This window comes from Rhinatrema bivittatum, chromosome 1, assembly GCF_901001135.1.
Source record: "Rhinatrema bivittatum chromosome 1, aRhiBiv1.1, whole genome shotgun sequence".
NCBI lineage: Eukaryota > Metazoa > Chordata > Amphibia > Gymnophiona > Rhinatrematidae > Rhinatrema > Rhinatrema bivittatum.
The window spans coordinates 440,888,682-440,960,770 of NC_042615.1; positions in this window are offsets into that span (position 1 = coordinate 440,888,682).

Genomic DNA, 72,089 nt, shown 5'->3' on the forward strand with positions numbered 1-72,089 from the left:
ACATCTCAAAAAAGATATAATTGCGATGGAGAAGGTACAGAGAAGGGCTACCAAAATGATAAGGGGAATGGAACAGCTCCCCTATGAGGAAAGACTAAAGAGGTTAGGTCTTTTTAGCTTGGAGAAGAGACAGCTGAGGGGGGATATGATAGAGATGTTTAGAATTATGATAGGTCTAGAACGGGTAGATGTGAATCGGTTATTTACTCTTTCGGATAGTAGAAAGACTAGGGGGCAATCCATGAAGTTAGCATTGGGCACATTTAAAACTAATCGGAGTAAGTTCTTTTTTACTCAACGCACAATTAAACTCTGGAATTTGTTGCCAGAGGATGTGGTTAGTGCAGTTAGTGTAGCTGTGTTTAAAAAAGGATTGGATAAGTTATTGGAGGAGAAGTCCATTACCTGCTATTAAGTTCACTTAGAGAATAGCCACTGCCATTAGCAATGGTAACATGGAATAGACTTAGTTTTTGGGAGCTTGCCAGGTTCTTATGGCCTGGATTGGCCACTGTTGGAAACAGGATGCTGGGCTTGATGGACCCTTAGTCTGACCCAGTATGGCATTTTCTTATGTTCTTATGGCTATTAGAGATATGAATTGGAACCGGAATCGGTTTGGATTCCAGTTCAGATTCACATGTGGTTTTTTTTCCATCGGGCCCAAACGCGTTTTGTTTATTGGCTGCCAAGCCGATAAAGAAAAAACCCACCCCGACTCTTTAAAAGTAACCCCTTAGCATCCCCCACCCTCCTGACCCCCCCAAAACATATTTACAGGTACCAGGTGGTCCAGTGGGGGTCCCGGGAGTGATCTCCCGCGATCTCCCGCTACGTGCCGTCCTCCGGCTACCGGGCCGTCCTTTGCCCTTACCTTGTGATAGGGTATCCATGCCATTGACCGGATCCTGTCACATGGTAGGAGCACTGGATGGCCGGTGCGATCTTGTGCTCCTGCCATGTGACAGGGACTAACCAATGGCACCGGTAGCCCCTGTGACATAGTAAGGGCAAGGCTATCGGCGCCATTTTGGTTCCTGGCACCCGACGGCACGAGTGCAGGAGATCGCTCCCGGACCCCCGCTGGACCCCCAGGGACTTTTGGCCAGCTTGGGGTACCTCCTGACCCCCACAAGACTTGCCAAAAGTCCAGCGGGGGTCCGGGAGCGACCTCCTGCACTTGGGCCGTATTGCCAGTATTCAAAATGGTGCCGGTGCTAGCCTTTGCCCTCATATGTAGTGAGGGCAAAGGAAGCGCCGGCATTTCAGCATATTGACGTCACTTTGAACCAACTTTATGAATCACTTTTGTAGCACTCATTCCAGTTTGTTTTATGAACAATCAAGATTATATATCCAGTGATACTAGACTATCTTGTAATCTGAAACCATAATAATCCTGCAATGTAATGATATATATCACAAGTTAATTAAAGTATTCCATTCAATATTACTGTTTAAACCATTGGGTTCTTCAGATTTCAATTTATAAATCCATTGCTGTTCTTTTTTATATATGTAATCAGACATTGGAATTGAAGACATTCACATGTACAATTACTGATTACACATATAAGTTACGACATTTTACCAATTGCCAAAGTACACATGTTGTGTACATTATTAAATGTCCATGTGATAAAATCTATGTTAGACAAACTACTCGTTCATTTCGGTTACGCATTGGTGAACATAAAAGCTGTATCAGGAACAATAAAGAAACAGCACCAATTCTGGCACATTGTTTATCAGCAAAACATCAGCTACAAGATCTCTGATGGTTTGTCATTGATGATGTTGAAGTAGATAGCAGAGGTGGGAACCGTGAAAAGATTCTATATAAAAAAGAACAGCAATGGATTTATAAATTGAAATCTGAAGAACCCAATGGTTTAAACAGTAATATTGAATGGAATACTTTAATTAACTTGTGATATATATCATTACATTGCAGGATTATTATGGTTTCAGATTACAAGATAGTCTAGTATCACTGGATATATAATCTTGATTGTTCATAAAACAAACTGGAATGAGTGCTACAAAAGTGATTCATAAAGTTGGTTCAAAAACAGTGACGTCAATATGCTGAAATGTCAGGGGGTGTTCTGTTCTATGATTTTTAAATGTCTTTAGACAGACCCGACTACAAAGACAATATTGTCCAACTCCAGTAGGTACTATAACCAAAATTAGAGATTTGGAAATGTTAATACGATTTGAGCATTATCTTGTATTATCTAAAGGACAATTTTCATGTTTCAGAGTTCGCCCTGATGCAGGTTCCGAAATGTTGCCAACGTCGGCGGTTTCAGTAAAGAGATTGAAGCAGTTGTGGCAGCTTCAGTTAAGGACTTGAAGCGGTCCATTTAGCCAAAAAACACCTGGGCTACAAGTTTCTTAATATAAGTTACTGTCGGGACATGAAAGGTTGTTTGCCATCTTACAAACAGGTCTCTGTTTGAATTTCTGTCGGGTGGCACCACTTAAAACTATTGCAGTTGATTCGTTTAATTACCGGAAGCCTGTCAGGCTCCGAGTTCAAGTCAACATAATTCAGAAGTTGCTCACCTGAAGTGCTCGTGGTCAGAGTTTGAGTTCAACTGAATGAGAAACAGTAATTATGTTCTTTACCTCTCACCAGAATGCCTTCGGTTAAAAGTTGATGTCAATATCGCGGAAAAGTCATAATGGAGGTTTAAATTCATGTTTAAATCAAGATATTATAGTTTTGGCAATCATTCAGTGTCTTTGTAACAACGGTATCAGGAATCTTTGATTCTTTGTTAAATATATTCAACAGGTGCTGCAGCATTAAAATCTCGAATACCAAGGACTTTCAGTTGAAAAAAAATCACTACTGGAGGTTTAAACCTATTTTGAAATCAAGATATTTTATTGTCCTTATATCAGCGGTACTAGGAATCTTTGCTGCCCTGTTAGAATACAATCAATTGGCGCTGTAGCATTGAAATCTCCAATATTAATAGGACTTTCAGTTGAAAAAGTTACATTCCTATTTTAGTTTAAAAAGTAACATTAGAGTAGTATTTAAATTTTACAAAAATTGAAAATAAAAACAGGATAGGTTGTAGACCAGTGATTGTACCAACACGGCTTTCAAAAAATATCTTTCTGTTAATTAACAGAATTATTGGGTCGTGCTGAGGTCTACTCCTCCCTTATAAAAATTGATAAAAAGCATAATATAAATAAAATCAATTGAGATTTAAATAAAATTAGAATTTTATTGGAAATAGCAACATCAAGAATTTGTGACTTCACAAGGTGCTGACTACAATTATTAACTAGTTGAATTTTGTTGCGTTTATTATATACTAGTTATATCCCTCAATTTTGTGTCTTGCCCCTATCAAAACCACAGGGACCAGAATACCTCCGCTCTGCCAGCCTGTCTTGCCCCTATTAACTTTCTGCCACTCTGCCTTGCTGCCATACACCAGATGACTCACTCTACTCCTTGTGGTGTGCTTGCCACTATCATGGTTCCTCAGTGTGTTGATGCTACTCTTTCTGCTGCTTTGTCCCTTTATCGGCACCTTTTGGTTTATTCTGACACCTTTTCCGCTTGCTATGTTCCCCCTTCATTGTGCTGTAGGATGTTGATGCCACTTGTCTTGCCACTTTGCCTGTTGTGCTGCCTTCGAGGTTTCATGCAACTGTTATCGGTGCTCTATTTTGAAGCTGTCCTGTGTTTTTGACACTCTCGCTGCTGCTTTGCACCTCTGTTAAAGCACTATTGCCACTCCTGGTACCCCTTTGCCCTTTTAGAGTGCCTTAGGCTATTCATGCCACTTTGGTGCCACTTTGTCACTAAGTACCTTGGAGCTCTTTTCTCATTCTGATGATTGCTCCCCAGAAGTTTCATCAGAATTGATAAGAAAACCCCAATTCTGCAGCCAAAAATAGGCTGCAAATACTTCCCCCTTTGACTTTAATGGGAAAACAGACAATGAATAAAACTAATCAACAAATTGGTTTTCCTCCCTATGAAACAAATGTAATGAATTTGGGTCCCGGCAAAACAAAAACTGAATCGAAACAATTTTTTTTCTTCTGCACATCCCTACTAGCCAAGGCATTTTCAGTTTCTTTGCCCTTTTTTCCGCTGCTTTGAGTAGGAGTTTTGTGGGGCACGTATGGTGGTTTCTGGTTTTCAAGGAGGAAGGATGGATATCTTCTTTTCTTGTTTTCCATTTTATCTGTTGTGCGACCCGATCGCGCCCACACGCGATCGGGTCCCCCTACCTCTTCCAGCGGTTCCGTCCCGGCTCCTCATGTGCGCGGGCCGCGACGCTCCGGCCGCGGCACTAAGATGGCGTCCCCCCGAGGAGCAGCGTCGGCAATGGCGTGGTTGGCTCCGCCCCTTAAAGGGGTCGAGGCGCGGAGTAGGGGCCGTCCCCGGAAGATGACGTCAGCAAGGGAGGGAGATTTAAAGGTGGCTCAGTGAGAGACTGATTGCCTTTCAACAGGTTCCTTGCTTTGCTCATGGTGCTGTGTTTTGTGCTCGGACTTCGGCTTTCCTTGATCCTGCTTTGCCTGCTGCCTGCCAAGACCCGGATTGGACTTGGACCCTGATTTGCCTGCTGCCTGCCTAGACCCGGTTTGGACTTGGACCCTGATTTGCCTGCTGCCTGCCTAGACCCGGTTTGGACTTTAACTCTGTTTTGCCTGCCGCCTGTCTTGGCCCGGATCCGACACTGACCCCTGCCTGGAACCGGTCCGGTACTGCTTGTCAGGTTCCTGGCCTGTATCTCCGGGTTGTGACACTTTTACCAGAGATACTGAGGGGCTTTCCTCCGTTGGATTCCACCTTCCGGAGATGAAGGGCACCATATTCCTAAGGTGGGTGACCTCTCGCTTCGGGTCAAGGGTCCACTATACAACATTATCTTCTGTTCATTTCACTATTATATTAAGGGATGTGATTTCTGAGTTCTATGGCTGAGCTTGACAATTCTATGTATGGTATATGTTTGTCAGTGGTCACATCAATTGCCTCTATAAGTTCTATATTTCTTGCTTAGCAACTGAGTTTTCTGTTATTTGTTGGTTCAATAAAAAGACAGTTTACAAATTGTTCAATAAAAGATATTTTTTAAAAATTATAACTGCATGATTGTCCTAATTATTCAGTTGCCAAAGCATAGGCATTCATATTACCCTGAACCTTACCACCTCAGAGTTAGGGTGGTTCATATTTGATTGATTTTAGACAAACAGAGCTTATCCATTTCTTCCGTCACATACCCAAAACCTAGCAGCATGATACATTATAGAGCGTGTTTATGTCTTTACAGTGTAAGGATAGAACAACTTTGTGAAAACAAAAATAATTTAATTAGCATCATCTCATTTAGTGAAGCTTTCTATCAACATTTTAAAACCCCTAGTTCTCAAGCAAACTTTCTCTACCAGCCATCAATGCTTATAAAAGCTTGAAATTTATGGTAGTAATCTTGTTTAAGGCTTTGTTGAGCATTAATTTATCTTCTCCAAGCTACTAACTCCTATGAACCTATGCATGCAATGATCATAGTTTTTTGAAAAATAAATTGAAGCTTGGTCTATTTATTTTTTAATCCCCTTTTGATCCACTATAGTATAATGCGATGACATTTTGAGAAGGACTTCAATGACTTTTTAATGAAGTATTCTCTTTTATGTAAGGAATTTGAAAAAAGGGAAAGCAATATTTTCAATGTGCACTCAATAAAGCAATGCCACAGCTTTGGAACCTATGACGTTTCTGGAACAATCAGATTGAAAATGTTTGTATTCATCAAGGTACTTTTAAACCGGACATTGAACGTTCACATAATTATCAGTGCATATTTATTTAGTACCTTCTCCACCATTAGGAATTCAATTAGTATTTTGTTTCTTTACAAAACATGGCCATGAGTGATCTCCTCTAGGGGCAAAACTGTGTTCACAAGCCTGAACTGATTATGTAGTAGCATCCAGGATAGACATGTGCAAACCTTTTAAAATGATTTGATGGGAAATGGTCAGAATTTTCACAAGATCAAAACAAATATGAGATATTGATATGCACCAAGTATTGAATCAGTGTGTTAATGTTATGATTCTGCTTGTGGGATAGGCCCACAAGCAGCCTCTCACCTTTTCCAGCCAGTTTCTCCGCCGTCTGTCTGCCTCATTGCCGTGCTCTTCGCGCAGCTGGAGCTGCGTCTTCTGCTCTTGCAGTCAGGAAGCCGCCGCCAGTGCTCCTTCACGGTCAGGAGACCACCCATGTCTTTTCCCCATACGGTGGGCCATGCCACTGTGCTCCGATGAGGCCAGGAGGCCGCCGACGCTGTCTTCATGCGGCAGGAGCCGCTGACATCATCCTGCCTTCACGGCAGGAGCCACCGACATCTTCTTCCTCTTTGCGGCCTGGAGGCCACCAATGCCATGATTTCCTCGCGGCATGGAGCCACTCTCACCAGGACCCTCCTGCGGCAGGAGCCGCCAATCAGTTTCCTCTTCTGTGGCCGGGAGGCTGCCCTGGAGCTCCTCTTCGCGGCCCAGAGCCCTCCGACTCCTCGAGCCTACTCCTGCTTCTCAGCATGGGTGCTGTCCCTGGTCCTGCCTTCTTAGGAATGGGGCTGCACCTCTCCTTGGGATTTAAAGGGCCAGTCCCTCTGTCTCCTCCTCGTGATGTCATCTTGGGTGTTCCTCTTCAGCCCTACAAAAGGGCTTAGCCTTCAGTTCTCCGCTGCCTTCGCAAGGAGTTAGTCATAGAGTGTGACTGCTCCTGGATCCTCCGTTCCAGCACTTTGGTCCAGGAATCTCTGATATCATCCTCCTCCACTTCTTCAAGGCACTCTGTTCTTCGTGGGAATTCCCTTATCTTCATCTGTGATTCCTGATCCTTTGTCTACATCTTCGTTCCATGTTTGGTCCTCGCCGGATCCTAAGTCCTTGTCTTCAGATGTTTTCATCATCTGACCCTCCTGATGTCATCACCTTCAGATCTTCCTGAAATCCTCACCTTCTGAAGTCCTGTCCATCTTGAAGTCCGACATCCTGTTGTTCTGCCTCTCGGAGCCTCCTCGATGCTCTTGGTTGAGTGACCTGGGGGTCCGAAGTCCAGATGTCCAGATGTCTTTGATATCTCATTCTCCAGTTCACTCAACACCTCCATAATGCTCTTGACTGAGTGTCCTGGGGGTTGAAGTCCAGATGTCCTGACATTCCAGACATCTTCGTGTCAAGTTGTCTTCATCTTCAATCCTTTTGACATCTTTGTCTTCAGTCCTTTCGCTGTTAAGCATTCAGACCCTTTTGAATTCTTCATCAAATAAGCCTTCAGACTCTTTGGCTCCCTCATCAGGGTAGCCTTCTTCTTGGATATCCTGAGTGTGGATCTACCTTCTAATGGACTGTCTTCTCTTCAACTTCGACCTTGACCTTCTGATTTGTCTTCTACGTTGGGTCTGAAGCCGTCGCTTCTTCAGGTTGGCCTGCGCCAATCACGCTGGGTCCCCGAAGCTCAGTCCATAAGAATATAAGAACATAAGAATATGCCATACTGGGTCAGACCAAGGGACCCTCAAGCCCAGCATCCTGTCTCAAAAGTGGCCAATCCAGATCATAAGAACCTGGCAAGTTCCCAAAAACTATCCCCTGTTACTGTTGCTAGTAATAGCAGTGTCTATTTTCTAAGCCAATTTAATTAATAGCTGTTGGTGTTTGAGATAGTTGTGGGTGGATCCTTGGGCTAGTGGCAGATGACCATGCCCCTGGGGGAAGATCCTGAGAGGGAACACCGGTCAGGCTCAGAGTATGGAGACAGACACACACTAGTTCTTTTATTAAACAGTATATTGAATCACCAGAGGTGGCAGTAGTGAGCTGGCAGTGCCCGGCAGGGCTGTAGTCCCTCAGGTACTGGAACAGCAATCTTGGATAACTGAGCTTGTAGAGAAATTGAATATAGTGAGTAGGCAGGGTATGCAGAGTTCAGGAACAGAACCTTGATGATAACACTCACATAATAGTCTCTAGAAGTAGTCCAGGTGTTGGAGTAAGTTAGGCCCTCGAGGAGCGAGTACCTGATTCCAGGAAAAGCTCTGAGAGAGAGATGGTAACACACTGGTATAGTAGGCAGCGATGACTTCCAGGCAGAGTAAGTATTCAGCAACCAGTCTGGGAACATGGGCCTCGAGGAGCGAGTACCGGTTCCTGACTGTGACCTGAAAAACAAAGAGAGAGCGAGGCCCCCGAGGAGAGGGTACCACTGATAAGTCCGGCGCCATCTTTAAAAATGGTGCAGGCCATCCAGTGGATGGCCGGTGCCATCTTTAAAAATGGCACCGGCCATCCAGTGCTCCTACCATGTGACAGGGGCTGCCAATGGCACGATTACCCTGTCACATGGTAAGGGCAAAGGGCCATCGGCGCCATTTTTATTAGTGGCAGCCGATGGCCCGAGAGCGGGAGATCGCTCCCGGGGCCCACTGGACCACCAGGTAATTTTAAAACATTTTTGGGGGGGTCGGGAGGGTGGTGAAGGCTAAGGGAGCGGTTTTAAAGGGTCGGGGTGGGTTTTTAGGTTGTGACCTAACTCCCGTTAGTGTGCACTAACCCAATTAATGATTTTTTCACGATAAATTGTGGAATTTCTATTGTATCGCTCTCTTTAATGATTAATAATGCTTTAAAAAATATCGGACAATATTTTAAATCGTCAAAAAACGATTCACATCCATAGTACTGGGAGATCGGGGTGGAGTGAGTTAGATGTATAACTTATATGGCTAACTACCAATATTCAGACTTAGCCGCATAAGTATATGTGTAAGTTTAGATGCCCCACAGAACAGGTCTAAACTTAGTCGGGTAGACTTATCCGGCTAATTGCATATATATACGCATACATTGAGTGATCTCACCATGCCGCTGAATATACATCATAACTTAGCCAGATATGTTATAACCGATTAAGTTACTTAAATGGCCAACTTTTAATATCTACCCCACTATGACTGTAGGTTAATCTATTAAAAGGTCATGTAGTAGCTTCAACTTATTGTGGATGGGCCTTGTATTCAAGTGTAGCATTTTGAGGTGGCTGCCTTACTGGAGTCTTTGGTTGCTGTGCATAGAGTTTCTGTAGGAGGGTGTATGAAGGTTTTATGGAATCTAGTTTGTCTGTGTGGGGTCAGAACATGATATGAGAAGTCAAGGCCTTTGTAAGTAATTGTTGTGATAGGGAATGAGATGGTGGGGGCACGAGATTGGGTGTGAGGTAAGGCACATAGTGTGGTGACGGTCAGGATGGTGTGAGTGTTGCTGGTAAGGTCAGTATGGGCTACTCTTTCTCTGTGTTGGGAATGAAGAGGTAATGAGAGTGGTAGGATTCTAGAGGCTACCAAGTTGGGGTTGACTGCTTACTGTGATGAGTATGAGATGTTTCTTAAGGTGAGGGTCTGATTCTTCTGTTGACTCCAAAATCCAGGTTCAGTTTTAATGAGGTGAAAGTATGATTTTTCTATCTGCTCCCAGGGGTGGCTTGGAAGATCTTGGTTCTTGGTGACAGGGACTGAGTGCTCCAGAAGGTGCTTCAAAGAAGGTTGGTCCTTCAGTGCAGGGCCTGCTAGTGGAGGGGGGGGGGGAGACACCTCTGGAAGAAGTTTAAGGGGCTGGTGGCAGCTGATGATGATGTTTACAGGGAATGGAGAACAGGGCATGGGAAGCCTTGGTCTTGGTCCCAACAAAGTTGTGGAGCAGAGGTAGGGGAAGGGAAGCAACAAGTCTCAACTCACTCCCCCTTCTTCATCCCCACTGCTGGCCATATGTCTCTGACAGAGGCTTTAAGGGGCTGGAAGCAGTTGCTGCTGCTGTCTGAGAGGGGTGGGGCTGGAGGAGTCCTGGCCTTAGGACTGGCGAGGTTGTGGAATGAGCCTCTGGGTGGTTCTTGCAGGGCTCAGCTCTCTCACCCTTCTTCATTCCAGGTGTGTATGTGAATGTGTGTGTGTGTATATATATTCACATGCATCCATTAGTTTTGGACCACTTGGCTCACTTGGCTTGACTTAGTTTAGCTTATTGACTTGATTGAACATAATTTCACCAAATCACCAAAATGTTATATATTAAAAAAATACTGGTTTTTGACAGAATAACTATTCCAGAGTGAGGAAGAACAAATCTACTGCACAGTGCTTGGATGATAAAAGCTTTCAGGTTAATTTTCAAAAGGTTTTGCACGTAAATCTTACATACTTTCCTAGAAATTTTCAAAAGACATTTACTCACAAAAAGTGCTCTTACATGAGTAAAACCCATGGACAATTCATTATAAAGTACTGTAGCAATTTTCAAAAGTCCACTTAACATGTAAAGTGAATGTATACTCATGTAAAACCCAGTTTTATGCATGCAAATCCTTTTGAAACTCAGGCCCTCTGCCTCTTGTGACAACATGGTCCAATGATGACAATGATGAATCAGATTTTTCTGAATCCTTTAATATTCATGTCCTTGATGAGTTTTCTCTGTCTGATTTGATCATCTTTCTCTCTGGTTTTTCTTTCTGAAAGGGATTCTCTTTGTCTTTTCACATTTTTCTCCCCGCCTGGCGTCTGCTATAAACTCTGCCATCGTAAAATCAGAGTTTAATAAAAGTGCCAATTAGAAATTCCTCATTTTGCTTCATGGCCTTAGGCTGAGAATTTGCCTGCTCTGTAGCATGCTGTCTACCATGTCTAATAGGTCAAGGTTGTTTCACATTCAATTCATATGCTGTTCAACTTATTCTTCGGAAAGCATTTCAAAGGAGGCATTATACAGCTGAATTTTCAAAAGAGTTACACATGCAAATGTAACATACTATCACAGCAATTTTCAAAACCCATTTGCATGCTTAAAGTACACTTATGCAGCTAAATCTGATGGACAATTCAATGGTATATATTGTAGCAATTTTCAAAAACTTACACGGGTAAAGTGCATTTACACAGGTAAAACCCAGTTTTAAGTGTGTAAATGCTTTTGAAAATCAAGCAAAAGCAATATTGCCATTTTTGAAAGGATAATGTATACTGCACACATCTCTATTTAGATGCCACTACCTGGACAATAGGAAAATCCCCTCCAAAATCTTTGCGTTTATCATAGCATATTCATTAGCTTGTTTATATTGTTCAAACAGATGCTCCAAAATGTATGCAGTAGAGTTCCAATGTGTTGGAACCTCGAACCTCAGCTGATGATTGGGCAAACTGTTGCACTCCTGCCACTCGTGCAATGCATTGCTTGCCCTCACTGTAAGAGCAACTAACAAGGGAGCAGGGGCTGGGTAGATGCCAATTACATTTCCACCACTTCAGCTGACTTTACTAAATTTGGTACATGTGCAGAACAAGGAACACAAACTGCAGGTGCTCGTTTTAGTGAGGCTATGACACCAGATCCATTATCAGCTGACTAAAGTCATTGACTAAAGAATGAAGTGAAAGTCATTGATCAATAATTCACTGCAAATTGTGAAGCACAGGAGCTGCCTTGTGACTTGCTTGCTCAAAGCTCTGTTTGCTCAATGTTGCATGGCAATGATAAAAGCTTCTTGTAGAACCAGAGCCTATCTTTGTACCAGAGTTATTGTTTTGTGAAGTTATTGCTGCTTCAAACATTTTCTATAGAGAAGAAAAGTGTCCAGCAAGTTGTGGCAGCCATGGAATCTGTGCTCAGTCCACTGATGCATATGTTTATGCTTAGATGGACTTTTATGTCCCCTGATTTTTGGACTGCTTCAGCAACTGCTCTTTATATTTCAGAAAAGCCTTGGTAGATAAATAGGTGCGGCCAAGAATAGGACATTATGGAACAGCACATTCTATTAGTTCATTGGAAAATTGAATCCTCATAAAATAAATAAAAGAACAAAAGTAAATCTACCGCAAATATTTTTGTGAGTTTGACATTCAAAAGAATCTCCCTTTATGTTATTCCATGATATTTTTTGCCCCTTTCAAAATCTCCCTGAACCATTTTCTGCAGTAGGCAGGGTTGCCAACTCATGAGAAAAGTTTAAAGGCAGGCCTGGCACCACCGGGTCTGCAAACTGTGCAATTGCACAGGGTGGCACACCTGGTGGGGTGGCATTGTGTTGCGTCTGTCGCTGCTTGATGCCCTCACTCCGCCCTCTTTACCTCTGTGGTGACTCCCTCCGGGTCTGATGGACGGCTGGCTACCACAGCGTCTCCATGCCATCTCCCTCTGGCGTACCTGAAGAGGCTCGATGCTGCAACTCCGCCATCTTGTCCTGATGCCTAGGGCACACACGCACATCCCGACTCTTGTACCAGCAAGGGCGCGAACCTCAGGGGCATCCTCCTGAGATGACGTCATCTGCTTCCAATATTTAAAGGTCTTTGAAAACGCTAACAAATTGAGTTAGCAAGGAAACACAAAGGGATTCGTTCCAAGCTATTCTGCCTCCTCGGACTTACCAGAGGTACCCGCTCCTTGGGGACCTTGCTCTTTTCTTTATTTTCAGATTACAGATAGGAACCGGTACTCACTCCTCGAGGGCCCATGTTCCTGGACACTCAGAAGATTCTCTACTGCCTGGAAGCTATCGCTGCTACAAACAAATGTGAGTTACCATCGCTCTCTCAGAGCTTTCCCTGGAACCAGGTACTCACTCCTCGAGGGCCTAATCCTTTCCTTGAGACCTTACGTGAGTTTTGTCAACTAGTTCTATTCATGAACTCTGCCTCCTCTGCCTACTCACTTTCTACAGTTTCTCAACAGCTCAGCCCTCCTGGGATCGTTGTTCCAGTACCTGAGGGACTACAGCCTTGCCGGGCATATCAGCTCACTACTGCCACCTCTGGTGGTTTCTAATAACCTGTTTAATAAAAGAACTAATGTGTGTCTGTCTCCATACTCCAGCCAAGCCGGTGCTCCCTCTCAGGGTATCCTCCCGAGAACGTGATCATCTGCCATTGGCCCAGGGATCCACCCACAACTATATCAGATTCATTTCAGATCACTACTCCATAGCAAGACAATATCTGAGACACTATAAGATTGCTGACTCCTCCCTCTCCAGGAGCCCGCTACACAGAGCTTTCTCTACAGATTGCTCCTCCTATCTGATTGCTCCTCCCATCAAGCATCTTCTCCATAACAGATTGCTAATTCAAGCAGCAGATATACAATGAATTGCTAACTCCCTAGCAATTCGCTAACAGATCACTAACACATTGGGACCAGGGAGAGGCCTGTGCTGCTACCAATGGACCTGATCCCATGGTAGGTTGCTAGCCCAGGGCAGGCTCCCACTTGGCCAGGTTGATGGGAAGGAAAATGTTACCCACTGGCCAGCGCCAGGGCACCATTTTCTCCTCAGTGCTCAAATTGGGGGGGGGGGGGGGGAGCACAGCGTCATCCCAGCAGGTCCCCTCCATGTAGGGGAAGGGGTATGGTAGCGCAACCCTCTGGCTCCTACCTGTGTTAATCTCGTGGTTGGACTACTGTCCCTTCTTACCCCGGAAGACTAGGGGTAATAATAAAGGGCCTGCTTCGTGCTGCTGTGACTTCTGTCCATGGTGCTCATGGAAAGGAGGAGCGGGGGTAGCTCCTGACATCAGGACTTTTCTGTTTCTAGCTGGTCCAATTTGTTCCTGTCTTCCCTATTTACCTGGGAGGTAGAGTTTAGGCCATGCAACTGTTATCCCTGGCAGCTGTGGTGTCAGGTGCAAATCTTATGTTTTGGTGGGGGGAAGGGGGAAGAGAGGCTTTTTTCCTGTAACTTTTTAGTTTGAGTCTGGGAAAAAAAAAACTTGAGAGAATAGTGTGTGTGTGGGGGGGGGAAGGGGTGTAACTTCTCTTTTTCTGGGTCTTGCGCAGATAGTTTTAAACAACGACACCTGTTCTGAATCAAATTTTTAGCTTTAAACTGGCATTTTTTTAATTTCTAGATGCGAAAACGTAAACTTGTTTTCTAGTTGCTAAGCAGGTTTAACATGCAGAGAGGCCACTTTCTAACTGTAACTCATGGGATCTGGTGCTGCCAGTGGACCTGATCCCACTGGCGGGAGATGCAGTAAGTTAAACATACATTGTCACACATTAACTCTTTTACACAGAGAAACATAAAGTCTCTTCTAAGTGACTACAGTGCACAGACTACATCATACTCTGCAAGAAAGAGACACTATCTCTGACTGTATCTTTCCTGCAGCCACTGATGATACACAGAGAATACAGGCTTTCTCCTTCTAATAAGTATCATCCTAAACTACAGCTAACCACAATGTCAGTGAACAACTAATATCACATGTTTTATTCTCCTGTAACTTATTATTTTCTGATCTTTTAATCACTCTTAAGTTTTGAAGGAGCTTCAGAAATTCTGCCTTCTTCTTTGAGATCCAACGACTGAATGATGGAACAAAATGGGACTGATCAAAGTGCTCTTAGTTTTACTTCCATCTAAATAAAGATGACAGCATGACATGCAGCTGCTATAGGCTGGCTGAAAAAGTGCTGAGATCACGATGTGTGGTGCTGAATAACCAATCAATGTTGGCCACAAATAAGATATGGCTGTACAACAATACATTTCCTAGGATGAGCCTATCCTCAGCCGATTCTGCTCTGTATGGCTTAAAGTCCAAAAATACATTGTTTTACTTCCCCCATAGATGTTCATTGAATTGAACTGAATGAGCAGAAAAGGAGTCAGATTTTTGAGGGAATGCACTCATTTGGTTTGATTGACTCAAACAGAATTGAAAAGGGAACTCATTTGTCACATTCAGATCATCCAAGTGCACATCTCTACTGGGGAAAACTGAATGGTCCAGGGAGTATTTTTCTTCCAGCGTTTACTAGGTTATTATGTTACTAAATAGAGGTACATCATGTTCAATGGATGTCCCCAAATGAACCTGATGAATACACCTGACATATATTTGCTTTGAGTTTGTCCACAAATTGTTTGCATATCTCTAACACAGACACATCTTTCACAGTTTCTTTTAATTGAAAATTGAAGCTTAGAAATATATTTGGGTTAGGTGAATTACATTATTAGTTCCCTACATTATAATATATTGAATGCAGTAGGTATACTTGATAACTGCTGCATAAACAATGTTAAGAAGGGATTTTGATTTTCCATCACTCCAAGATGCAGAAACTTTATCAACCTCACTGCCATTATTCCCACTATATCCTCCAGGATATAGTGGGAATAATAATTAGGGATGTGAATCATTTTTATAATGAATTGAAATATCGTACGATATTTCTTAATTCATTATATATCAGTTAAAATGAGAAACAAACAATTTTTCCCCCACATTTTCGTGAAAATCATTTTTTAGGTAGGTGCACGCTAACGGGACAAAAAACCGTTTTGTTTTGTTATTTTTTGTTACTTTTTGTTATTTTTTGTTAGTGCGCTCTAACTCCTGTTAGCGTGCACTAAGCCAAAAAATGATTTTTTACTAAAATAAAAATGCCGATCTGCTGGAAAATGAGATTTTCCCACAGCCACACAAAACCAAAAGCGCAAATGATCGGGCACCCGATGCACATCCCTACTAAGTGCAGTAGGGTGGGGGAAAGAGGGAGATTCTCGGGGATATGGGAAGAGAGGGACATGCTAGACAGGGGATGGGGTAGAGAATGAGATAGGGATGCTGCAGGGTGGGATAATCTGCTTAATATTGTTTTATTGTACTGGCCTCTGTCCATCAAAATAAACTCCAATAATTACTCAGAAAAATGAGTCACATTTTTCCACTGATGTTTTTTCTGTTTTTTTTGTTCTTGAAACAGTAAACTCTGATAAATTCCCAGGAAAAATTAAAAAAATAAAAACAAAAATGAAGATCCCTCTTAAGAGCGAGGTTCATTCTTGTCAAGGTATGTGCAAAATCTGGAGACATTACCCTAGCAGAAATTATATTCAGGATTAGCTGGTGGCATCATTTCTCTCCAGCCTTCATATTCAGGAGGGCAAGTTATTGCTGCTAACTAGCTCAGGTATGGAGTAGCCTTGATATTCTCCATTTTGACATCATGCAATTAAGTCAGATGACAAGAAAATATTGTTTGAAATTCAGAAAATGGCACTAAAGAAAATACAGTATTAGATTGCCAGCACCTTGGACATGACAAGGACAATTCAGGCATTTTACCACCTGAAGTTTATTTTTTTGAATTAAAATGGTAGCTAGATCTCTGTACCATATAATATCTTACTCTCAAACAGGCCGATTCAGTATGGTGCGCTCAGGCTGAGCACACCGTTAGCCCCCATCTAGATGCGAGTTTTCCACGTGCTAATATTACCCCTTATACAGTAAGGGGTAATAGCACGAGGAAAATGTGTGCCCAACCCCCCAAAAACTAATAGTGCCCGCAACATGCAAATGCATGTTGATAAGACTATTAGTTAGTCCCGTGCTATACAGAAAGTAAAATGTGCAGCCAAGCCACACATTTTACGTTCAGAAATTAACGCCTGCCCGAAGGCAGGAGTTAATTTCGGCCGGTACTGGGAAAGTGACAGAAATACAGAAAAAAACTGTTTTTCTGTACACCCTCTGACTTAATATCATAGCAATATTAAGTGGGAGGCCCCAAAAATAAAAAAAAATTAAAATTCTAAAAAAAAAAAAAAAAATCTGCTCATGGCCCGCAGGTTAGAATACAGACGCTAAATTTTGCTGGCATCCGTTTTCCAAACCCCATGGCTGTCAGCGGGTTCGACAACCGACGCCATTAAAATTAAGCGTTGGCTGTCAAACCCGCTGATAGCCACCGCTTCTGTCAATAAGGAAGCGCTAGGGATGGCTAGTGTCCCTAGTGCCTCTTTATTACCGCAGGTCCTGATTTAAATACAGAATCACGCGCCCAGGAGAGTGGCCTGTGCACGTGTCGGGAGAGCGGGCGCTCACCTCAGAACGCCGGCTCTCCCGCAAATTTTACTGAATCGGCCCAAAAGTCTTATATAGATGAGGCCTTGAATACTGTGTACAATTCTGGTCACTGCATTTCAAAAAGGATATAGTTGCAATGGACAGGGTTCAGAGAAGGGCAACTAAAATGAGGAAAGGCTGAAGAGGTTAGGGCTGTTCAGCTTGGAGAAGAGATGGCTGAGGGGGGATATGATAGAGGTCTTTAAAATCATGAGAGGTCTTGAACGAGTAGATGTGAATTGTTACACTTTCGGATAATATAAAGACTAGGGGGCACTCCATGAAGTTAGCAAGTAGCACATTTAAGACAAATCTGAGAAAATTATTTTTCATTTAACGCACACTTGAGCCCTGGAATTTGTTGCCAGAAGATGTGGTTAGTGCAGTTAGTGTAGCTGGGTTTAAAAAATGTTTGGATAAGTCCTTGGAAGAGAAGTCCATTAACTGCTATTAATCAAGTTGACTTAGTAATAGCAGAGGCCATTCCCTGGCATCAGTAGCATAGGATCTTCTTGGTGTTTGGGTACTTGCCAGATTCTTGTGGCCTGGTTTGGCCTCTGTTGGAAACAGGATGCTGGGCTTGATGGACCCTTGTCTGACCCAGCATGGCAATTTCTTGGATGACACAAGTGCATTTAAAAGGAAAGAACACAGTGCACATGCTCACACTCTGCTCTTGGTACAAAGGAAAGCTGGGAAATAAAACATAGATCATCACACTAACAGAGCTCATGCAAGTTAGATTGTGAGAGAATGGAGGCATCCTAGAAGGAGCCAGGATATTTCCTTACTTCATAAGTAATTGGACATTTGACATTGCAGACCACCTGCATTTTTGACAAAGTGAAAGAATTTCCTGCTCCTGAACTCCTCTCCAGATTAACTGGTAGCCTGATTGCAGTATGAGAGCAATCAGTTGCCTCCAAGACTAAAGGAAAACTAGGTAAGTCAAAAGATTCTTGTATTGCTTGCTGTTGCTGTTGTATTTGCTTACAAAAACCAATATATCAATTAATTTTCCTGAGAAAATGTCAAGAAGTTGGTAAATAAAATAAGAAGTGGTCAACTGACATGGTTGAAAACTGCTTGGGCCAAGGAAAACCAAAGCAATAGCAACTTTTATATCCACTAGGGATGTGAATCGTGTCCTCGATCGTCTTAACGATCGATTTCGGCTGGGAGGGGGAGGGAATCGTATTGTTGCCGTTTGGGGGGGTAAAATATCGTGAAAAATCGTGAAAAATCGTTAAAAATCGAAAAATCGAAAAATCGAAAAACCGGCACATTAAAACCCCCTAAAACCCACCCCCGACCCTTTAAATTAAATCCCCCACCCTCCCGAACCCCCCCCCAAATAACTTAAATAACCTGCGGGTCCAGCGGCGGTCCGGAACGGCAGCGGTCCGGAACGGGCTCCTGCTCCTGAATCTTGTCGTCTTCAGCCGGTGCCATTTTCCCAAAATGGCGCCGAAAAATGGCGGCGGCCATAGACGAAAAAGATTGGACGGCAGGAGGTCCTTCCGGACCCCCGCTGGACTTTTGGCAAGTGTCGTGGGGGTCAGGAGGCCCCCCACAAGCTGGCCAAAAGTTCCTGGAGGTCCAGCTGGGGTCAGGGAGCGATTTCCCGCCGCGAATCGTTTTCGTACGGAAAATGGCGCCGGCAGGAGATCGACTGCAGGAGGTCGTTCAGCGAGGCGCCGGAACCCTCGCTGAACGACCTCCTGCAGTCGATCTCCTGCCGGCGCCATTTTCCGTACGAAAATGATTCGCGGCGGGAAATCGCTCCCTGACCCCCGCTGGACCTCCAGGAACTTTTGGCCAGCTTGTGGGGGGCCTCCTGACCCCCACGAGACTTGCCAAATGTCCAGCGGGGGTCCGGAAGGACCTCCTGCCGTCCAATCTTTTTCGTCTATGGCCGCCGCCATTTTCGGCGCCATTTTGGAAAATGGCGCCGGCTGAAGACGACAAGATTCAGGAGCAGGAGCCCGTTCCGGACCGCTGCCGTTCCGGACCGCCGCTGGACCCGCAGGTTATTTAAGTTATTGGGGGGGGGGGTTCGGGAGGGTGGGGGATTTAATTTAAAGGGTCGGGGGTGGGTTTTAGGGGGTTTTAGTGTGCCGGCTCACGATTCTAACGATTTATAACGATAAATCGTTAGAATCTGTATTGTATTGTGTTCCATAACGGTTTAAGACGATATTAAAATTATCGGACGATAATTTTAATCGTCCTAAAACGATTCACATCCACAGGCAATGCATGACTTCTCAGATTTCCAAATCCTGCCTTAGCTCCTATACCCGGTGAACGCTTGTTCATAAAACAGATAAGCAATTATGCCTGTGCATCCTTTCTGCAGGATAACACTGCCTCCTTCTCCTCTTCTGCTACTGGCTCTGCCTCCACTGGCACTGATTAATCCAATCCCAGAAAAGGGGAAACATTCTGCAGCAAACACCAATATCACAACTGAATGCCATAGGGGTCTGTTTTCCAATGTTAATCAAAGCAAGCATTAATAGCACTATTAACGGTAATCCTGCCACCAAACCAAAGTGGGTGCCTGCAATTGCCCTTCTGAATTTAAAAGGGCATAGGTTAAATATTATGGCTTACTAAAGGCTTGAGGTTGGTAATGAAGAAAAGGAATATACTATGTTAAATTTAGGTGTAACATTTCTGCATGGGAATAACCTGCACAGAATGGCAGCTACTACCATTAACAGAATGCATGGGGGTAACCTTCCCGGAGTGGCAGTTACTACCCTTAACAAAATACAAGAAGTAGCCTGTACTGTGAGGCAGTTACTGCGTTTAACAGAACACCAAATGATAAGATATTATGATTAATCTATTTTAAAGCTGTCACAGATAAGAAAGGACATGAAGTATCACACCCACCAATGAGTATTTATGATGAAACTATGTTACCATAACTTGATGGCACCTGTTTAGTGGATATTAGGGATGTGAATTGTTGTTTGACGATTTAAAAAAATCATCCGATATTTTTTAAATCGTCAAAAATTGGTACAGTGGGCGATACAATAGAAATTTTCACGATTTATTGTGAAAAATCGTTACTCCCGTTATTATCCACTAACGGGAGTTATTTGGGGGGAGGGTGGGAAAACCGGCACACCAAAACAACCCCTAAACCCACTCTGACCCTATAAAACTAATCCCTTACCTTCCCACACCCCCCGAAACCCCCCCAAAACTTTTTACGACTACCTGGTGGTCCAGTGGGGGTGCCGGCCATCCAGTGCTCCTACCATGTGACAGGGGCCGGCCAATGGCACGGATACCCTGTCACATGGTAAGGGCAAAGGGCCATCGGTGCCATCTTTATGAGTGGCAGCCGAGGGCCCGAGAACGGGAGATCGCTCCCGGGACCACCACTAGAGCACCAGGTAATTTAAAAATGTTTTGGGGGGATTGGGAGGGTGGGAGAAGTTAAGGGGTCATCTTTAAAGGGTCGGGTGGATTTTTTTTAATCGGGCCATCGGCGCCATTTTTGAGTGGCAGTCAAAATGGCGCTGATGGCCCGAGAGCAGGAGATTGGTCGCGCCCCCACAGGACCACCAGGTACTCGTAAAACATTTTGGGGGGGTTCGGGGGGGTGGGGGAAGGTAAGGGGTCAATTTTAAAGGGTCGGGCCTCACTGAAAAAAAAATAACGATGTGAATCGAAACCGATTCACATCTCCAGCGATCAGATTTTTTTCTCTCTCCAGCCGAACCCGATCGTTAAGACGATCGGGCACACGATTCACATCTCTAGTGGATATAAATCAAGACATATACCAATAATAATATTTGTGCCTTGTTATAAATCGTTGTGATGGTACCTAGCTTAATGACGATATAGAAAATATTTTAAATAAATAAATAAAACACATAGGGGTAACTTGCAAAATTCGGCACATACTACCAAAAAACACTTGCTGGGCAGACATAATGAGCCATTTGGTCTTTATCTGACATCATTGCTATGTTACTGTGTATGTAAAAGCAAAATCCCCAAAAAGAAATACACATTAAAATATCATGTGAAGTGTCTATGATTTTAATCAAATTTCTTTTTCTTTTTATTTGATGGAACAACACAGTAGGGGTGTGCATTCGTTTTGAACTTAAATGGAAAACGCAACTTATTTTTTTTTTTTAACTTAAAAAAATGATGAGGCGTAAACGATCGGATTTCCAACGTATTCAACATAGCTATGTTGAATACGTTGGAAATCGCGATTGTTGATCTAAATAAAAATTTAAACCCCTCACCCTCCTTAATCCCCCCCCCCCAAGACTTACCAAAACTCCCCAAGCTGGCCAAAAGTTCCGTGAGGGTCCGGGAGCGGACGCGTGGGGAATCACGTGACGTCCGGCGTCACTCCGACGTGACGCCGACGTCACGTGGTCCATCGCGGTTCCACTCCCGGACCCCTCGTTGGACCCAAACGGCACTTTTGGCCAGCTTGGAGGGGCCTCCTGACCCCCCAAGCTGGCCAAAAGTGCCTTTTGGGCCCAACGAGGGGTCCCGGAGCGAACCCGAGGGGAATCACGTGACGTCGGCGTGACGCGGCGTCACGTGATTCCCCTCGGGTTCGCTCCGGGACCCCTCGTTGGGCCCAAAAGGAACTTTTGGCCAGCTTGGGGGGGCCTCCTGACCCCAGGAGGCCCCCCCAAGCTGGCCAAAAGGGGGGGTCAGGAGGCCCCCCCCAAGCGGGCCTCCTGACCCCCCCAAGCTGGCCAAAAGTGCCTTTTGGGCCCAACGAGGGGTCCGGGAGCGAACCCGAGAGGAATCACGTGACGCCGCGTCACTCCGACGTGATGCCGACGTCACGTGCTCCTTGCAAAGGAGTTCAGGAATGGCGTCCTGACCCCGCTGGACCACCAGGGAGTTTTGGTAAGTCTTGGGGGGGGGGGGGCGGGATTAAGGCAGGTGAGGGGTTTAAATTTTTATTTGCACATATGGACATAGACTCAACTTATGGAATTCTCCATATGTCCATATTGACCGCAAATGGGACCCCCTTTCGACTTATGGACTTATGAACTTAAACTTTTGGTCTGCACATCCCTACAACACAGTACTAGAAGAAAATGCTCAAAGGATGTATTCTGTTGCTTCTCACCTTGTTATGGGCCTCAAGCAGTATCAGAAGGCAGCACTATCACTCAATCATTTACTGGTTCAATTATATATCAAATTAGTAAAGTCTCTTTAATAGTTATTGAAATGTTTTTTTGTTTTTTTTAAATCACCAAATAAGTTTTACTTATTTTGAAAATAAAGGGGTGAATTTTAAAAGCCCAGTGCATGTCAAAGCTGGGAGATATGTGCATAAGTCTAGCGGGCATGCACCGGACAAATTATAAAAAGTGTATCTACACACACATCTCCTGGTATTTGCACATTTTTTCCAAAAAAAGGCGGGGTATGGATGTGGTTTGGGCAGGGCAGGGGCATTCCAGGATTTCCCAATGAATCCAATGCGTAAATATTTACGAGCACAAGCGCACACCGGAGTCGCCTACCGTGGAACTTTACTTCTGCTATGGATGGTGGATAAGTCAGAAAATAAAAAAAAAACAAAGAAATGAGCTGGGGTTTTAGGGTCAGGGATAACAGGGTAAAATGAGGCTAATTAACAGGGGAAGTTAGGAAGTCTGATCCCTTAACTGGGTGAACTAGGAATGAACTGGTTTAATTGATAATTGCATCAGCCCATGTGTCTATTGAAATCCCTCCACTTACATGGTAGAGGCAGCATTTGCTCACACATGCACTTGTCCATATAAAATTGCACATGAGTGTATACGCATGCAACCTATTTTATACCATGATCGCATATTCGCGTGTATGTTTTAAAATGGCTGCATCCTTTGGTGTGAGCCAGCATACACACGTACATGTATGCCCGTGTACCGGTATCAAAGTTACCATCTAAGTGATCAGTTCGTGATCACTGCCATGTCGTGTAGAAGAACAACTTGTAATGTAGACAAACCACATTGATTTATGTGCATTCATCAGAAGACCCCCAACAAAGGCCAGTGTTTTTGTGACCAACTGTTGCCTGCTTCAAGGGTTACAAAATCTCAAAATGGTGTAGTCAACATCTCAATATTGTGCGAACACTCCTCGTCCTTATTGGAGTAAATGATTGAGTGATAGCACTGCCTTCTGATTGTTATGATTCTGCCCATGGCCGGAGCCATGGGCAGTCTCTCACCTCTTTTTTGTAACTTCTTTTCCTTTTTCAGCAGCCCAGAGGCCACCAACATCCTTGTGCGTGGCTGGGGCCACTCCGGTGCAGCACTTGCAGCCAGGAGGTCGCCGATGGCATTTTCCATGCGGCCTGGAGGCTGCCAATATTCCGGCTGCTGCCACACGGCAAGGGACAGCCGACAGCACTCCCATGCGGCCGGAGGTTGCCGACATTACCTTGTCCCCTCCATGGGAGGGGCCTTTGTCCGTAGTCTTGCTTGCGGCTGGAGCTGCCCTCAGTCTATCTTCTGTGGCAGGGAGCCGCCTCCAACATCGCTAGGCCAGGATTTTCAGCCTAGCTCCTGCTCTTGCTTCACTCAGCAGCAGGTACGCCGCTCTCCAGGGTCCTGCCTCCTACCTCTTAGGTGTGAGGCCGCTCCTCCTCTTCAGATTTAAAGGGCCAGTCCTCCTGGCTCCTCTTGATGACATCACCTTGGGTGTGCCTCTTCAGCCCTACAAAAAGACCCTGTCTACATTGCTTCATTGCCTTCACAAGGAGCCAGTCCTCCTTAGGACTTATCTGCATCCAGCTTCTCCTAGGCACTCCGTTCCATGTTGGAATTCCATGTCTTCATCTTCATCTTCATTATGGTCTCTCATATGGTCTTGTGTCTCCATCTCGTCGGTCCCAGACCTCCTGATGTTCCAGTCATCCTTCACATCCCCTGAAGTCCCGATATCCTATTCTGATGTCTTCAAGTTCTGATCTTCACGCCTCCAGATGTCCATTTCCTCGGCAGTGCAAACCTCCTGAAGATCCCGGCTTTTAATGTTTCTTGCACTGACTCCCGCCTCAGTGTTCTTGCTCCGAGTCCCATCTCTGGATTCCTGGCTCCGAGTCCCATCTCCGAGCTTCTTCTCCTTATCCTGAATCCTGTTCTGGTCTTCGGAGTCCCTTGCATCTGCCTCCATCTATATGAATGAACTCTGCATAACCTGTCCCATATCAGCATGGTCTGTGCCTTGCCTTGATTGGCTGTGGAGGGCGAATCTCAGTGTAGGCCTCATCATAGTCTTCGTTGTGGAACCTCCAAGTAACCTGAGTTGGGAACCACCAGCGTGGTCCATGACCTGCTTTGATTGACGGTGTAGGGTACATGGCGTGGCAGTAGCAATTCAGAGCTCTTGATCTTGTGACTATTTCGGAGTCCTTCTCTCCAACCAATCTGAGTCCTGTCTCAGACCTTCTCTTCAACCAACCTGAGTCTTGTCTCACCTTCTTCAACCAACCTGAGTCTCATCTCACCTTCTTCAACCAACCTGAGTCTCGATTCAACCTTCAAGTATCCTGACTCTTCATGTGAATCCCTCACGTATCCTGAGTCTTCGTCTGAGTTAGATCTCTCTGCCCTTCAGCTTCTGTCCATCCTGTCACATTTGCTGTTCCCATACGGTGGGTCTGAAAGGGCTGTTGAGTGGCTGGAGGGCTATCCTGGAGACCAACATTGCATTGCTGGGTCTCTTTGATGCGATCAGGTTCAGCAGAGGTCAGGGTCCTGTATCTCCAGCCTGTGCTTGGACACTACTTGCCTGCCTCGGCGCTTCCCGGAGTTCCTCTGCGATTGCGTCATGGCCGAAGGGTACACAATCTCCCAGAAATGGGACTGCATCCAGTATTCCCATAACACTGATACTGCTTGAGGCCCATCTCGAGGCAAAAGGCAGCAGATTAGATCCTTTCCCATTTTCTTTTGATACTGTGTTCAAGTAAATAAAAAAATGTAATTTGATTAAAACAGTAGACAGTTCATATAATATTTTTTAATGTGTATTTCCCTTTTTTTTTTTTTTTTTTTTGGGGGGGGGGTTGCTTTGGCATAGAGAGGTTCTGCTTTATTTGCTCAGATGATTTACTATCTATCTAAACCCATGCAAAAACCCAGACTGCTCAAAATTATGTGCCGATTTCAAAGTGTAGTCATTTTGATAGAGAGTCTAAATTTAAGTGCCTACAGGTTCATAGCAGATTCGCAGGAATGTATGTATGGGTTGAGGACCTCTTCTCTGGAACTCTTTTCCGGAGGAACTCAATAATGAATCTTCTCTGGTTCAGTTTACAAAGCAATTAAAAGCTTATTTGTTTAACCAGGCATTTAATGACTAACTATTGTTTTAGAAGTCTCTCAGGCACTGTTGTTTAAGTTAATGAATATGCTGCATCGCTCTACATGAACCACAGATCTGTGCAGGCCACAAATAAGTTATGGCTGCAAGACAAAGCTGTTTCTAGGTTGATTTATTTTTTTCCATCTTAAATTTTTATACTGGCCTAGGTTATGGGATCTCATTTTGCTATTTTATGTTTCAGTTGCATTTTGTTATATGCTCGCTTATTTTAACCCTTGATGTGTTTGTATGCATGTATTATTGTTAGCTGCAGAGAATTTCTGATCGAGCACATGCAATTCTTTTAAATGAATAAATAACATGAGCCATTGGTGCCGGCCGTCCAGTGCTCCTACCATGTGACAGGGGCCGGCCAATGGCACTGTTACCCTGTCACATGGTAAGGGCAAAGGGCCATCGGCGCCATTTTTATTAGTGGCAGCCAATGGCCCGAGAGCGTGAGATCACTCCCGGGGCCCACTGGACCACCAGGTAATTTTAAAACATTTTTTGGGGGGTCGGGAGGGTGGTGGAGGCTAAGGGAGCGGTTTTAAAGGGTTGGGGTGGGGTTTTTTGTTTATCGGCTGACAGCCCGAGTGCGAGAGAATGCTCCCGGGACCCCCGCTGGACCACCAGGTAATTTTAAATTTTTTTTTGGGGGGGGGGTCAGGAGGGTGGTGGAGGCTAAGGGAGTGGTTTTAAAGGGTCAGGGTGGGTTTTTAGGTTGTGTCCTAACTCCCGTTAGTGTGCACTAACCCGATTAACGATTTTTTCATGATAAATAGGTGGAATTTCTATTGTATCGCACTCTTTAATGATTAATGACGATTTTAAAAATATTGGACGATATTTTAAATCATCAAAAAACGATTCACATCCCTAATCCTCTGTATATGTGTCCGGGTACTACTCTCTGGGAGGCTGCTAACCTCTGGATTTCCACTCCAGTCTCAGCCTGGAGTGGAAATCTTAATTGTGAGGTTCCCCAATGCCATGGAAATAAAAGCTTGCCTTCATTCCAACAGAGTCCAAGGTGTTTACCCACCTTTGTCCTATGCTCCCCAGGGTAGAGATCCTACAGGACAGGCCTTCCCAAACTTTTAGCCAATGTGACCCTATTTTAGCACTTCAAAATTCACTTGACAAACTAGCAGGGCTAGGCCTTCTCACCCTCCCCATACTCTTGCTTGTCCCCTCTCTCAACCTCCATCTCCTATGGAGGACTTCCTCTCTTAACTTTCTCCTCTTGAAAGGATCTCCTTTCTTAACTGCCTCCTCTCTAGCAGGCCCCCTTACTTGACTTCCACTCTGCTCATTTCCCTAGCCCGTCCCCTCATCCTCACCCCTTTCTGCCCTTTTCGCATCCCTCAGTTGATCCTCTCTCGTCCTCCAGTTCCTCTTATATTCCCCAGTTGATCTTCTGTCATTCCCCCATCTCAACCTCCACAGCCAACTGTCATCATCTAATCCAAGCCACAAATCCCTCCTATTCCTTATCACTCCCTTCAAATAGCCCTTCCTCTGAACATCCCCCAGGCGGGGTCAATGACAGCATTTTCTTTTGGGCCAGGGGCAATAGGTAGATGACAACTGCTGCTACTTCTGGGGCCTACCATTTGAGGATTTGTGACCTCAGCTGAAAATTTTGTGACTCTATATGGGTTCCAACCCACAATTTGGGAATCCCTGCTGTAGAGGTCTCCAAACAATCCAGCCTCTTTTCTGTTAGAGTGACCCCTCTGGAGGAAAGGTCTGATGTTTGTACAGGAATCTGGCTAGCATAGTCCAGCATCCCAGTGAAAAAGGATAATACAAAAAACGCCCTCACAACCCAAAAGAGGAAAAAAAAGTGAAGTAAAATAAATCACCTCTGGGCTGATACTTTCACTGTAGCTCTTCTGGTTTAGACAGGGACACACAGGTCTTCAGCTCCTTAGACTCTTGATCCGGTCTCCATAGCATGTTTTTCACAAACAATGGACTAGGGTTTCACCTCCAATCAGGAATCCTCACTGCAAAAACTGTCCAGAACTAACTAAAGTCTCCAATTGACACTAAGGCAGATCCTCACTCCTTGAAAGCTAAACCAAAAGACCACAATTACTTTATTCCTAGCCACCAGCCTCCCCCCTCCCCTTCTAGGAAAAGGTCAAACCATCACAAACAACTTCAGGGGAGGTGCTATAGAGAATGGTTTCTCCCTCCTGCTGGACTACTAAAAAAACAGGAATCTAGGGCCATCTAGTGGAGACCTAAGGTTCTACATTTGTATGCCTTTTTAAAAAATTATAATTGATGTTTTATATTTCTTTATTTTGTTGTTTTATGAGGAATGGTGAAGTTTCTATTTTTCCATTGTTGCACTGCATACAGAGTCTGACTTGCTGTGTACATCAAACACAGACCCCCCCCCCCCCCCCCCCACACACACACACTATTTACTCATCTTCCACTTTCCCAGACAGCACATTTGGGGAAAAGGTGGGAGGCTTTTGGGAGGCAGGAGGGAGTGTGACAGGATTACTAGCTTCCTAGAAACATTACTAACTCTCTCTGAAACTTCTCTTTGAACTCTGACCCTGCCTCCCTCCTTACCCAGCATTTCAAATTACCAAAAGGGCTAGACTGCATGTGTGGACCCTCTCCCCCCCCCCCTTGTTCTCTTGATGATTTGATCTGTGCCAAGCTATGCCTTGGGGGGGGGGGGTTTAAGACACCCCTGGTCTGTTCATGCATATCTGTGCCATGTGTTGTTGTGTATATTTCATTGTATGTGAGTTTTTGACTGCTGGGAACCTCAATTTAATACACCAATCTTTACAATCTCCACAACAGGCATGCCAATATAATACCAACAAAAATCAAACCATACTCTTCTATACATGACTTAACTCACTGCCACCAACCCATTAACTGATGAATATGAGGTGGATTGGTGGCAGTTAATGATTAGATCAAGGCCACGGTTACCTAGATAGGTATGGAGTTTGGCCGTGGATGAAACTTCCATCTTCTGCAATAAAATATTTTTCAGCAGCCAATGAGTTAAGCCATGAATAGAGTGTAGCTGGATTTTTGTTGAGAACCTCAATTTGGCAGAAAGGGTCTGGAGGGAGCATATGGCAGTCCTGACTGGTAAAGTTAACAACACTACCCACCCTGCTGGTGTCTCACCAACTAATCAGCATGAACGGCCTTTCAGTATGTTTGTTTTTGTGTGTGCTTTGGAAAGGAAAGGTTGAGCTAATCTCACCGCTGTTTAAAGGGAGTAACCCTACACATCCTGCTGGAAACTTGCTGATCAATCAGCATGACCAGCACCAGAAATCCAGACAGGTAGCTATTCACCTACTCAAAACCCTCTGCCATTAGATAGTAGGGATGTGAATCGTTTTTTGACGATTTAAAATATCATCCGATATATTTTAAATCGTCAAAAATCATTAGGGCCACGATACAATACCAATTTCCCCGATTTATCGTCAAAAAATCGTAAATCGGGGGAAGGGGGAGGGCAGGAAAACCGGCACACTAAAACCCCCTAAAACCCACCCCCGACCCTTTAAATTAAATCCCCCACCCTCCCGAACCCCCCCCCCCCAATGCCTTAAATTACCTGGGGGTTCAGCGGCGGTCCGGAACGGCCTCCTGCAATTGAATCGTGTTGTCTTCAGCCGGCGCCATTCTGCGCCGCCATTTTGCAAAATGGCGGCGCAAAATGGCGGCGGCCATAGACCAACACGATTCGACTGTAGGAGGTCGTTCCGGACCCCCGCTGGACTTTTGGCAAGTCTTGTGGGGGTCAGGAGGCCCCCCCCAAGCTGGCCAAAAGTCCCTGGGGGTCCAGCGGGGGTCCGGGAGCGATCTCCTGCCACGAATCGTTTTCCGTACGGAAAATGGCGCCGGCAGGAGATCGACTGCAGGAGGTCGTTCAGCCGGGGTCCGGAACCCCCGCTGAACGACCTCCTGCAGTCGATCTCCTGTCGGCGCCATTTTCCGTACGGAAAACGATTCGCGGCAGGAAATCGCTCCCGGACCCCCGCTGGACCGCCAGGGACTTTTGGCTAGCTTGGGGGGGCCTCCTGACCCCCACAAGACTTGCCAAAAGTCCAGCGGGGGTCCGGAACGACCTCCTGCAGTCGAATCGTGTTGGTCTATGGCCGCCGCCATTTTGCGCCGCCATTTTGCAAAATGGTGGCACAGAATGGCGCCAGCTGAAGACAACATGATTCAATTGCAGGAGACCGTTCCGGACCGCCGCTGGACCCCCAGGTAATTTAAGGCATTTGGGGGGGGGGGGTTCGGGAGGGTGGGAAATTTAATTTAAAGGGTCGGGGGTGGGTTTTAGGGTGTTTTAGTGTGCCGGTTTTCCTGCCCTCCCCCTTCCCCCGATTTAGCTACAGACCGCAGCTGGACCCCCAGGTAATTTAAGGTATTTGGGGGGGGGGGGGGGGGTTCGGGAGGGTGGGGGATTTAATTTAAAGGGTCAGGGGTGGGTTTTAGGGGGGTTTAGTGTGCCGGTTCAAGATTTTAACAATTTTCACGATACTCTAAACACCCAAACGGCGACGATACGATTCCCTCCCCCTCCCAGCCGAAATCGATTGTTAAGACGATCGAGGACACGATTCACATCTCTATTAGATAGATCAGTCAGATGTACTCATTGAAACAAAATATTAGAAACTCCTGAGTATACTTGCTTATTCCTCTGTATTCCATCAAAGTAACATTTATTGTATTCAAGGCATGGTTGATAATTTATCTTTTAATTAACATTGCATGACATTGTATATGATGCTAATTACTAAATATTAGAGATGTGAATCGTGTCCTCGATCGTCTTAACGATCGATTTCGGCTGGGAGGGGGAGGGAATCGTATTGTTGCCGTTTGGGGGGGTAAAATATCGTGAAAAATCGTGAAAAATCGTAAAAAATCGAAAAAAACGTAAAATCGCAAAACCGGCACATTAAAACCCCCTAAAACCCACCCCCGACCCTTTAAATTAAATCCCCCCCCCTCCCGAACCCCCCCCAAATGACTTAAATAACCTGCGGGTCCAGCAGCGGTCCGGAACGGCAGCGGTCCGGAACGGGCTCCTGCTACTGAATTTTGTTGTCTTCGGCCGGCGCCATTTTCCAAAATGGCGCCGAAAAATGGCGGCGGCCATAGACGAACACGATTGGACGGCAGGAGGTCCTTCCGGACCCCCGCTGGACTTTTGGCAAGTCTTGTGGGGGTCAGGAGGCCCCCCCCAAGCTGGCCAAAAGTTCCTGGAGGTCCAGCGGGGGTCAGGGAGCGATTTCCCGCCGCGAATCGTTTTCGTACGGAAAATGGCGCCGGCCATACGCGTATGGCCAGCGCCATTTTCCGTACGGAAAATGGCGCCGGCAGGAGATCGACTGCAGGAGGTCGTTCAGCGAGGCGCCGGAACCCTCGCTGAACGACCTCCTGCAGTCGATCTCCTGCCGGCGCCATTTTCCGTACGAAAACGATTTGCGGCGGGAAATCGCTCCCTGACCCCCGCTGGACCTCCAGGGACTTTTGGCCAGCTTGGGGGGGGCCTCCTGACCCCCACAAGACTTGCCAAAAGTCCAGCGGGGGTCCGGAAGGACCTCCTGCCGTCCAATCGTGTTCGTCTATGGCCGCCGCCATTTTTCGGCGCCATTTTGGAAAATGGCGCCGGCCGAAGACAACAAGATTCAGTAGCAGGAGCCCGTTCCGGACCGCTGCCGTTCCGGACCGCCGCTGGACCCGCAGGTTATTTAAGTCATTTGGGGGGGGGTTCGGGAGGGTGGGGGATTTAATTTAAAGGGTCGGGGGTGGGTTTTAGGGGGTTTTAGTGTGCCGGCTCACGATTCTAACGATTTATAACGATAAATCGTTAGAATCTCTATTGTATTGTGTTCCATAACGGTTTAAGACGATATTAAAATTATCGGACGATAATTTTAATCGTCCTAAAACGATTCACATCCCTACTAAATATCCTTGGTTTGCAGATGCTTGCTGTTGTCTGCGGTTTTATTATATTGCTTTAGGGTCACCTATAGATCTTCTGCAGCAAATGTGCTGCCTGCTTTAGGAAATCAAGTAGTTAGGACTGTAACAGTGTGCTATATTTCACTGTTACAGCGTAATCAAGAAGACATTCACCTGAATTTTCCAGTACATGAAAGAGTGAATTTTAAATATTAAATTGAAAATTCCCATAAATGAGCTGATCTAAAACTTGTGACCTAAGGTCTACCATTAAACATCTCACAGCCTCGTGACTTGGCATATGTTTTCAATTACATGATAGTTAATTCACATTGTATATTGCATTTTATATAGAGAGGATATAGTCATAGCTTATTTAAAATTTAACTCAGAATCCTACATACAAGAAAGGTTAAACACAAATCAAATAAAATGATCCTAAGAGAAAGTGAAAAAATGTAAAACTAATCAAAAACCATCTACCACTTCCCTCCCAGAAAAAAATAGCTAGGACCCCCAGTCAGTCATTTGAATAAAGCATGAGGCAGATTATATTCAGGAGGATAAGCCTAGAAATGTGTTGTTTCTTTAGCAAATGTGTTATAAGCGGTACTACATTCACCCCATATCGCATCATTATAGATTACTTTTGCTGTTGTCTTCATTTTTATCAACTTTGAGAAACTCATCACTGCTAAAGGTTCTGGATTACTTCAGAGCATCCAAAGAAGACAGAGGGACTGACTTTGAGAAATGCAAACTTTGCTACATATTTGGGAAGTAGGCATTTGCAGTAATCCAGGGCTTCCCAAATCTGTCCTGGGGACCCTACAGACAGTCGGGTTGTCAGGATATCCAAAATGAATATGCATGAGATCACTTTGCATACCATGGAGACTCAGTAAATGCAAATTTGTCTCATGCATATTCATTATAGATATCCTGAAAACCCAATTGGCTGTTGATTCCCCAGGACAGGTTTGGGAAGCCCTGGATTACTACAAATGCCTTCTTCCCAAATAGGTAGCAAAGTTTTCATTTCTCAAAGTCAATCCCTCTGTCTTCTTTGGATGCAATGACTATAATTCTCTCCCCTTCTGATGCTATGAATGCTGCCTCCAGAGTATCCCCATCCCGATTCGTGGATTGCAGCGGGCACATTCCATATAGCAGCACCCACAGCCACCGAGCCCCCGGGCCAGCCTGGCACACTGACAATTCAATGTTCCTGTCTGCCTTACCAATTTGTTATGTTGGCAATCTTATGAAAAGGGCATCTCGGCTCTGACTGTTACAATCAGCTCTTGTTCAAATTGAGCTGGAGGTGTAAAAAAGGAAAAGAAAACTGCTCTGTAAAAAAAAAAAAAAAAAAATGGATACAGTGCATTTCCAATTTTCCTTTAAACAAACCTTCCTTTTCTAAATAGTGCATTTCAAATACTACACAAATGTTATCAAGATTAAAAGCACGGTGCTATCCTTCCAGCTGTCTAAAAAAAAAAAAAGCCTAGTCCTAAAATGATTTCCTAGACAAACCCATTCTAACAGTATGCATCTGTTTCTCATATAAACGAGTAATAAAAGACCACTTGTTAAAAGAAATGCAAACACTGAACTTCATGAACAACTACCAACAACAAAAAATGCTAGACTGTGGCAATTAAAAATAATCAGGTCTTAAATTATTTTTAAAAAGGCTCTCTGGATCTGTATTTCAGAAAAAAAAGGCATAAAGAGCTTTAGGTGGGGTTTTAGACTGATCTCACTTCAAAAAAATCGGATGTATTTACCTGTCTTATTACAATATTCTGTACAGGACCATCAGTATTCTTAATAGAGATGTGAAGTTTGATTAGCGTGCACTAATAGAGTGCATACCACATCAAAAGTGCACACTAAATGGAATTTAGCATGCACTAAAAAAGGAAATGAAATAAAACATACACACAAAATGGAAGAAAAAAAAGATATGTAAAATGTTTTGGCTGCACACACCTAATCCTTACTGGGATTATGCAAAATCACCTTCAAGATGTCACTAACATATGGAATTAAAAAGCGGGAATACACCACCCTAAGCATGCTGACAGTAGTACCTGTTCATCAAAAAGGCAGGAAGCCAAGACTACCTTCCCATGTGCCAGTCATCATGCCATCTCATTTGAATGGCTTACAAACACTTCCAGACAACCAATCCATAGGAATCAATAGAGGTAAGCAAACTTCAGTTCTTTTGAATTCCAATGCACTCGGGTTTTCGTGATATCCATAATGAATAGGCATGGAACTGAGTTGCAAACAGTTGGAGCAATGAAAGGAGTCCCGGAGAGGAGAAAAATCTGGGATTCCAAGATGTGCTGAGAGAAGTCCTCCTGTGGAAGTTTCTAAGCCTGAGGATCCCTAAGCAAAAGGGATTTCTTCAGAGAGAGAATGTGAGAAGATTGTCCTTGGGAGGTTTCAGAATAAGCAGCCTGCCCTGGGAATATCCTAAGGAGTGCTGACTGTCTAAATATATCAGCTAGAGGGTCCCCAGAAGATATTGAGAGAGAAAAGGAGGGACAAAAGGAAGACACTTTGCTCTACCAAAACTGTATCGGAAGGACCCTGGGAGTTAGGGCTCCTGTCAAAAGAAAAATTACTGTTTTGGAAGACTTTGTTGAATGATTCAGAAAGATACTGTTTTCATGTTTTGTGTGAACTATTTTTGGACTTTGTTTTTTTTTCCCTGTCATCGGTAACAGCAAAAACTTTATTTTTTGGACCATAGCTTCTGAGGACATTTGGTGTTTTTGTGACTTTGTTGAACTGGTGTGCAGGAAGAGCATCTGAGTGAAGAAGAAAACCCTAAGGGACTTAAAAAATAAATCTTTTTCCCACTGTGTGGGAACCCCAAGAGCTCATGGGGTCTTGAGTGGTCTAGAACAGGGGCTAAACAAATAACAAAATGAAACATAAAACAGCCCTGCGTACAGGGTTACTTCTGCTGCCTACAATTGTAGGCTCTTTGTGAGTAGGAGACATTCCTCAGTTCCCCTGTCTGGGAAAAAAAACCCTGTGCTCCCTATGTTCTAAAGCTTCATTCTGACCCTGTGCTTATAGGGCAGCCTAAAATGTCTGGGAAAGGCTTGCGTATTATTTTACCGTTCTAAGTAAAGTCATGTTATAACTCTATAATGGAATGACTTGTAGTAATAGAGGCTTAAAACCTGACACCTTGTTACTGTCATCCTTTATTAATTATGCTTTTTTCAGGTATATTAATCTAATTTCAAAGCTGTTTGATAGAATCCATTTGAGTAAAAATTGCAAACACTATCCTTGGGTTGCCTGTCATTGTTGCTGAATGTGGTAGATAAAGGTTATCTGATAAACAACAAAATTAAAACCATTTCAAAGGTTTAAGACGAGAGACTAAAATGCTTTTTTTTTTTTTTAGCTTTTGTTAATCTATGTGACCTTTTGTGTGCCTGCATGTATGTTATCAAGAATGCACAAATATATATTTACATCTACTATTTAAAGTGCCAGATTCAAACTTTCATTGTCTTTTTGGACCTGATGTTTAGTGTGCCTGCTTCTTGTGATGAGTTGAGAGGGCAGCTTGCTAAGAATAGAGGGAGAGTATGTGGGATTCTAAGTGGGAAATTATTGTCCTTCCCCATAAGGTTGTTTGGCCTCTTATGTTAATGTGTTTTGAGATCTGTCCTTCTGTCTGATCCATGGTTTGCTTCCATTAATTGAGACGGTCTTTCAGTGGATATTACAGCATTTCTGAGAGTCCGTGTTTGTGTGTGTGCGTGTGTTTGTGTGTTCGCGTGTGTGCGCGTGTGTTTGTGCGTGTGTGGTGGTGACTGTGTGACTGGAGCTGATGACTGGGATTAATTGTGTGTGTGTGTGTGTGTGTGTGATTGTGATTGATTTACACCAAATTTCATGTTTCACCTCTGTTTTGAGAGCTATTCATTTCACACATGTGCTTATAGGCCACCTGTAGGCAATGAGGTCACATTCTGCAACCGCAAGGGCTTCCACTCCCTCGACATGCAAGTGGCCTACAATGCTAAGGAGGATCACCCTGAAAGTAGTGGCCAGGTTTACAGGGCCCTGCCATAAAGTCTGCATTCGCTCTCAGTCAGGAATTCATGACTGCTTCCAGGATGGCCATGTCACAAGGGGTTGGTTTCTAAGTATATATGTTGCTCTCACTACAACAACTCTGCAACTAACCTCTCTCCTTTTCTTTATCTCTGTTTGCAGGTGGTCTTCTTACTGCTTTGCCCCAGGAGGCCCATTCCTTCCTGTATAATGGGCCAGCCCCACATCTAAATTTCTAGAATGTCTCACTTTCTTCTTTTCCTCCTTCTCCGCATCTGGTGCTAGAGGATATCTACTCAAAACCAATCTTATGATTCCCCCAGGCACACCCACAGACTGCAGCAGATGAATGCTACAACAGGGCCCACAGGAAGACCAGAGCAGCCACTAAGAAGTTGGCCTAATCAAAATATGTTTCCACTGCCTGGACAAATCAGGGGAATGTTTGCTCTACAACTCTATGAAAGTCTATAACATCTTTGTAGCCTGTTTCCCTCTTGAGGAAGCCTGCTTCCTCAAGAGGGAAACAATACTCATCTTATAGTGTCCAATAGTGAAGGGGAGAAAGAGGCAAATGAGGAAAGACTAAAGAGGTTAGGACTTTTCAGCTTGGAGAAGAGACGACTGAGGGGGGATATGATAGAGGTGTTTAAAATCATGAGAGGTCTAGAGCGGGTAGATGTGAATCAGTTATTTACTCTTTCGGATAGTAGAAAGACTAGGGGGCACTCCATGAAGTTAGCATGGGGCACATTTAAAACTAATCAGAGAAAGTTCTTTTTTACTCAGCGCACAATTAAACTCTGGAATTTGTTGCCAGAGGATGTGGTTAGTGCAGTTAGTATAGCTGTGTTTAAAAAAGGAATGGATAAGTTCTTGGAGGAGAAGTCCATTACCTGCTATTAAGTTCACTTAGAGAATAGCCACTGCCATTACCAATGGTAACATGGAATAGACTTAGTTTTTGGGTACTTGCCAGGTTCTTATGGCCTGGATTGGCCACTGTTGGAAACAGGATGCTGGGCTTGATGGACCCTTGGTCTGACCCAGTATGGCATTTTCTTATGTTCTTATGACATGGGAGGAATGAGAGAAGATAGAGCACTAGATCCATTAGAAGAATGTGTTTGTAAAGCACACACTGAAAAAAAGACATTTTCAAGTGAAAACTTGTAAATGTACAAAGAACAAACCTAATTTTTTTCTTTCTTGGCTGTACTCTTCTTTTGGGGAAAGAAGCACTCAGATAGCTTAGACTGACCTAGTCTGGTTCTTCTGTGAAGGGGCTTTCAATCTATACTCATAGGCCATAGGCAAGGTCAGACAGCTGAGAGAGGCTCCTAAGAGCTGAAGTTTGAGGGGGTCAGAGGAAGATAGACTGTCAGCTCTGGTATGGAACACTTTATCAGAGCTTGTGGTAGATGAGGACATTTCCTTGGTAGCAGAGACAAGTGGAACATAAGAACATACGAAAATGCCATACTGGGTCAGACCAAGGGTCCATCAAGCCTAGCATCCTGTTTCCAACAGTGGCCAATCCAGGCCATAAGAACCTGGCAAGTACCCAAAAACTAAGTCTATTCCATGTAACCATTGCTAATGGTAGTGGCTATTCTCTAAGTGAACTTAATAGCAGGTAATGGACTTCTCCTCCAAGAACTTATCCAATCCTTTTTTAAACAAAGCTATACTAACTGCACTAACCACATTCTCTGGCAACAAATTCCAGAGTTTAATTGTGCGTTGAGTAAAAAAGAACTTTCTCCGATTAGTTTTAAATGTGCCCCATGCTAACTTCATGGAGTGCCCCCTAGTCTTTCTACTATCCGAAAGAGTAAATAATCGATTCACATCTACCCGTTCTAGACCTCTCATGATTTTAAACACCTCTATCATATCCCCCCTCAGTCGTCTCTTCTCCAAGCTGAAAAGTCCTAACCTCTTTAGTCTTTCCTCATAGGGGAGTTGTTCCATTCCCCTTATCATTTTGGTAGCCCTTCTCTGTACCTTCTCCATCGCAATTATATCTTTTTTGAGATGCGGCGACCAGAATTGTACACAGTATTCAAGGTGCGGTCTCACTATGGAGCGATACAGAGGCATTATGACATTTTCTGTTTTATTCACCATTCCTTTTCTAATAATTCTCAACATTCTGTTTGCTTTTTTGACTGCCGCAGCACACTGCACTGACGATTTCAATGTGTTATCCACTATGACACCTAGATCTCTTTCTTGGGTTGTAGCACCTAATATGGAACCCAACATTGTGTAATTATAGCATGGGTTATTTTTCCCTATATGCATCACCTTGCACTTATCCACATTAAATTTCATCTGCCATTTGGATGCCCAATTTTCCAGTCTCACAAGGTCTTCCTGCAATTTATCACAATCTGCTTGTGATTTAACTACTCTGAACAATTTTGTGTCATCTGCAAATTTGATTATCTCACTCGTCATATTTATTTCCAGATCATTTATAAATATATTGAACAGTAAGGGTCCCAATACAGATCCCTGAGGCACTCCACTGTCCACTCCCTTCCACTGAGAAAATTGCCCATTTAATCCTACTCTCTGTTTCTATCTTTTATCCAGTTTGCAATCCACGAAAGGACATCTCCACCTATCCCATGACTTTTTACTTTTCCTAGAAGCCTCTCATGAGGAACTTTGTCAAACGCCTTCTGAAAATTCAAGTATACTATATCTACCGGTTCACCTTTATCCACATGTTTATTAACTCCTTCAAAAAAGTGAAGCAGATTTGTGAGGCAAGACTTGCCCTGGGTAAAGCCATGCTGTGTGTCTACAGGGTAATGAAGCATCCTCTGAGATTCCTCAGCCATTGATGAAGGATGCATCATTAATGATGCTGGACATACAAGGAGATGTTCCAACTGGATTGGCTGAACAACAAATAGTGGAGGTTGAAACCATGGTGGTGGTGGTACTGCAGGGGAGGTATCTCATAAGGGCCTTATGGCTGCCAGAGAGCCATTCATGCTGGCTTTGGCTCAGTTTAAGCATTTATTATTTCTTAATATGTAATAGCTTGTTACCTCCTACAATGTCAGCTAAGATCCATTCTATTTTAATTTCAGTTCATGCTGCAATATCAATGACATTAAAATGGTCAGATTTGTGAATTAAAAATTGTGTATGGAGATTCAATTACTAGTCTTTTTGGAAGATCAAGAATTTATAAAACAAATTCATAAGGCAACTGATAATTATTTTCCTTTTAATGAATTTGAAGATGTCTCTATTCAAACTACTTGGGATGCATTTAAAGTCATAAATTGAGGTGATATTGTTGGTTACAATATTAAAATAAATAGAAAACTTAAGGAAGTAAAAATCTAGGAAGAAAAGATTTTGCAAATGAAACAAGCCCATATGTCTAAAAAAGATAATAGTTTGATACTTTCTTTACATACTATATGTTAGGCACACTGCCCATGGATGGCCACGCCCGGCCCCCCTTACCTCCTCCTCCAGCGCCGGGAACTCTGCTGGGACCCGCACGGCTGCAGGGAGACGACTCCGCCACACACCACCGGTCCCATCTTATCTCGTGACCTCCGTCGCCAAAACTACACCACCCCCCACGGCAGGAGGGACAACCCCAGACCTCCTCTTTGCGGCGCGAAGCCGCAGCTTGACACCGCCAGCAGCTCCTTCAGGGCCAGGCCCTCCCTAGGCACACAGCCGCGCCTCCTGCTGGCATTTAAAGGTACAGTTATGGCTATCGCAGCCCAGCTCCCTGGATGACGTCAGAGGCCTGGGACTATTTCAGGGAGCTTCTTCTTCCTGTCCTTTGACTTGGCAACGAGTCTGCTTTGCTTCTGTGGAGTCTTCTATGTTTCTCATGTGCCTCGGTTCCTGTTCCTGCCTTCCGAGCCCTATTCTTGCTTTCCGAGTCCTGTTCCTTCCTTCCGAGCCCAGTTCATGCTCCTGCTCCCATCCTTTGGTTCCTGTGGATGGATTTTCTGGCTACTGACTTCAGACTGGCTTTTGGTGACTCATTTGGCTTCGACCCCAGACTGGCTCTCAGTGGTTCTCTGGCTTCTGACCTCGGACTGGCTCTTAGTGATTCTCTGGCTTCTGACCTCGGATTGGCTATTAGAGATCCTCTGGCTTCTGATCTTGGACTGGCTTTTGGCGATTCTCCTGGCTGTTACCCAACCATCTTCACAGGGGCCCACCTAAGACCAGCCAGCCCCGGCACCCCAAAGACTCAACCAGCGGGGAATGGGGTTTGCATTGGCGAAGTTCCAGCAAGCCCCTGCACCAGCCCAGCCTTGCCTCCTGATGGTGGGGACCTGTGGGGGTTTGCCCTCTCAGGGTGAACCAACTCCCCCTTGGGCAAGGGGTCCACATTCTCATCTGTTAACCCTACAGATTGCCAAATCCATGGACCCGGTAGAGACCTCTGCCCTCCAAACCATTCTGGGCCTGGCTCAAATGATCCTTGAGCAGTAGAAGGCCCTGTAGATGCTTGCCTCAGCAGTGGAGAACCTACCGGTGATTGGACTCCGCAGTTCCTACGGTCTCCACCATGCCGTTGATGCCTACTGCCTCACCTCCAGTACCGGGTGGTCGCCCGGTGATTCCCCTACCTGATCCTCCCTGCTTCGCTGGGGACTCACAGTTCTGTAGGGGCTTTATTAATCAGTGCAACATGCACTTTTGTCTGCAACCAGCCCTTTTCCCAGAAGACATCATGAAGACAACTTATATCTTGTCCTTTCTTGACGGGAAAGCCCTGGCCTGGGCATCCTGCCTGTAGGAACATGCAGATCCTGTTCTGCGGGACTTGAATACCTTCCTGGCTCTTTTCCACACCGTGTTTGATGACTCCACTCAGCAGGCAGCCTCTGGGGCGACTCTTCTTCACTTTCGCCAAGGTTCCGGGACTCTGACCGAGCATGTGATTGAGTTTCGAACCTTGTCCCTCAAGCTCCACTGGGACACTAGTTGTCTGAGGGCCATTTTCCTGGAAGGATTGAGTCCCAGAATCAAGGACGAGCTCGCAGCCCGCAAGCTACCATTGTCATTAGATGACTTAATCAATTTGATCAGACGCATTGATCGGCGCCTTCAAGAATGCTCCTGGGAGGTTTAATTCTCGAGAAAGTCTTCTTCCGGATTCAGATGCCCCCGGCATTCGCCTTCCCCAAAGGCCGATGCAGGTTCCCCAGGAACCATAGCAGAAGACCCCATGCAACTGGCTCAGGGTAAATTATCCCCTCAGGGACACCTTCAGTGCCAGCCAAGTGGCCTCTGCTTCTACTGCGGTGGGGCAAGGCATGTACTGGCCTCATGCCTGGTGCGTCCGAGAAACTCCCAGGCCTAGGTCCTGAAGGAGGACTCTTCCTAGGCCTTGCCTCACCCACTCCTCCATTTACACTACCAATCACAGTCACTCTGAGAATGGAATCTCACGACTTCCACACCCTGGCCCTGGTGGATTCAAGGGCCGGGGACAACTTTATTAGGAAGAGTTTAGTGGAAAATCTATGACTTATGGTCCACCATTCCCCGGTTCTGCTGGTTCTCTCATCCATCCAGGGTGAGCTCATACCGGACTGAGTCACCCACATTACCGCTCCTATTCAAATCTGCACTGGGGTGCTTCACGTGGAGCTCCTGGCCTTCCATGTACTTGATAGGGCCATATAGCCCATTGTCCTAGGACTCCCCTGGCTACAAACATACTCCCCCCAATTCAACTGGAAGACCCTGCAATTGGCCCGCTGGGGTCAAGACACCTGTCTCAAACCTGTCTCTCCCCAATGATGCCTGGCAGCAACTACACTTCCACCTGGTCTGCCACCACAATATGCATCGTACACAGATGTGTTTTCTAAGAAAGGGGCTGAGACATTACCATCCCATCGGACTTTTGACTATGCAATCAATTTGCTGCCTGGTACCATTCTGCCCCAGGGGCACACCTATCCTTTTTCGCCTACCGAGACCCAGGCCATGTCCCAGTACATCCGAGAAAACCTGGACAGGGGGGTTCATCCGCAGATCCACCACTCCTGCCGGAGCAGGGTTCTTTTTCGTGGGCAAGAAGGATGGGATACTTCGCCCCTGTATTAATTATCGAGGTCTTAATGTGATAACACTGAAGGATCACTACCCACTTCCCTTAATTGCAGAACTCTTCAACCGACTCCAGGGGGCGCAGGTCTTCACCAAGCTGGATCTCAGGGGAGCCTATAACTTAATCTGTAATAAGGAAGGTGATGAGTGGAAGATGGCCTTCAATACCAGTGATGGGCATTACAAGTATCTGTCATGCCTTTTGGACTTTGTAATGCCCTGGCCGTCTTCCAAAATCTGATGAATGAAGTCTTTCAAGATCTATTGTATCAGTGTGTGGTTAATTACCTTGATGACATTTTAGTTTTCTCTAAGTCTCTGCAAGCTCACCACCGGGACATTTCCCATGTCCTCCAACGCCTTCAGGAGAATCAGCTTTTTGCTAAACTCAAAAAATGCACCTTTGAGCAAGAAGCTCTTCCGTTCTTAGGGTATATTATCTCTAACCAAGGATTTCGCATGGACTCTGAGAAGCTCAAAGCCATCTAAGACTGGCCCCATCCTTCCGGATGGGCGCAAAAAGCAACAAGGTAGGCGATCCAATAAAGCCGTGAGGAAACAACAAAGAAGTGGATGCCACAAAGAAGTCTTTTTCAATTCTTTAATAGTGGAGACGTGTAATACTTGTTAAAACTTGCCCGACTCTGGCCGAGTTTCGCCACAAATAGTCGCTGCCTCAGGGGCTATAAACAAACATATAAATACATTTTGTAAATCATAAATACATAAAAAATCATTAAATCATTAAAATACAAACAATAAATACCAGTCACAAAAATATAAACATCAATAAAAATTAATGTAAATATAAATAAACCTCACAAAACAATACATAAATAAAACAAATATAAAAACATTAAAAAATAAATAATAAGTTGAAAGTGACAGAGGAGATGGAATAAAGGGCATGTGAACAACATCAATGTGAAAGGAGGTACCTACATATATGATGAAATAGAATGATACCTTAAATGTGAACACAATGATAAAATTCCAAATGGAAATCCAAACTAGCATCCGCAGTGCACATATTTCTATAAAAAATCAAAACAACTCATTTGCAAAGGGCAACAAAAAATAAAATTAAAAAACTAAGATAGTTAGAGTCTAAATGTAACACACCTTGGCTAAAATAAGCTGTGCATTCAATTCTATTGGTTCCATTCACTAATGGTGCCGTATACTGGAAGAAAATTAAAGAAATGAATATGGATATTTCTAATTGTTAAAGTATTATCCAGAATTAATATTAGTTACTTATACATATTGGCTACAAAGCACCCTTCCTTGTGCATTATCATTGAAAATAAAAAATAGTAAATAATAAGTAATAAGAGTGATATACAAGTTCAAAATAAATGCTAAAGAGTAGTGTTCTAAATTACTAGTCACAATAAGTGAAGTACTAAATTCAAAACAAACCATATAAATATATATTACTCAAAAGTCTTTCTCTTATAAGACGCCGATTCTAAATATAAAAGGAACAAAGCATCTTGAATTAGAACCGCACAGGATCTAAAAATCCAACATAAACAACAGATTAAGTATTTTTATTGAAAAACTCTTCATATCAGCTATAACTGTCCTATGACAAACAGTGCAAGGCAGTATCAATAAAAATAGTTACAAATAAAAACACTACTCTAAAAACCACCAGTTCTAAGCATAAGGATGACTAAAGTGTCTTAAGTGAGAAGCACGGATGAAGGAAACTTTTTTTTATATATATCAAACTGTGGAGGGTGCTGTTCTTAAACATTTTTTAATATATTTAGCCGACTATGACTGTTCTCTGGAACACAAATGGAAGACAATATTAATAAATATAAATAAAAGTAAAAACACGGCAAAGTGGAAATGAATTCAAATGGAGCAGGTTCAGCTCTCTACATGTACATTTACTGTATGTGCATGACTTTGAAAATCATGAGTGAACATGCTTCCCCCATCCCAGCTGCACACCCTAGAAGGTCTACTGCAAGTGCAGGGGAAAACACATGTGTAATCAAGTTACACGCACAACTCCCTCACTCCCAGGTAATTTTCAAAAGCTGATTTCCTTGCCACGTTAAAGCATTACATCTTTTAGAAAACAGCTGATAGTTTCTTGTGCCTTTTGAGTTACATATCACCAATTCTCTATCAGTTGCATTGGCTTCCTGTAACACATATGATCCCATTTTAAACTTCCAACCCTGATATTTAAAGCCCTTAGCGGGGATGGCCCGCAGTACCTAAGGGAAGTTTTGCATGAATATGTTCCTAGGCAATCATTATACTCTAAGGGTAACTATCTCTTGGTCATAGCCTCAGTCAGGGTGCCTCAGTTACAAGTAACACAAAAGTGTTCTTTTATAGTGATGGGTACCTCTCTATGGAAGGCCCTGCCCCTTGAGCTTTGTAAACTTCTGATTATAAACTCTTCCAAAAGAAGCTGAAATCTCATCTCCTTCAGCTGGTTTTTGCTTTCGCTCATTGGGGCGGATTTTCAGAGCCCTGCTCGCCGGTGAGCCTATTTTACATAGGCCTACCAGCGCGCGCAGAGCCCCGGGACTCGCGTAAGTCCCGGGGTTTTCGGAGGGGGGCGTGTCGGGGGCGGGACCGAGCGCAGCGGCGTTTTCGGGGCGTGTCGGCAGCGTTTTGGGGGCGGGTACCGGGGCGTGGCTACGACCCGGGGCAGTCCGGGGGCGTGGCCGCGCCCTTCAAACCCGCCCCAGGTCGCGTCCCGGCGCGCAAGAGGCCCGCTGGCGCGCGGGGATTTACGCCTCCCTCCGGGAGGCGTAAATCCCCCGACAAAGGTAAGGGGGGGGGGGTTAGACAGGGCCAGGTGGGTGGGTTAGGTAGGGGAAGGGAGGGGAAGGTGAGGGGAGGGCAAAAGGAAGTTCCCTCCGAGGCCGTTCCGATTTCGGAGCGGCCTCGGAGGGAACGGGGGTAGGCTGCGCGGCTCGGCGCGCGCCGGCTATACAAAATCAATAGCCTTGAGCGCCGATCCAGGTTTTTAGCAGAAACGCGCGGCTCCACGCGTATCTACTAAAATCCAGCTTACTTTTGCTTGCGCCTGATGCGCCAGCAAAAGTAGGCCAATTTGCGCTATTTGAAAATCTACCCCATTACCTTGTTTTCAAAGGAACTGTATGTAATGATTTGTGTGATGTCTCTGTCTGTTATATCATAATCAGGTCGATACAGTAAAGTGTGCTCCGTCGGAGCGCACTGTCACCCTGCTCTGGACGCGTGTTTTCCCTTACCCCTTATTCAGTAAGGGGAGGAAAACACGCGGCCCACCCGCGGCACCTAATAGCGCCCTCAACATGCAAATGCATGTTGATGGCCCTATTAGGTATGCCCGAGCGATCCAGTAAGTAAAATGTGCAGCCAAGCCACACATTTTACTCTAAGAAATTAGCGCCGCCCAAAGGTCGGCGCTAATTTCTTCCGGCGCCAGGGAAGTGCACAGAAAAGCAGTAAAAACTGCTTTTCTGTGCACCCTCCGACTTAATATCATAGCGATATTAAGTCGGAGGTCCCCAAAAGTAAAAAAAGTAAAAAAAAAAAAAAAAAAAAATTTTTGAATTCGGCCCGCGGCTGTCGGGCCGAAAACCGGACGCTCAATTTTGCCGGCGTCCGGTTTCCAAGCCCGTGGCTGTCAGCGGGCTCGAGAACCGATGCCGGCAAAATTGAGCGTCGGCTGTCAAACCCGCTGACAGCCGCCGCTCCAGGCCAAAAGGAGGCGCTAGGGACGCGCTAGTGTCCCTAGCGCCTCCTTTTCCTCGTTTGCACCGCGTCGCCTCATTTAAATACTGGATCGCTCGCACCGGCGAGGGGCCGGTGCGCGCGCCGGGAGAGCGGGCATTCGTCCGCTCTCCCACGGACTTTACTGGATCGGGCTGTATGTTTGGGTATTTATTGTAACCCATTGGCAAGTACCCTGAATTAATGGGATATAACTAATATAAATAAATATATAAAATAAAATAAATCGAGGTAAGTGCATAAATTCCTTTGAAATTTACCCCTGAGAGGGTATAACAGCCCCTATGAAGAGATGAAATATACTCTATGCCTACTCACTTTTCCCTGACTTTTCAGGAATTACAGAGTTATGCACATCAGCCTTCACTGAAAATTCCCTGGTTATTCCTGTATGGCTGCACACCTTCACACAGAAACATATACCTGCTTCTGGGACAGCCGTAATGCTCTGCATATACATTTTTATTTATTTTTTTTATTTAGGCATTTTATATACCGAGCATATTGTATGCACTTCACGTCGGTTTACATAAAAGTTGATAAGTCCTTAACACTTTATCCCAAAAAAAAATTGTAATGAAATGAAATTAAAAATAAATTAAAATGAGATTAAAATAAAACATAATTAAATTAAACCCCATATAGCCAATACATATATAGCTCTTAATAACAATCTTGACTAAACAATCTTGACTAAAAAACATTACAAAATAATAAAATTCAATTTATATATATTCATGCATATGCTTTCAAAATTCTAAAGTATGTGTGTAAACGCGTTCCCCATCCCTACTCCACCCCCAGAAATGGCCAGTGAAGGTGAAAGTACAAGTACAACCCCCTAACTGATTTTGAAAGCACTACTTACGAACATAAAACAGGGTTGATGAATTGCTGTTTTAACCCCTTCAGGGAATGAATCAATTACAATCGGAGTGAAAGGGCATTTTTAAAATTCAACCTAAAATAGATTAATTATTAAGTTAGATCAGCAAAATGTCCCATTTATAACACAAGACATTTTAGGAAATTAATGCCCTATACAATTGCTTTTAGAAGGAATTCTATTTAGCTCGTAATAGTTTAGCATCAAAACTAAACTTATTCCATCAGGACAGAATGAAATCCCAACTATATTTGCATTTAAATGGTGTTATTAAATTTTCCCCTGATTAAAATAGAGATACAAACAAATCTCAACTTTTCCTTGGTTTGTGAAAAGCCAGGTTTAAATTGTCATGATTCTTGGGTGGTTAATATAAAGCACATTATATTTCAAATGCATTCCCACACTATATAATGGGTGCAGCAAGTGTGAAAATAGGGATATTTAAATGCATAAGCAAATTCAGGATGCATCCCATTGGCACATTGCAAGGGACAGCTGATTTTCAAACAAATTGGCCACATGCTTGTCTCTATATCTCTATATGAAGAGAAAATATAGCCATGCATGCATAAATATTGGCTTTTTTATTTCAATTTTATTTCCTATCTCTGTTCAATGCTCATGACTTGTCTATAATAAATTTAGGAGGTCCATAAAAGCATTTATTATTGTTTTATCAGCAGAAAAACAAACAGTAAAAATTAAATCATATATCAGAGCTTAGCACCGGAGACAAAGACTGGCTTTATTCATGAGTTGTTAAAATTATGTGGATAAAGGATTTTTAAGAGTAACCTCAATGCCAAGCTGGATACTATTTTCAATAATAATATCAAAATAAATGCTGAAATAGTAATCTGTTGAAGTAGAGAACTTAAATGTAAAAAAGATGAATTATGGACTATGAAATGTATTTGGAGTTTCCAAAGGAGACTATGGTTTATTTTTTATTTTCAGTGAGAATAACTTTCAGACAATTCCAGGCAGCCCCACAGATGTGTGTATATGGCCGCGCAAAGACCTACCATAGCATAGTATTTTATAACTCGTGCATATCAGGTCCATACATATAATGAAATACAAAAACAATGAATCTCCCAGTATAATAAAATATGTGCATGAGTACCCAATAACATATACATGTATGTCTCCTTACATGAAAATATCTGCAAAGCATTAAAAAGCATTATTTTCCTACATATTTTTAAACATACATATATATTTTCCATGAGAAAAAAATTGTGACATGCTTACGTAAAACCTTTTTTTAAACATGGAGTTCAGAATATTGTAGAACATATAGGCCGGATTTTAAGATGCACGCGCGGGCGTACTTTTGTGTGTGCAACCCGGTGCGCACAAATGTACGCCCAATTTTATAACATGAGCGTGCAGACGCGCACATGTTATAAAATCCAGGGTTGGCGCGTGCAAAGGGGTGCACACTAGTGCACCTTTTGCGCGCCAAGCCCTAGGGGATCCCCGAAGGCTTTCCCCGTTCCCTCAGATGCTGCTCCGAAATCGGGGGGGCCTCAGAGGGAACTTTCCTTCTGCCCCCCCTTCCCCTCCCTTCCCCTACCTAACCTGCCCCCAGCCCTACCTAAAGCCCCCCTAACCTTTGTTTTACAAGTTGTGCCTGCCTCTGGCATCCCCCGGCCTAGTGGCCCTACGGAGGCCTCTGGCCATGCACCCACCCCTTGATGTTTATAAAATAGCATGTACACAGGTACAAGCTACTTACGCACTTATGTATTAATTTTATATGTGTAAATTCTTTGAAAATTTAATCTTTAAGGAGCAGTACTGGAACATAAGAACATAAGACATGCCATACTAGGTCAGACCAAGGGTGTATCAAGCCCAGCATTCAGTTTCCAACAGTGGCCAATCCAAGTGACAAGTACCTGGAAAGTACCCAAACATTAAATAGATCTCAAGCTACTATTGTTTATTAATTAATAGCAGTTGATGGATTTTTCCTCTAGGGACTTATCCAAACTTTTTTTTAAACCCAGTTGCACTAACTACCATAACCACATCTTCTGGCAGTGAATTCCAGAGCTGAGTGAAACAGAATTCTTTGATTTGACTTGCTAACTCCATGGAGTGCCCCCTAGTCCTTCTTTATCTGTTCAAGTCCTTTCATGATTTTGTAGATCTCTATCATATCTCCCTCCTCAGTCATCTCTTCTTTAAACTGAACAGCCCTAACCTCTTTAGCTTTTCCTCATAGGGGAGCTGTTCCATGCCCCTTATCTGGTCGCCCTTCTCTGCATTTTCTGCAGTGCAAATATATCATTTTTGAGATTTGGCGACCAGAATTCCATATATTATTGAAGGGGCAGTCTCACCATGGATTGATACAGAGGCATTATGACATCCACAGTTTTAGTTGCCATTTCCTTACAAATAATTAAGAACATTCTGCTTGCTTTTTTGACAGCCACAGCTCACTGGAGCCTAGATCTCTTTCCTGGGTGGTAACCTAACATTGTGTAACTACAGCAAGCGTTATTTTTCACTAGGGATGTACATTTGTTTTTCCCAAATTAGACAATTTCAACGAAATTGCCTAATTTGGAATGGTTTGGGAGAACCAAAAAACAATTTAATTTTTTCTGAAATTTCAGAAAAAAACTCATTTTCATTTTAGTGCGCACTAATGGGAATTAATGTGTGCTAACTTGGCAGAATTAGGATTAAGAATTAGGATTAACAATAACTCCCATTAGTGTGCACTAAAGTGAAAATTGGGGCCCCCCAACCCCCTCCCCCAAATCATGGGAAAAATGAAATTCCTGCAGGGGGGTCCCGAAATGAAGCCTGACACAAAATCTGATCCCAAAGCACATCTCTAATTTTCACTATATACATCACATTGCACTTCTCCACATTAAATTTCATCTGCTATTTGGAAGCCCATTCCTCCAGTCTCACAAGGTCACCCTGCAATTTAATGCAAACTGATTGAGATAACTACTCTGCATACATTTGTGTCATCCACAAATTTGATCACCTCATTCATCGTAACTCTTTCCAGATCATTTATAAATATATTAAAAAGCACCGGTTCAAGTACAGATCCCTGAGCACTCCATTTTTTACTTTTTTCCACTTTGAAAATAGACCATTTAAACCTAATGTTATGTTCTGTGTGTTAGAGTTAGACAGTGGGCCCTAGGTCATGGAAAGGGTAGATTCCACCCACAGGGAGGAGCCCTGTGGTGACTCACCTTGACAGGGAGGAGCCCTGTGGTGACTCATCTTGACAGGGAGGAGCCCTGTGGTGACTCACCGTGAGTCTCAGTGATGATGAACAAGAGAAATAACTTTATTATACTGGAAAGGTAACCTGAGGAATGGGTAATGAACTTAATCCAAGATGTAGGACCTGCAAGCAGGTTTTTTCTGATGATAGCCCACAGTGTGGGATGGTCCTGGAAATACTTCCTCTCAGTGGTACTTGCATAGGATATCTTTGGTAGTGCAAGATAGGCCGGAGATAGTAGATGGATGTACACAAGGTAATAGAGAGCCAGTGGTAACCCGCAGCGCGGGGTGCCCTGAAGAATACCTTCTCTTGCTGGTGTCTGCGCAGGCGATATCTGGTAGTGGTATGCAATGCGGGATAGGCAGGATGCCGGTGGCAAGTTGCACAAGATGGTATGGATCCGGTAGTGGTCCGCAGAGGGGGGTAACCCAAGAATCCACACAGTGAAGGTAGAGGCAGGTGGAGAGCAGGCACTGTACTCACTTGGCACTGAAGAAGTAGATTGAAGCGTAGGCACCGAGAAAACCTGGAAGAGAGCAGGGCCAGGTTGTCCAAGGAATGAGCAAGGACTAACTGAAAGAGCAGAAGCAGTGACAGAGGCCCTTCGAGGAGCAGATAGTCCTGAGTGTGAGCGAGGCCCCCAAGGAGTGGGTACCGATAACACTCAGACAGGAAGAGCAACCAGAATCACAGAATGGCGGAATAAGCAGGACTGGAATCCTTGCTAACTCATCATACTGAAGGTCAGCTGAGCTTAAGTAGTTGAAGCAAGTGACGTCATGCGGTGGGGTCGCCCCCAAGATTCCCGCTATGCTGCACTCAAGAAGGGGTCAGGCGCGTGCACGCATTCCCTAGGTTACCCCAGAAGTAAGATGGCTGCCAGGACTACCCACGCCAACCCAGGAATGCCATGAGGGTCGGCGTGGAGAAGCGGAGATGGCTTTCTTCCTCAGACTAGGAGCAGAGAAGAGAAAAGAGGTGAGCCTGCGACCGATGGGCGCAACACCTAATTTCTGCTTCCTGTCTTTTAATCAGTTTACAATCCACAAAAAGACATTGTCTCCTATCCCATGACGTTTTGTTTTCTTAGAAGCCTCTCATGAGGGACTTTGTCAAAAACCTTCTGAAATTCTAAATATTCCACATCTACTGGTTCACCTTTGTCCACGTTTATTCATCCCTTCAAAAAAAGTAGGAGATTTGTGAGGCAAAACGTCCCTTGTGTAAATCCTTGATGGTTATGTCCCATTAAACAATTTCTAGCTAAATGTTTTGCGATTTTATTGTTTATAATAATTTCCATGACTTTTCCCAGGTTCATGGTCTATAATTTCCCGGATCACCCCTGGAGCCCTTTTTAAATATTGGGGTTACATTGGCCATCTTCCACTTTTCAGGTACAACAGATGATTTTAATGATAGGTTACAAATTAATTATAATAGGTCTGAAATTTCATTTTTTAGTTCTTTCAGAACCTGGGGTATATACCATCTGGTCCAGATGATTTATTACTCTTCAGTTTGTCAGTCTGGCCTACCACATATTCCAGGTTCACCATTTTGTTCTGTTCATCTGAATCATCACTCTTGAAAACTATCTCTAGAATGGGTATGTCTCCAACATCTTCTTGAGTAAACACCAAAATAAATAATGTATTTAATCTTTCCACAATGGCTTTATCTTCCCTAAGTGCCCTTTTAACCACTCAATCATCTAACAGTCCTACCGAATCCCTCGCAGGCTTTTTGCTTCAGATATATTTTAAAAGGTTTTTATTATAAGTTTTTACTGCTATGGCCAATTTCTTTTTACATTCTCTCTTAACCTATCTTATCAGTGTCTTACAATTACCTTGCCAATGCTTATGCTTTATCCTATTTTCTTTTGATGGATCCTCTTCCAGTTTTTTAATGAAGCTCTTTGGTTATAATGGCTCCTTTCACCCCACTTTTTAGCAATGCTGACAGACATTTGACTTTTCTTCCAACTTTCTTAGTGCATGGAATACATCTGGACTGTGCTTTAAGATGGTATTTATTTTTAACAATGTCCACACTCTATTGCACACTCTTAACATTTGTAGCTGCACCTTTCAGTTTTTTTTAACTATTTTTCTCATTTGATCAGTTTTCCTTTTGAAAGTTTAGTGCTAGAGCCATGGATTTACTTTCTATCTCCCTTTCAGTAATTAATTCAAATGTGATCATTTTATGATCACTATTGCCAAGTGGCCCCACCACCATTACCTTTTTCAGTAAATACTACACTCACTGAGAATTAGACCTAAAATTGCTCCCTCTCGTGTTAGTACCTGACCCAATTACTCAATAAAACTGTCATTTATTCCATCCAGATATTTTATCTCTCTAGTATTTCCTGATGTTACACTTGCTATTTAAGGCGAGGCCCTGATCCCAGGACCTCGCCTTGGCAATCGGGTCGACACCGTTGGTGTGTTAGTTTGCCTTGTGTGTTTCAGCATTCTCTTGTTCCAGCGTCTCCTGTTCCAGCGTCTCCTGGTCCCAGCATTCCCTGTGTCTCCGTGTGTTCCTTACCTTTCTCAGGTAGTACCCATCGGACTGACCTCTGGTACTGACCTCTGCCTGCCTGATCATTCTTCTGTCTGCCATCTGGAACTAACCCTGGTATTGACCCTTGCTTTGGCTGAATATTCTTGGACTGATATTCTGGCTCTGACCCTTGCGCTTCACTCGGACACTCTCTTCTGGCCTACTGTGACTACCAGACCAACCTGCTTGGAAACTAATTGTGGCTTCCACTTGACTAGACCTGCAGGAACTGCCTGTCTCGCCCGGAGGACCTCCCTGAACTGCTACCTCCCTGAGGTCTCCGGAGCTTCCAGTTCGGGTCTAGTCCATCTATTCTGCATCAGCCACGCACCCTTGCTCATGGTGAGCACACCCCTCTGCTTTCTATCCTGGAGACCACCAGAGGCCCACCTAAGTCAAGGAGGTCTGGGTGCCCAAGGGCTCAGTCTGCGGAAACCCTGGACATCAGCCACGCACCTTTGCTTGTGGTGGGCACACCCCTCCGTATCTGCCATCAGAGCAGGGGCGGTCTTAAGCCAATACTCCACTAAGGGAACTCTAGTATCCTGCTCCTTCTGCTCGCATAAATTCTCCTCCACAGAACACAATTATATTATAGGGGATCGTGAACTCCTAGCGGTAAAACTTGCCCTCCAGGAATGGCGCCCATGGCTGGATGGACCGCAACATAAATTCACAATATTTACTGACCACAAGAATCTAGAACACCTATAGGAGGCCCAGTTACTTAACCCAAGATAAGCCCGCTGGGCCCTGTTCTTTGAATGCTTCAACTTCAAGCTTTGCTATCGCCCTGCAGCTAAAATCCTCCACGCTGATGTGCCCTCTCGCTCTGTTGAGCCAGAATACACACCCGAGACTCCTAAGCATATCATTGATCCAGCTTCCATATCAGTTGCAGTCACCACCATGGTACCAGCTGGGAAGACGGTGGTCCCCCGCCGTCTCCGTGAGTGCGTGCTCAGCTGGGCTCATGACTCTAAGCTGGCTGGTCATCCTGGTCGAGCTCGGACCCTCAAAATGCTTCAAAGGCACTATTGGTGGCCCGATATGACAATGGACTCCCGCGAATACGTGGACTCCTGACCAGTTTGCGCACAGCAAAAGCCCCCATCTGGCCACCCATGGGGGCTTCTCCAACTGCTTCCTATACCCACCAAGCCCTGGTCAAGCCTTTCCACTGATTTTATTGTAGATCTGCTTCCTTCAAAAGGAAATACCATAATCTGTGTCATTATTGACTGCTTCTCAAAAATGACCCACTTTGTCCCATTACCTGGTCTCCCTTCAGCTCCAGAACTAGCTAGACTCTTCTTGCCCAACGTATTTCATTTACATGGACTAATATAAGAAATCGTCTCTGATCATGGACCTCAAATTGCTGCTAAACATTGGAGGTCTCTTTGTAAAAAGTTCAATATTACATTAAACTTAACATCAGCCTACCATCCGCAAGCAAATGGCCAAGCTGAAAGGACTAATCATTCCTGCGAGCATATGTTAATGACCAGCAAGATAACTGGGCTGACCTTCTGCCATGTGCTGAGTTATCCCATAACACCCATATCGCCTCTGCCACCCTTTGCAGTAGTCTTTCGCCACCAACCACGTCTACCCCTACCAGTTCCACTTAGTGTACCCTCACCTGCAGATCAGTCTACAGCACAAACCATACGCAGGCTCTGGAACCAGGTAAAGGAGAGACTCTGCCAAGCAGCTAATTGGGCCAAATGCTTCACAGTCATCTATCGTCGAGCCGCATCGTTATTCCGGCCTGGCCAGAAAGTATGGCTCAGTACAAAGCACAACAAACTTTGATTGCCATCTCAACGGCTAGCCCCCAGATTCATCAGTCCATTTCCCATCCTTCGATGCATGAGAGCAGTCACCTACCAGCTTCAACTCCCAGCCTCCATGGGAATTCACAACACATTCCACATGTCCCTACTTAAGCCTTTAGTTTTGTCTTGGCCTTCCCAAATGCCTCCTCCACCTACTCAGCATACAGCAGAACCTGAAAACACCCTGCAAGTTAATGAGGTTCTAGACGTGTGATGCTGTCGAGGCCACTGGGAGTACCTCCTGTCGTGGGAGGGCTTCGGCTCAGAAGAAAACTCCTGGGAGCCCTCTCACCACATCTACGACAAGACTCTCCTACAAGAGTTCCATCGTGCCCATCCTCAGAAGCCCAGGCCGGTAAGGGGGAGGCCTAGAAGGGGGGATACTGTTGTGCGTCCCGGCCGCGTTGGCATTGTGGCCGGGCCTGCTCACCTCGCGCTTCCTTCAACCAGCTCCGGGCACCCTTCCTTGCTGCTGCAGTCAGCTCACAGCATCCTTGGGTTCTCCGTTCACCATCCTCCTCACAGGCCTCATGGCAGAGCTCCCATCAGGGCTCCATGTTGTTGGCTTCCTTGGCCTCGCCCCTAGGGGCGTGCACAGCCGACGTTCAGCCCTTTAAAAAGCCCAAGATGGGAAAACCCATGGGGGCGTCTCCCGATGATGTGATGTAGACTTGCTATTTAAAGTGAGGCCCTGCCCCCAGGACCTCGTTTTGGCAATCGGGTCTACACCGTTGATGTGTTAGTTTGCTTTGTGTGTTCCAGCATTCTCTTGCTCCAGCGTCTCCTGTTCCAGCATTCTCTTGTTCCGGCGTCTCCTGTTCCAGCGTCTCCTGTTCCAGTGTGTCCTCGTCCCAGAGTTCCCTGTGTCTCCGTGTGTTCCTGTACCTTTCTCAGGTAGTACCCATCGGACTGACCTCTGGTACTGACCTCTGCCTGCCTAACCATTCTCGCCTGGAAAACTCCTGGGAGCCCTCTCACCACATCTACGACAAGACTCTCCTACAAGAGTTCCATCGTGCCTGCCATCTGGAACTGACCGTGGTATTGATCCCCTTGCTTTGGCTGAATATTCTTGGACTGATATTCTGGCTTTGACCCTTGTGCTTCACTCGGACACTCTCTTCTGGCCTACTGTGTCTTCCAGACCAACCTGCTTGGAAACTAATCGCGGCTTCCACTCGACTAGACGCGCAGATGCTGCCTGACTCGCCCGGAGGACCTCCCTGAATTGCTACCTCCCTGAGGTCTCCAGAGCTCCCAGTTCAGGTCTAGTCCATCTATTCTGCATCAGCCACGTACCCTTGCTCATGGTGGGCACACCCCTCCGCTATCTCTCCTGGAGACCACCAGAGGCCCACCTAAGTCCAGGTGGTCTGGGTACCCAAGGGCTCAACCTGCGGAAACCCCAAACTATTATTGGTGAAGCTCCAGTTAGCCTCTGTCTCCTTGTGTGCTCCACCTCCTCTCGGCAGGCGCTCTCTGGGTCTGACCAGATAGCCATACCGATCCTGCACCAGGCCAAGGGTCCACCTCCAGCACAACAGAATCAGCAGATTGTGATGAAATTTTAGATGAGAAGTATACATTAAGACAAGCCAAAAATGATATAAACATTGAACTGAAATAGTTTAAGAAGAGAGTTTGGATTGCAGTTGTATCCATGCTTTCCATTAGGGATGGTCATTTGGGAGAAATAAAATAGGAAATCAGATGGAATTTCATTGTTTTTCATGTTTCGTTATGACAACAAAATTAATCTGTCTGGCCTAGGACCTGGCCCAAAGCTGGGACCTCAACTATGAAATAGGCTGAGAATGAAAGCAAGGACCTCAACCTAGACCAGAGCACGATACCTTGGCCTGAGCCTAAGCCTAGATGCAAGGATGGGGCCTCGCCAAGGCATAGGTCATGGCCGATGCACAATCCTTCACTGAGACTCCAAAAATGTAAAAAAACTTACCTGCTCTGGGGATCCAGCATCACGGCTCAGGCCCAGGCCAAGGTCTGGTAGTAGGACCTGACCTGAAGGCTCAGGCTTGTCATGTGGGAGTTTCCCTAGCAACCAGCCCTAATGCCTATGATTCATATGTTCAGTTAAGCCGTACAGCAAAATGGCGCCGGCCGTACGGCAACATGATTCGAGTGCAGGAGATCGCTCCCGGACCCCCGCTGGACCCCAGGGATTTTGGCCAGCTGGGGGGCCTCCTGACCCCCACAAGACTTGCCAAAAGTCCAGCGGGGGTCCTCGAAGGACCTCCTGCACTCGAATCATGTTGCCGTACGGCCGGCGCCATTTTAAGCAAAATGGCGCCGGCCATATTGCCGTACAGCAAAATGGCGCCGGCCGTACGGCAACACGATTCGAGTGCAGGAGGTCCTTCGAGGACCCCCGCTGGACTTTTGGCAAGTCTTGTGGGGGTCAGGAGGCCCCCCCAAGCTGGCCAAAAGTCCCTGGGAGTCCAGTGGGGGTCCGGGAGCGATCTCCTACGCGCGTGACGTCGGGGAACAGGAACCAAAATGGCGCCGGCGCTACCTTTGCCCTGTCATATGACAGGGCAAAGGTAACGCCGGTGCCATTTTCTATCAACGCGCCCGACGCCCGAGAGTGGAAGATCACAACGGGACCCCCCCACTGGACCCCAGGTAATTTAAGACATTTTGGGGGGGTTCGGGAGGGTGGGGGATTTATTTTAAAGGGTCGGGGTGGGTTTTAGGGATGTTTTAGTGTGCCGGTTTTCCCGCCCTCCCCCGATTTATGATTTACACGATATTTAAAAACACAAAACCGCGACGATCCGATTCCCTCCCCCCCCCCCAGCCGAAATCGATCGTTAATACGATCGATCACACGATACACATCTCTATGCTACAGGTCATATAGTTAGTGCTGATGATTGTAGTGTATCATCTCCAACACAAATATGTCAACCAGCATCTCTGCCTGATCAACATTAACCGCATCTTGTGACTATTTTTAGGGACTAAAGACTAGGTTATGTAATGATATACAGCCTCTTCCATTTGATAATACATTGTCTTGTAATGTTTTTAGTTGTTGGATGGGAAGCATTGCATTTTCTTTAGAAAAAGGGAATACGTGGTATTGTAGTAAATAAATTGCATGCTGGGAGTTATAGATAGATATTATGTAAGAGGATGGAATGGAAAGGAAGGGAACTTGTAGGGATGTGCATTCATTTTAACCAAATTTGCAAAATGCTATCAATAAGGGTCAATTTGTTTCATTCAAGTGGCCCCAAACTGAATTGAGGGGTCCCCTGAACTAAACAAATCTTGTTCATTTAATTTGGTTAAAACTTCCTCACCTAGGGCATAGGCTGAGGCCCAAAGCACAAGCTGTGACCTTAGCCTGAATGTGATGCCATGGTCTTGGTCTAGGCTCAGGCAGATGCCAGGGCCTCAGCTGAGACCCAAACAAGGGTAGGGCCCCCTGAAAAATATTTTCACACTTACCTGATCCATTGGTATTCGTACCAGTGGCTAGGTCGGGTCTCGACACCTGGGCCTCAGCTTAGGCCAAAGTATGGGCCCACACCTGGCATTGGTACCCAGTCTCCATATTAGGGCATGACATTGGGCCTGGGCCCGTTACATGGCCTAGACCTCAGCCAGGCTTTGGGACCCAGCCTCTGAGCCCAGCTCTGATGTTGGGCTTGTGTCCAGGCTCCAGCCAAGGCTGAGGCACAGGCCTCAGTACCCAGTTTCCAGGCCAGGCCCCAGCATTGGTGAATGGACTGGGTTCTGGTGTCAGTCCTGGGCCTGGCCGAGGCTTAGGTATCGGGAACCAGCTTCCAAGGCTGAGTCCCCAGCATCTGGTTTAGGCCTCAGTTACCACATTTCCTAACTTTTCAAAGAGAACCTCAGCAGGTTAGGGATCGGGGGGGGGGGGGGGGGGGGGGGGTTAGAGGTAGAGGTATGTCCCTTTGAAAATAAGCTTATACGTCTATGGAAATAAAGTGCCCATGGACCTGAAAATTCCCTGTAGAATTTGAAAATTGCTTCCATAATTATAAAGAATTAAAAAATGTATGCACTTATTAGATTAATACAGCAAAGTGTTTCATATGCCAATAATTACCTGAAATTAAAAATGTTTTTCAACCTGTATTATCTGAGATTTTTTTTCATGATAAATTTTCATTCTTGTCTCTAATCTATCTTCTGGATCTTTATCCTGGTTTTCTTCCCATTGTACGTTTCCTTATGCATAATCTTCTTTTTTTCCCATCTCTCCCTCATCTTTTACCTCTCTTGCTAATGTTTCTAATCTCACTTCTCATTTTTCTTTTTTCTACCTCTATTTTTCTGCTGTCCCATACTTCTTGTGTTTCCATCTTGGCCATCTTTTCTCTTTGTTTAACCCTCATCTCTCCACTCAACTACTAGCTTCCATATCATTTCCTAACTCACTTTCACTTACTCTTGACTTTTCATTTGCTCATCCTACCCTCCCTATCATTCCTCCTCCCCACCGCTGGCTTTTAACCATATCCTGAATCTTATTCTCAAACTTCTCCCTCCCTTCTACAGTACCTCCATCCATCCACCTGCATCACCTCCCTTTTTCCCTTTCAGTTCCTGCCTACTTTCTCCTGTTTCTGTTTCCCCTTCTCAACCCCTGTTTTTCCTCATCTCCCTCTCAGTATTCCCCAGGTCCAATGAATCTCTGTCTATGCCATCCATCTTACTTATCTTTCCTCGGTATTCTGCAACCTCAACCACCCTCCCTCTGAGTGCCCAGCCTCACTCATTCTCCCCTAATGCTCGCTCCAACTTCATGCACTTTCCTCCTTTCAGACGCTGGTGCTATGAGTAGAGACAGCAGCTAAACCACCATAAGGGCACCGAGTGCACTCCTTGCAAAGCACCTACTGAGAATGCTCTTGACTATATTTTAAACGCTAATTATATGAACCCTGGTTAATATAACATGTAACTAATATAGATTCAAAAAGACCTGTTATATGGATGTCAAAGATGATGGAAAATCTGAGTGTACCTTCATACGATGCTGTACTTGATATGGCTATCGTGACTATAAGCCTATGCAAAGGCTTTGAAAATCATTAGGTACCCCAGTGTTAGATGAAAACTCTTAAAGTGTTCGCTGTCCACTTTGGAATTAATGCTTTGATGATCCCGTGGAACACTAATAGAGTATGCAAATAGACATCTTTAAGTTATTGAAAAAAAATCAATTAACTTAGGCTGTATACGAAAGGATACATACTTAGTTGTTGTAGCAGTGATGATTCATCAATTGTGGACTTATTCAATTGTGTGGCGGTCCGTGAAGCTCCGCTGTGAAAAAACGGGGTGACCGGAAAAATGTTGACTCTGCTATATCTTATCTTATGAGGCTGCTATAGTGAGTGCTTCTTTAATGCAAAAGCCATTCTGGCGTTTTGAAATTGAAAATTGAAGCTTGTTTTGTTTATAAACCAGCTGTTTGATAGCTTTTGTAAGAGGTTCTAATGTTTTAGAAAATAGCCTACCAACGAGCAAAAAGGAAATGTGAGTAATGTCTTTTTAAGAAACTATTATGGCTGCGAAAATAAACTTGTGTGCCGGCAAATAGTTAAAGGTACTCACTGAGAGGCTGACGGCTGCTCCTGCGGCTCCTTTAGTGGCGCAAAAACGCTGGCGACAGGCGCCATATTTAAAGGGAAATCCCTCGGCGAAAAAAGTAGGGGCGGAGCTACTACACGTCACTGGCTGACGTGCTGGAAAATACCTGCTGGAGAGGAGGAGATCATTCTAATCAGACAAAAAAACGCTTGGATTTTTCGTTTAAACACCCTGGAACCATTCGGTCTGAATGATAAAATAGAGTGGCAATCGCTTATTTGAAGCCCAGCAGGTATTTTCCAGCACGTCAGCCAGTGACGTGAAGTAGCTCCGCCCCTACTTTTTTCGCCGAGGGATTTCCCTTTAAATATGGCGCCTGTCGCCGGCATTTTCGTGCCACTAAAGGAGCCGCAGGAGCAGCCGTCAGCCTCTCAGTGAGTACCTTTAACTATTTGCCGGCACACAAGTTTATTTTTGCAGCCATAATAGTTTCTTAAAAAGACATTACTCACATTTCCTTTTTGCTCGTTGGTAGGCTATTTTCTAAAACATTAGAACCTCTTACAAAAGCTATCAAACAGCTGGTTTATAAACAAAACAAGCTTCAATTTTCAATTTCAAAATGCCAGAATGGCTTTTGCATTAAAGAAGCACTCACTGTAGCAGCCTCATAAGATAAGATATAGCAGAGTCAACATTTTTCCGGTCACCCCGTTTTTTCAAAGCAGAGCTTCACGGACCGCCACACAATTGAATAAGTCCACAATTGATGAATCATCACTGCTACAACAACTAAGTATGTATCCTTGGAGGAGAAGTCCATTACCTGCTATTAAGTTCACTTAGAGAATAGCCACTGCCATTAGCAATGGGAACATGGAATAGACTTAGGGGTGGATTTTCAGAGCCCTGCTCGCCTAAATCCGCCCAAAACCGGGCGGATTTAGGCGAGCAGGGCCCTGCGCGCCGGTGAGCCTATTTTACATAGGCCTTCCGGCGCGCGCAGAGCCCCGGGACTCGCGTAAGTCCCGGGGTTTTCCGAGGGGGGCGTGTCGGGGGCGTGTCGGGGGCGGGCCCGGTCGTCGCGGCGTTTCGGGGGCATGTCGGCAGCGTTTTGGGGGTGGGTACGGGGGCATGGCTATGGCCTGGGGCGGTCTGGGGGCGTGGCCGCGCCCTCCGTACCCGCCCCCAGGTCGTGGCCCGGCGCGCAGGAGGCCCACTGGCGCGCGGGGATTTACTTCTCCCTCCGGGAGTCGTAAATCCCCGGAGAAAGGTAAGGGGGGGGGTGCAGACAGGGCCGGGCGGGTGGGTTAGGTAGAGGAAGGGAGGGGAAGGTGAGGGGAGGGCGTTAGAGGATTCCCTCCAAGGCCGCTCCGATTTTGGAGCGGCCTTGGAGGGAACGGGGGTAGGCTGCGCGGCTCGGCGCGCGCCGGCTATACAAAATTGATAGCCTTGTGCGCGCCGATCCAGGTTTTTAGCAGATACGCGCGGCTCCGCGCGTATCTACTAAAATCCAGCATACTTTTGTTTGCGCCTGGAGCGCAAACAAAAGTAGGCCTATTCGCGGAGTCTGAAAATCCTCCCCTTAGTTTTTGGGTACTTGCCAGGTTCTTATGGCCTGGATTGGCCACTGTTGGAAACAGGATGCTGGGCTTGATGGACCCTTGGTCTGACCCAGTATGGCATTTTCTTATGTTCTTATGTTCTTATCCTTTCGTATACAGCCTAAGTTAATTGATTTTTTTCAGTAACTTAAAGATGTCTATTTGCATACTCTATTAGTGTTCCACAGGATCATCAAAGCATGAATTCCAAAGTGGACAGCGAACACTTTAAGAGTTTTCATCTAACACTGGGGTACCTAATGATTTTCAAAGCCTTTGCATAGGCTTATAGTCATGATAGCCGTATCAAGTACAGCATCATATGAAGGTACACTCAGATTTTCCATCATCTTTGACATCCATATAATAGGTCATCTTGACTATATTTTGCCATTTCTGGCCCCTGGTTTTTGGTTGCCATTGATGACCCTATTTGTTTTTGGTTTTTTTAATTCTTTATTTATAGAGTTTTAATTATAAATACAAGCATCCACTTGTTTTGGTAATTTCTTAAGTACAGAAAAAGCAAACAATTGAAAGGTAAATACCTATTATTACAATAACAATTTGTAATATTTTATTGAACTTAATAAAAATAAAAGAAATACGGGAGAGCTTGGAAACATTGGAGCATATGTCAAAAGGAAAAATTCAGATTAAACATGACGTCCTCAACAGGTCCATCACTTTCTTTCTTTTTTTTAATCACACAAGCATTGAGTCTAACTAGGAGGTTTATAGGAATTCAGAAATGACCTTAGCTGTAAGGGTTTCATAAAGAGTTAATTCTGATCCTGGTAAAAAATACGACACTTACAGGGAAAACACAGCTTAATCCTTGCACCCATATGAAGCACCTCCCCCCTCATATTCAAAAAGGATTTTCTTCTTATCTGGATTTATTTTACCAAATCGGGATAGTACCATATTTTGTGTGCAAAAAATAGAGCTTGATTATTTTGAAAAAAACTTAAAGATATTATTTTTGTCCATTAGAAATGCTAAAGAAACTAACAAAGGTCTCCGTTGCGCTACGACCATCTCTTGAGAAGATTCCAATAACACCGATAAATAAGGCAAGGACTGTTCATCTTGATTTTCACAGCTTTGTTGGTTTGAGGAAAGGTAATACGCCTTAGTTATTACAGGCTTTATGTCTTCCGGTACTTTCAACACCTATGAAACATAGGGTAGATTTTCAAAGGGGTACGCACGTAGGATATGCGCGTAGCACCCAAAAACCTACCCCAAACCACCCCTGCGCGCGCCGTGCCTATTTTGCATAGGCTCGGTGGGGCGTGCAAGCCCCAGGATGCGTGTAAGTCTCGGGGCTTGCATGGAGAGCTGTGCCGGGGGGCGTGTCGGGAGGCGGGGCGGTCGTGATGCGGTGTTTCAGGGGCGTGGCGTGGGTGATGTGACGTTTCGGGGGCGGCGCCATGGGCGTGGTTTCAGCCTGGGGGCGTTCTGGGGGCGTGGCCGTGCCCTCCGGAACAGCACCCGGGTCGGGTGATGGCGCACCAGCAGCCCGCTGGCGCGCGCAGATTTAGGTCTGCCTCCGGCAGGCGTCAATCCAGCGATAAAGGTAGGGGGGGTTAGATAGGGCCGGGGGGGGTGGGTTAGGTAGGGGAAGGGAGGGGAAGGTGAGGGGAGGGCAAAAGAAAGTTCCCTCCGAGGCCGCTCCGATTTCGGAGCGGCCTCGGAGGGAACAGAGGCAGGCTGCGTGGCTCGGCGCGCACAGGCTGCCCAAAATCGGCAGCCTTGCACGCGCCGATCCCGGATTTTAATGGATACGTGCGGCTACGCGCGTATCTATTGAAATCCCGCATACTCTTGTTCGTGCCTGGTGCGCGAACAAAAGTACACGCTCACACAAAATTATTAAATCTACCCCACAGAGCTTAAACAAATCCAACGGCGCAATGTTTTTCAAAACAGGAAAGTTTAAGAACCTTAAATTATGTGCTCTCATATAATTTTCATTTTTTTCCAACCTTCTATTTACTTCATTTTCACTCCCAATAATCGTAGTTTGAACCTTCTCAATTTCTGTTAGGCAGACCTCCATTTTTTCCATATTTTGTTTCTGTTGGATTATTTCAGAGGTGTTTTGTTTTACTTGGTGTTTAACATCTATAATGTGCTTGGAAAGTCCCAGTATAGCTTTTTCAATTGATTGAAGCGCTGCCCATATTGTAACCAGAGATATTTCCTCTGTAGGTTGTATTAACAATTCCAGCTTAGGCGATTCCTGAGCCCCATTACTACCTCCTCCACCCAGTGCTTCGTCAGCCCTATTGTCCAGGCCTGCAGCTCCTAGCCCTGCAGTAAAGTCGAGTCCCTCTCCACCTTTACCTCCCTGGGTCTGTACCTTCATCTGCTGCTCCTTGATAATAAGTCCTGTAGTTGTTGTACGCTGTCACTCCACTCCAACTTCGTCCTGAGTTTGCCCCGATGGGTCGGTGGCCTCCATCTGCCTCGATAACTCCACATGGCCTGGAGGTGCTGGTCTCATCGGTGATACGGGGGCTCAAAGATATTTCAGTCAGGGTGGACGGATCACGCCCCATAGCCTGCCCTCCAGCGACCTGGTCTCCCGGTGTTAGTGGCGGTATTGCCGGAAAAAAGCTGCCTATATGGAGCTGAGACATTTCTAGGGGTGTAGAGGTGTTCTCTACACCCGTACCCATGCTTTTCTTTTAGTTTGGGGCATGCTGAAATCAAACATAGACAGAAATCTCAGGAGCCTCTCTCCAGCGCATCTGTTCAGGACACCATCTTGGAAGCTCGATGACCCTATTTGTTTAGCTCTGCAGGGCTAGACAATCTGACATTGCCTGACTGGATGCCTTCCTGCACATGAAGACCATCACTTCTGTCAGTGTTAATTATCTATTTTAAATATTTATTACTCACCACTCTACACATATACCTTCCATAGCATTGTATGGCATCATCGGGAGTGGTACAATTGCACGACAGCCCTAGCAATCTCAGACATTTACAGGCAGCTGGTAGGAATTAGAGAGAAGGGGGTTGGCTTGTGGAGATGGAAGGGGGCAGAGATAAGGAAGCGGTGGAAGAGGGTGGGGGAGGGGAGGACACTCGTTTTCAATACCAATTGAATCACCTGGATAGGGTTGGGGGGCTGGCCCACCTCCTCGAGCATTTCAAAACATTTTTTATTTTGGACAAGGAGAATGAGGGTACGGGCCCTGCCGCCCAAGCTTTAAAAAAAAATTGTTTTGGTCAGCAGTTATCTGGCTATATTCTTTGAACATAGCCTCATATGCCTAATGTTATCTGGATATCTTTATCCAAATAACTTTAAACCTAACTGGCTATATTCAAACATTGGTCTTCATTTATAAGCATTTTCTCCAAAGACACAGAAAGAGAGGAAAGTCTTGGTAACTCATGCCCATAATGGGTTTGCTTAAAAGTTATCTGGCTAATGCTGGACAACATTAATGATCGATATTCAGCAGGACATAACCTGGATCTCTTATGTGGCTAACTTTAGCCGAATAAGTTATCAGTTGTAGGGATTTCTGAATGTTGATCTCATTATGAATACCTCAAGGCACCATGAAATGAATACAGCAGCACCCACAGAGTAGTTTATTAAGAGTTTTAGCCATAAAGAATAGTATGATATAAAAGCAGCAATAACAGTTACACAGTTAGAGGGACAAAGCGGCAAAGTAGCACAAATAGCAGCAGGTTACACTACACAATTCCAGATTTATTAAGAATACCTCGAGACACCCTGAGACGAGTACAACAGCACTCACAGAGTGATGTATTAAAAGTTTTAGCTATAACCAGGTACTTACCGAGTCAGTGTGAACATCAGTGTAAGAATGCTCGCCAAGCTTCTTCTTTGTACAGAGAGTTCTTTAAAAAAAAAAAAAAAAAAAGAAATAAAGCAACCATGGGCTAACAAGTATGGGGAAAAGAAGTTTGAAGCAGTGGGAAAGTTGACCGATGAGCATAAGGAAGCTACATAACAGTTTTGTTTTTTTTTAAGAAAAGCCGTGGGCTAGCAAACACAGGGAAAGGAGCTTGCAGCATTTGGAAAGTGGACTGTTGTACATGATGACCCCCATCTTCAGATGCTATTCAGCTTTTTATCTGTGGGAAGGCATGCTAATCAAATGCACCTGCTGCTGAAGGAAAGCGCTAATCCATGATGTCGATGCCTACACCACCCATGCCAATGCCATCTTGGAGCAGCCTGCCTGATATCATCTATAACAGCACGGCCTACACGTGCTGATGGTTCTTTGTCAGGCCATCTCTGATATCATTAGGCCAGACCATCAGTGGGTTAGAGACTATGGGGATCCCATTTAAGTTAGGTGAGGCCTTAAATAGACGGAGACAGGTTGGTTCTGAGCTGGGGGAGGGGGCCACAGTTTTCCCACCTCTAATATATACTGTGGATCTGGTCTGCTTCTTTGTCAGAGCTTGGTCCTATTCTGCTTCAGCATGTTCATTCAGGATTCCAATGTCTCCTGTGGTAATCCTATACTACTTCAAAATGTGTCTTTTGTTTCCAGTATTTCCTGTGATGACCTTATTTCTCCCTGAAGGAGAGTGTTCAACTAGTTTCTCCTTGTGGCTACATTCAGCTATCTTGGGTAACTCACCCCCTGATACTGGCCCTCTGTAGTCAAAGGCCAGGGGGTCATCAGCATTTGAGGGCTTAATCCAAGGGGAAGTTGGCAGAAGATCTCTTACAGTAAGGAGATGCATTCACTTTTGTTTTGATTCATTTTGATTAGTGCACATTAAAAAATAGAGTGTACATTACATTGAAATAGCCTACATTAAATTAGAATACTGTGCATTACAAAAATGTAGTACACATTACAATAACATGAAATAAAATAAAAACAAAACAAAAAACAACTTTTTTGGGGCTTCCCAACTCTATGATCTGGTAAAAGAGGTGCTTAGCTCTGCATTATCCCTTGCCTCATCCTTGGGTCTGGTTCACTCACTATCTCAGGGTTCTCCTTCGTAATGAGAGTTGTTATACTCTTCCCTCTGCTGCTGATGTCTGCCTGCAAGTTTCACTAAAATGGAATAAAAAAAAATTGTTGAACCCCAGATTTATGTATTGCTTCCCCCATTGGCTTAAGAAAAAAAATGAATGACATGAATAAATGAAAACATTCTTTTTAGATGAATGAAACAAAACCATGGAGGCAAACAAAGAAAAATAATGAACCAAACTGATTTGTTTTTGTCAATGCGCAGCCCTACTACTTTTGAGAAGGCATCTGCACGTGAGTGCATGTGCCTACATGAATTCAGCAAAATACCTGTGTGTGACTCTTCATAGGCCCCGTGACATGCTCCGAAAATGTAGTGTCAATGGGATAGTGAATGGTCAAATTATAAATGGGGGACAAAGTCACACACACATAGAGGCAGACTGATTGCAAAAATCTCCCTCCTATTAGAAAGTAGGATAAAAAAAAAGCAATGGATTTAAAAAAATAAATATATATCCTTAGGTGTTTGGTGGAGTTTTTCTATTAAGGACTGTGAAGGCTGCAAGTGGGGTAAGGTAACAGAGTGAGCCCTCAAAAGGGCACACGTCCTAAAAAGGGCATGGGAATGCACTGCTTGCAAAGCAGCAGAGCTGCAGCACTGGCTGTAGGTGGGCGGACAATCTGCCTGCAGGAGTAACAGCAGCGGCACCCGCAGGACTGAAGGGAAGCAGAGGAGGCTGGAGTTTCGGGGTTTTGTGGGGGAAAACGGAAGCGTTCTTGAGTGTGTTTGAAATATGCGGGAAGGGGTGGGGAGAGAAGAAAGAGGGCTGAATAGGTCAGGTCAGGTCAGGTGCAAGGGAAGGAACAGTGCTGGGTTAGGCTGGGCACAGGCAAAGAAATCTCTGGTGAATCTTCAGTGGGTGACAGCTCCTTTAAAATATCCTCAAGGAACTTAACTTGAACTGTATTAGAATAAAGCAGTACATCATCTTGGAATGCATAATGCATAATACACGCTGGAGCCTCATATATTTGCCCAAGGTTACCAATTTGTCTATGTCTCTTCGCTTTCTTCCTCCCTCCTTTCTTTAGTCAAGAATAAAATGAGAGCTTTTAAATTGATTTTTCATCCTTTCCCATGCTCCGGTTGCAGAAAGAGTGCAGCAGGCCATGAGAGGAGCCAGGAAAATGATTGTGCCCATCGTACCATAACTACTTAAGTTTTCTCAAATGTCCTGCTCATTTCTGCTGGTGAGATGTTTCTAAGAGATGTTTCTGCCAAGATACATATCAATTTATAGAATATGAAAGATTGTTTATACAATAAACATTGCTAACTGCCAAATGACAGCACGGCTGGCAAAATGCCCATCACTACATGAGCTCGTTCACATTCCATTGTTGTAGTTCATGTTTGACATTCTGTTCACAAGTAAAAAGCAATCTTTTCCCATGCACATCAATTTTTACAGCTACACCGGTAAATGTCAATAGGTTGATAAGTACTCAAGTAAAATAGAAAAGAAGAAATGTGAAATAGTTTTGGTCAGTGTTCAGATATTACATATTGTTTTGCTCAGTTTGTTAATATAATGTATTTGTAAATGTCCACTTCTCAATCAATCAGGTAAATGATGGCAGAAATAAACCAAAATGGTCAATCCAGTCTGACCAGCAAGATTCTTTTCTTTTTTTTTAGTATAGTAATTGCCACTCTGTGCAGTTTACCCTCAATCCTTCTGTAAAGGGAAGTAATTGCTACTCCTTGCAGGTTACCCCATAGCAGAAATGTTAACTTTGGGTGTAACAGAAATTACCCCAATTTTTCATGTCTATTCTCTAGCCTGAATTGATCCTCAGTGTTTAATCCCACACCCTTTTGAATTTCATTCCCATTCTTGTCTTTATCACTTCTTCCAGGAGGGCATTCTGTGCATCCATTACCCTTTTCATTAAGAAACATTTCCTGATATTCTTTCTGAATAATATTCTTCCTTGGAGTTTCATATGATGAATCCTTGTTTTACAACTTCCTTTCCATTGCCAAATATTTGATTTTTGTGCATCATTAATTACTTTCAGGTATTTTGAAAGTCGGTATCATATCTCCCCTGTCTCTTCTCTCCTCAATGGTTTACATAATACAATCTTTCAGTCTGATCTCATTTGAACATAAGAACATAAGAAATTTCCATGCTGGGTCAGACGAAGGGTCCATCAAGCCCAGCCTCCTGTTTCCAACAGAGGCCAAACCAGGCCACAAGAACCTGGCAACTACCCAAACAGTAAGAAGATCCCATGCTACTGATGCAATTAATAGCAGTGGCTATTCCCTAAGTAAATGTGATTAATAGCCGTTAATGGACTTTTTCTCCAAGAACTTATCTAAACCTTTTCTGAACCCAGCTACACTAACTGCACTAACCAACAACAAATTCCAGAGCTTTATTGTGCGTTGAGTGAAAAAGAATTTTCTCTGATTAGTCTTAAATGTGTTACTTGCTAACTTCATGGAATGCCCCCTAGTCCTTCTATTATTCAAAAGTGTAAATAACCAATTCACATCTACTCGTTCAAGACCTCTCATGATCTTAAAGACCTCTATCATATCCCCCCTCAGCCGTCTCTTCTCCAAGCTGAACAGCCCTAACCTCTTCAGCCTTTCCTCATAGGGGAGCTGTTTTATCCCCTTTATCATTTTGGTTGCCCTTCTCTGTATCTTCTCCATCGCAATTATATCTTTTTTGAGATGCGGTGACTAGAATTGTACACAGTATTCCAGGTGCGGTCTCCCAATGGAGCGATATAGAGGCATTATGACATTTTCTGTTTTATTAACCATTCCTTTCCTAATAATTCCTAACATTCTGTTTGCTTTTTTGACTGCTGCAGCACACTGAGCCGATGATTTTAAAGTATTATCCACTATGATGCCTAGAACATTTTCCTGGGTGGTAGCTCCTAATATGGAACCTAACATTGAGTAAATACAGCAAGGGTTATCTTTCCCTGTATGCAACACTTTGCACTTGTCCACATTAAATTTCATCTGCCATTTGGATGCCCAATCTTCCAGTCTTGCAAGGTCCTCCTGTAATGTATCACAATCTGCTTCTGATTTAACTAGGGATGTGAATCGTGTCCTCGATCGTCTTAACGATCGATTTCAGCTGGGAGGGGGAGGGAATCGTATTGTTGCCATTTGGGGGGGTAAAATATCGTGAAAAATCGTGAAAAATCGTGAAAAATCAAAAAATCTAAAAATCGCAAAACCGGCACATTAAAACCCCCTAAAACCCACCCCCGACCCTTTAAATTAAATCCCCCACCCTCCCGAACCCCCCCCAAATGAGTTAAATAACCTGCGGGTCCAGCGGCAGTCCGGAACGGCAGCGGACCGGAACGGGCTCCTGCTCCTGAACCTTGTTGTCTTCAGCCGGCGCCATTTTCCAAAATGGCGCCGAAAAATGGCGGCGGCCATAGACGAACACGATTGGACGGCAGGAGGTCCTTCCGGACCCCCACTGGACTTCTGGCAAGTCTCGTGGGGGTCAGGAGGCCCCCCACAAGCTGGCCAAAAGTTCCTGGAGGTCCAGCGGGGGTCAGGGAGCGATTTCCCGCCGCAAATCGTTTTCGTACGGAAAATGGCGCCGGCAGGAGATCGACTGCAGGAGGTCGTTCAGCGAGGGTTCCGGCGCGTATGGCCGGCGCCATTTTCCGTACGAAAACGATTCACGGCGGGAAATCGCTCCCTGACCCCCGCTGGACCTCCAGGAACTTTTGGCCAGCTTGTGGGGGGCCTCCTGACCCCCACGAGACTTGCCAAAAGTCCAGCGGGGGTCCGGAAGGACCTCCTGCCGTCCAATCGTGTTCGTCTATGGCCGCCACCATTTTTCGGTGCCATTTTGGAAAATGGCGCCGGCTGAAGACAACAAGATTCAGGAGCAGGAGCCCGTTCCGGACCGCTGCCGTTCCGGACCGCCGCTGGACCCGCAGGTTATTTAACTCATTTGGGGGGGGGTTCGGGAGGGTGGGGGATTTAATTTAAAGGGTCGGGGGTGGGTTTTAGGGGGTTTTAGTGTGCCGGCTCACGATTCTAACGATTTATAACGATAAATCGTTAGAATCTCTATTGTATTGTGTTCCATAACGGTTTAAGACGATATTAAAATTATCGGACGATAATTTTAATCGTCCTAAAATGATTCACATCCCTAGATTTAACTACTCTTAATAATTTTGTATCATCTGCAAATTTGATAACCTCACTCATCGTATTCCTTTCCAGATCATTTATAAATATATTGAAAAGCACAGGTCCAAGTACAGATCCCTGAGGCACTCCACTGTTTACTCTTTTCCACTGAGGAAATTGACCATTTAATCCTACTCTCTGTTTCCTGTCTTTTAACCATTTTGTAATCTAGGAAAGAACATTGCCTCCTATCCCATGACTTTTTAGTTTTCTTAGAAGCCTCTCATGAGGGACTTTGTCAAACGCCTTCTGAAAATCCAAATACACTACATCTACCGATTCACCTTTATCCACATGTTTATAAACCCCTTCAAAAAAATGAAGCAGTTTTGTTAGGCAGTACTTGCCTTGGGTAAAGCCATGCTGACTTTGTTCCATTAAACCATGTCTTTCTATATGCTCTACGATTTTGATCTTGAGAATAGTTTCCACTATTATTCCCAGCACTGAAGTCAGGCTCACTGGTCTATAGTTACCCGGGTCGCCCCTGGTGCCTTTTTTAAATATTGGGATTACATTGGCTACCCTCCAGTCTTCAGGTACAATGGATGATTTTAATGATAGGTTACAAATTTGAACTAATAGATCAGAAATTTCATTTTTTAGTTCCTTCAGTACCCTAGGATGCTTATCATCTGGTCCAGGTGATTTTCTACTCTTTAGTTTGTCAATCTGGCCTACTACATCTTCCAGGTTCACAGTGATTTTATTCAGTTTGTCTGACTCATCACCCCTGAAAACCATCTCCGGAACTGGTATCTCCCCAACATCCTTATTAGTAAACACGGAAACAAAGAATTAATTTAGTCTTTCTGCAATGGCCTTATCTTCCCTAAGAGCCCCTTTAATCTCTCTGTCATCTAATGGTCCAACCGACTCCCTCACAGGTTTCTTTCTTCGGATATATTTAAAAAAGTGTTTATTATGAGTTTTTGCCTCTATGGCCAACTTCAATTCAAATTCTCTCTTTGCCTGTCTTATCAATGTTTTATACTTAACTTGACAATGCTTATGTTTTATCCTATTTTCTTCAGATGGATCTTTCTTCCAATTTTTGAAGGATGTTTTTTTGGCTAAAATAGCCTCTTTCACCTCACCTTTTTACAAGGATGGTAATCATTTTGCCTTCCTTCCACCTTTCTTAATGTGTGGAATACATATGGACTGCGCCTCTAGGATTGTATTTTTAAACAATGTCTATGCCTGTTGAACACTTTTAACCTTTGCAGCTGCACCTTTCAGTTTTTTTCTAACTATTTTCCTCATTTTATCAAACTTTCCCTATTTGAAAGTTTAATGTTAGAGCTGCAGATTTACTTATTGTCCCCCTTCCAGTTATTAGTTTAAATTTGATCATGTGTGATCACTGTTGCCAAGTGGCCCCACGACCGTTACCTCTATCACCAAATCCTGTGTTCCACTAAGAATTAAATCTAAAATAGCTCCCTCTCTTGTTGGTTCCTGAACCAATTGCTCCATGAAGCAGTCATTTATTACATCCAGGAACTTTATGTCTCTAGCAAGTCCTGATGTTACATTTACCTGGTCAATATTGGGGTAATTGAAATCTCCCATTATTATTGCACTGCCAAATTGGTTAGCTTCCCTGATTTCTCTTAGCATTTCATCATCTGTCTGACCATTTTGTCCAGGTGGACGGTAGTATACTCCTATCACTATACTCTTACCCCACACACATGGGATTTGTACCCATATAGATTCTACTGAGCATTTAGTCTCTTGCATGATCTTTATCCTGTTGGACTC